This window comes from Salmo salar, chromosome 03 (genome assembly GCF_965601325.2).
Source record: "Salmo salar chromosome 03, fSalSal1, whole genome shotgun sequence".
NCBI classification, from domain to species: Eukaryota; Metazoa; Chordata; class Actinopteri; order Salmoniformes; family Salmonidae; genus Salmo; species Salmo salar.
Window position 1 is genome coordinate 28058866 of NC_138293.1, and position 67507 is coordinate 28126372.

At 43.7% G+C, this 67507-nt stretch overlaps 2 protein-coding genes and 2 long non-coding RNA genes across 5 annotated transcripts in view; 3 read left to right on the top strand and 1 right to left on the bottom strand.

Moving 5' to 3' along the window:
• The first annotated feature begins 15353 nt into the window (after nucleotides 1-15353).
• On the top strand, nucleotides 15354-24019 carry LOC106599297 (exocyst complex component 3). 2 transcript variants are annotated; one of them, XR_014391869.1, is made up of 14 exons: nucleotides 15354-15803; nucleotides 16417-16581; nucleotides 16744-16963; nucleotides 18371-19052; nucleotides 20347-20464; nucleotides 20643-20768; nucleotides 20969-21069; nucleotides 21226-21336; nucleotides 21427-21568; nucleotides 21693-21815; nucleotides 21967-22128; nucleotides 22348-22469; nucleotides 23282-23534; nucleotides 23798-24019. XR_014391869.1 is itself a non-coding variant. In XM_082973400.1 (13 exons), the coding sequence occupies exons 2-13, from the start codon at nucleotides 16438-16440 to the stop codon at nucleotides 23475-23477; spliced, it is 2247 nt and encodes a 748-aa protein (XP_082829526.1). In that variant the 5' UTR covers nucleotides 15354-15803; nucleotides 16417-16437; the 3' UTR covers nucleotides 23478-24019. The 2 variants fall into 2 exon arrangements, 1 of the variants encoding a protein (XP_082829526.1); XM_082973400.1 differs by having other exon boundaries at nucleotides 23282-24019.
• A 1914-nt stretch (nucleotides 24020-25933) lies between these two features.
• Nucleotides 25934-50942, bottom strand: LOC106599295 (zinc finger CCHC domain-containing protein 2). The gene is made up of 13 exons (XM_082973399.1): nucleotides 49960-50942; nucleotides 48476-48590; nucleotides 46252-46322; nucleotides 40221-40292; nucleotides 35328-35428; nucleotides 34139-34224; nucleotides 33372-33455; nucleotides 33044-33098; nucleotides 32835-32958; nucleotides 32483-32633; nucleotides 32244-32366; nucleotides 30691-32043; nucleotides 25934-30199 (listed from the first exon to the last, which is right to left on the bottom strand). Exons 1-13 carry the CDS (start codon nucleotides 50749-50751, stop codon nucleotides 30141-30143), a joined length of 3186 nt encoding a protein of 1061 aa, XP_082829525.1. The 5' UTR covers nucleotides 50752-50942; the 3' UTR covers nucleotides 25934-30140.
• On the top strand, nucleotides 50061-60480 carry LOC145877558 (uncharacterized). The gene is made up of 2 exons (XR_014391870.1): nucleotides 50061-50195; nucleotides 57652-60480. It is a non-coding gene; the product is annotated as an uncharacterized LOC145877558 (long non-coding RNA).
• Nucleotides 60481-65312: 4832 nt separating this feature from the next.
• LOC106599590 (uncharacterized) overlaps nucleotides 65313-67507 on the top strand; it is a 22035-nt gene continuing 19840 nt past the window's right edge. Inside the window, exon 1 of the long non-coding RNA XR_001327505.3 lies at nucleotides 65313-67507. This exon is cut by the window's right edge and continues 2621 nt beyond it. This is a non-coding gene — a long non-coding RNA (uncharacterized LOC106599590).

A 67507-nucleotide genomic window follows, 5' to 3' on the forward strand; every position in this document is an offset into this window, starting at 1 on the left:
CGATTGAGCATGTTAGGGATGCTCTGGATCGACATGTACGACAGTGTGTTCCAGTTCTGCCAATATTCAGCAACTTCGCACAGCCATTGAGTGGGACAACATTCTACAGGCCACAATCAGCAGCCTGATCAACTCTATGTGAAGGAGATGTGTCGCGCTACATGAGGCAGATGGTGGTCACACCAGATACTGACTGGTTTCCTGATCCACACCCCTACCTTTTTTTTTAAGGTATCTGTGACCAACATGTGCATATCTGTATTCCCAGTCATGTGAAATCCATAGACTATGGCATCATTTATTTCAATTGACTGATTGCCCTATATAAACTGTAACTCAGTAAAATCTTAATTGTTTTTGCATATTGCGTTTATATTTTTGTTCGGTGTAGTAAGGGAGGTGGCAACAGTCACAAGCGGGACTCATTCAGTTTATTTGAGGGCAAGTCAATTAAAGGAAGCTTTTTTACATTTCACTGGATCCGCTGAACGTGGAAAGGTCCAACCACTTGTAATCGAACTGGACATACTCTTACATCTTGTTTTCACTGGTTCTCCCAGTTGAGGCTCAGATGCTTTGTACTGTACGTGTTATAATTATCTTAGGTAGGGCAAAGATGTACGTTCCCTTCATAATAGCCCTTACAGAAGTTGTGACGTCTTTGTTGTATGTGTGAGCCTGTAATGTCTTGTCTGTGGTGTGGCGGAAAGAAGCGCAGGAAGCAGCGAACACTGTGTGGTAATTTTAATCAAGAACCACCCGTACAAAAATAAGAGGTCTCCCAACAACAGGGAAAAATACAATGAACAAGCACAGTCAACAAACGCAGTTGACATACAGAAAAACAATCCCGCACAATAGGGTGCGGGCCAGCTGAACTAAATAGCCCTCTTAATTACCTAACTCAGGGCAGGTGAGAAAACATAAAAAAAAGGGAAAAACAAAAAGGGAATCGGTGGTAGCTAATAGGCCGGTGACGACGACCGCCGAGCGCCACCCGAGCAGGAGGGGGCGCCACCGTCGGTAGGAATCGTGACAGTACCCCCCTCCTGACGCGCGGCCCCTGCAGCGCGCCGACACCGGCCTCGAGGCCGACCCGGAGGACGAGGCGCAGGGCGATCCGGACGGAGGCGGTGGAACTCCTTCAACATGGATGGGTCCAAGACGTCCTCCGCCGGCACCCAGCACCTCTCCTCCGGACCGTACCCCTCCCAGTCCACAAGGTACTGCAGGCCCCCCGCCCGGCGTCTCGAGTCCAGAATGGCCCTTACGCTGTACGCCGGGGACCCCCCGATGTCCAGGGGGGGTGGAGGGACCTCCGGCACCTCATCTTCTTGTAGGGGACCAGCCACCACCGGCCTGAGGAGAGACACATGAAACGAGGGGTTAATACGGTAATAGGAAGGGAGTTGCAACCGATAACACACCTCGTTTATCCTCCTCAGGACTTTGAAGGGCCCCACACACTGCGGCCCCAGCTTCCGGCAGGGCACGCGGAGAGACAGGTTCCGGGTCGAGAGCCAGACCCTGTCACCCGGTGCGAACACCGGCGCCTCACTGCGGTGGCGGTCAGCACTCCTTTTCTGCCTAGCACTGGCCTCCTTCAGTGAGTCCTGTACTGCTTTCCAGGTCTCCTTGGAGTGCTGAACCCAGTCCTCCACCGCAGGAGCCTCGGTCTGGCTCTGGTGCCATGGGGCCAGGACCGGCTGGTACCCTAGCACACACTGGAAGGGTGACATGTTAGTAGAGGAGTGGCGAAGTGAGTTCTGGGCTAACTCTGCCCAAGGAATATACCTCGCCCACTCCCCTGGCCGGTCCCGGCAATACGACCTCAGGAACCTGCCCACCTCCTGGTTCACCCTCTCCGCCTGCCCATTGCTCTCGGGGTGATAACCGGAGGTTAAACTGACCGAGACCCCCAGCCGCTCCATAAACGCCTTCCAGACCCTGGATGTGAACTGGGAACCCCGATCAGAGACAATATCCTCCGGCACCCCGTAGTGCCGGAAGACGTGGGTAAATAGGGCCTCCGCAGTCTGCAGGGCCGTAGGGAGACCGGGCAAGGGGAGGAGACGGCAGGACTTAGAAAACCGATCCACAACCACCAGAATCGCAGTGTTCCCCTGAGAGGGGGGAAGATCTGTCAGGAAGTCGATAGACAGGTGCGACCATGGCCGTTGCGGAACGGGGAGGGGCTGTAACTTCCCTCTCGGTAAATGCCTAGGAGCCTTACTCTGGGCACAGACCGAACAGGAAGAGACATATGACCTCACGTCCTTAGCCAAGGTGGGCCACCAATCCTTCCCCCTTAGACTCCGCCCTGTCCTCTCTACACCAGGATGACCCGCCGCAGGTAGCGTGTGCGCCCACCGAATCAACCGATCGCGAACATCGAGCGGCACATACATGCGCCCCACGGGCACCTGCGCAGGCGCAGGATCCAACACCAGTGCCCGCTCGATGTCCGCGTCCACCTCCCACACCACTGGTGCCACCAGCCTAGACGCTGGAATGATGGGAGTTGGATCGATGGGGCGGTCATCCGTGTCATACAGACGGGACAGCGCGTCGGCTTTAGTATTAAGGGAACCCGGTCTATATGAGATGGTAAACCTAAACCGGGCGAAGAACATGGCCCACCTTGCCTGACGTGGATTCAGTCTCCTCGCTGCCCGGATGTACTCCAGGTTTCGGTGGTCGGTCCAGATGAGAAAGGGGTGCTTAGCCCCCTCAAGCCAGTGTCGCCACACCCTCAAGGCTTTGACTACCGCTAGCAACTCCCTGTCCCCCACATCGTAGTTACGCTCCGCCGAACTGAGCTTCCCTGAGAAGAAAGCGCAGGGGCGGAGTTTCGGTGGCGCACCCGAGCGCTGTGATAGCACGGCACCCACCCCAGCCTCGGATGCGTCCACCTCTACCACGAACGCTAAAGATGGGTCCGGGTGCGCCAACACGGGCGCGTCGGTGAACAGGGTCTTCAACTTCTTGAAGGCTCCGTCCGCCTCCGTCGACCATCTCAAACGCGCCGGCCCCCCCTTCAGCAGTGAGGTAATGGGAGCCGCTACCTGGCCAAACCCCCGGATAAACCTCCGGTAGTAGTTGGCAAAGCCCAAGAACCGCTGCACCTCCTTCACCGTGGTTGGAGTCGGCCAATTACGCACGGCCTTAACGCGGTCACACTCCATCACCACCCCCGTGGTGGAAATGCGATAACCCAGAAAGGAGACGGCTCGTTTGAAAAACTCACACTTCTCAGCCTTAACGTATAGGTCATGCTCCAGCAGTCTACCAAGCACCCTGCGCACCAGGGACACATGCGCGGAGCGGGTGGCGGAATATATCAGAATGTCATCGATATAGACAATCACGCCCTGCCCGTGCAGGTCCCTGAGAATCTCGTCAACAAAGGATTGAAAGACGGCTGGAGCATTTTTCAACCCATACGGCATGACGAGGTACTCATAATGGCCTGATGTGGTACTAAAGGCGGTTTTCCACTCGTCTCCCTTCTTGATACGCACCAGGTTATACGCGCTCCTGAGATCCAATTTTGTGAAGAACTGTGCTCCGTGAAATGATTCCACCGCCGTAGCGATAAGAGGTAGTGGGTAACTAAACCCCACCGTGATCGCGTTTAGACCTCTATAATCAATGCACGGACGCAGACCTCCCTCCTTTTTCTTCACAAAAAAGAAACTCGAGGAAGCGGGTGAGATGGAGGGCCGAATGTACCCCTGTCCCAAGGATTCCGTGACGTATGTCTCCATAGCCGCCGTCTCCTCTTGTGACAAGGGGTACACGTGACTCCTGGGAAGCGCAGCGTTAACCTGGAGATCTATCGCACAATCCCCCTGTCGATGAGGTGGTAATTTAGTCGCTCTCTTTTTACAAAAAGCGATCGCCAAATCGGCGTATTCAGGGGGAATGCGCACGGTGGACACCTGGTCTGGACTCTCCACCGACGTGGCACCTATGGAAACTCCTAGACATCTCCCTGAACACTCCTCCGACCACCCCTGGAGAACCCCCTGTTTCCATGAAATGAGGGGATTGTGACCAGCCAGCCAGGGGACCCCCAGCACCACTGGAAACGCAGGTGAATCAATAAGGAAAAAGTTAATGCTTTCCCTATGATTCCCCAGCGTTACCATGTCCAGCGGCACCGTAGACTCCCTGACTAGCCCTGACCCTAATGGTCGGCTATCTAAGGAGTGCACGGGGAAGGGGGAATCTATCGGCACCCGTGGAATGCCCAGCTTAATGGCAAGTCCACGGTCCATAAAGTTCCCAGCTGCGCCTGAATCGACTAGCGCCCTATGCTGGGAAGAGGGAAAAAAATTAGAAAATGAAACAGGCAAAAACACATGACCAACAGGGGGTTCTGGGCGAATCTGGTGCTGACTCACCTGAGGTGACCGAGAAGTGTTCTGCCTGCCTTCTCGACTCCCAGACTGGCTCCTCCAGCACCGGTCGGCCGTGTGTCCTCTCCGACCACAGCTGGTGCAGGAGGAGCCACCTCCTCCGGTGCCCCTTGGCACGGCCCCCCCTACCTCCATAGGGGTAGGGGCGGGGGTGCACGGGGGTGGAACGGGCAGGACCCTCTCCGAACGCCCGCGGGCAGCCAGCAAATTGTCCAACCGTATGGACATGTCAATGAGTTCGTCCAGGGATAGATTGGTGTCCCTACAGGCCAGCTCCCTGCGGACGTCCGCCCGGAGACTACACCGGTAGTGGTCTATGAGGGCCCTGTCATTCCACTCCGCTCCAGCAGCCAAGGTCCTAAACTCCAGCGCGAAGTCTTGAGCGCTCCTCGTCTCCTGCCTGAGGTGGAACAGCCGTTCACCCGCCGCTTTACCTTCGGGGGGGTGGTCGAAAACAGCCCGAAAGCGGCGGGTGAACTCTGGGTAGTGGTCCCTCGCCGAGTCTGGAGCGTTCCAGACCGCATTAGCCCACTCCAGAGCTCGGCCCGTCAGGCAGGAAACGAGGGCACTTACGCTCTCCTCTCCTGTAGGAGCAGGTCTGACGGTGGCCAGGTACAACTCTAGCTGGAGAAGAAACCCCTTGCACCCAGCCGCCGTCCCATCGTACTCCCTCGGGAGTGCCAGGCGAAGCGCGCCAGAGCCAGACGTCGTAGGAGGAGGAGATGGTTGTATCGGGGGGGGTGTAGGTGGAGAGAGGATACCACTCCTCTCCCATCGTTCCATCCTCTCCATCATCTGGTCCATGGCGGATCCGATACGATGCAGGACCGATGTATTGTGCTGGACACGTTCCTCCATTGAGGGTAGTGGAGTGCCCGCTGCTCCCGCTGATTCCATGCTCCTTCTGGTGGTGCGGGATTCTGTAATGTCTTGTCTGTGGTGTGGCGGAAAGAAGCGCAGGAAGCAGCGAACACTGTGTGGTAATTTTAATCAAGAACCACCCGTACAAAAATAAGAGGTCTCCCAACAACAGGGAAAAATACAATGAACAAGCACAGTCAACAAACGCAGTTGACATACAGAAAAACAATCCCGCACAATAGGGTGCGGGCCAGCTGAACTAAATAGCCCTCTTAATTACCTAACTCAGGGCAGGTGAGAAAACATAAAAAAAAGGGAAAAACAAAAAGGGAATCGGTGGTAGCTAATAGGCCGGTGACGACGACCGCCGAGCGCCACCCGAGCAGGAGGGGGCGCCACCGTCGGTAGGAATCGTGACAGAGCCTCAACATACAGTACATTGTGAGTGGGAGTGATATTGGATGTGCTTTCTATTAAATATACCAAGTTGTCAGTAGTAATCCCCAGAAAAGGATTTGCTGGCTGTTTCTGACCAGTAGGGAATGGCTGGAAGTGCGTGACCACAAGAGGAGTTGTTGGCACGATTTTCAAAAGCTTGATTGCTTTTACTACTGTTTTAGTTTTTTTTCATACCACCCCCGGAGGTCTTTTACTACAGCTATGCATTCATTGTGTGTGCCTGCCACCGTGCGTGTGTGTGTGTGCTCATGTCTATGTGTGCCTGCGTGTGTGTTTGTGGGTCTCTCCATGAACTCGCTCCTAAAAGTGGAAATAATAAAATTGATGGAGTGCATTTCCATGTTATCCATGCTGTTACCAATGCAGTTGTCATGGCATTCAGTAAAGACGGTTGATGCAATAAAGTATATCAGCGTAAGGACATCATTTTTGTACAATTGTATTGGGAATAGTGCCATGGATATCACACAGTCATAGTTATTACCTTGACAATCTATGTTTGTATGTAATACTATGCAGATGTACTGTATGCATTATTTATGCCATCTACTATGTATTTTGTTTCAATTGCATTGTGGGCCTAATGTTCAGGGAGAGAATTCTGTGTTGGCCAGAAGTCATCAATATGTAACAGCTGTTATTAGGAAATTCTTTACAGGCTAATGTAGCTTGCCATCCTGCACGCAATGGATTGAACAGACGCCAGGCCACTGTTAGGGATATGGACGAGATTGACAGATGGTTTAGTTGCGTGACAGTGTCGCCTCAGCCAGCCAACTCCTACTCCCTCTCTCTCTTTCTCCATCCCTGCTTCCCTCTGGTGATCCTGACATGGATTTCCTTGTTTAGTCATGTAGGGGGTGGCCAGGAAGCCGCTGGTGAATATATATTTGTGCTGTGAACACGCGAAGGCTGTCAGACATCAGGGACCGGGCACAGTCCCTTCTGCTCTGTGCTCTCCCTCCCTAGCCAACCATGTGATACCACAGCACAGGGAAGCAGTGGGGTAGGGGCAGCCTAGTACTGTACTGTCTCTCTTTCGTCTGTGGTTCCCAGGGAGACGAGTCTAAACACTGCCTCTCTCCAGACACAGAATGTAGGGTCTATACCGTTTAATAATAGCTTGAAGAAAAAGGTAGATTGGAAATGCTTCATAAACTGAAAATATGAGCCCTTTAGGAACATACCACCACAGCATGTGTGTGTACACAGGCTGGTCTCATAGATTAGACGTAACATAGTAAATAAAAAATACGGGAAACTCCAATGAGTATGATATGTTACGTTTGGTATAGTTACATTAGACAGAAGGTTGTTTAAGGCAAAAGCAAAAGGAGGGTGGATGGGTGGGCGTATAACGCGAACGTCTAACAACCCAAAGGTGTCATGTTCAAATCTCATCACGGAAAATGTAGCATTTTAGTTAATTAGAAACTTTGCAACTACTTACTACTTTTTAGATACTTTTCAACTACTTTCCATTTTAGCTAACCCTTCCCCTAACCCTAACTTTAATGAACCCTTTAACCTAACTCTTAACCCTAACCTTAGCTCTAACCGTAACCACTAGTCTAGCTAACGTTAGCCACAACAAAAAGGAATTCTTAACATATCATACCTATTGTTAATTTGTGTCATATTGTATGAATTGCAGTTCGTAACATACCATATGAAATAGATGACATGTACAAATTAATACATACCATATGTAACATATCATACTAATTTGAGTGTCCCAGATTTACTATGTAACGTCTACCTGTGAGTCCAGGTTGGTGTACAACACTGTTTGTCTCTCTCTCTATCCCTTTCGCTCTCTGTGTGTGAGAGAAAGAGAGAGCGCTCTAGGACATGTTGTGGCATCTTGCAGTAATGAGTTCATATTAGTGTGCATAGTATGAGACAACTGTGAGAATTTGTATTATTATTGTCGACCCTAATCGACTGATTACTCATCATACATCTAATAAACCTGTTAGTCCCCTCACTGAGAAGGTTTTGTCCTTTTTTCTCTTATCCAGCCATCCAGGAGAAGCCATGCAGAAAGCACATCATGAAGCCGCATTTGAACCACCAGGATACCAGGAAAGAGAGCCTGCCCATTGGAACCCCGGGGACCAGCATCAGCTTGGTAGAGAGGGACCTCTTACTGGAGGTGAGACAGAGTTGAGCAGAAGGGTCAGGCTATGGTTTGTCCTGCCAAGAGAGCACTGATGAGCGATGAGATGAGAGAGCACTGATGGGGCAGGGAAACGGCAATGACTGGGTCATCAGTCTTGGCGAAAGCAGTCTGCCATGCCGTGATTGTGTTATTTCTTTAAAATTCAGGAGTGGAAAAATGGCAAATAAAAGCTTGAATTAAAAAAATCCAAAAAGTTGAATTTAGCTGCATTTATTATTTGAGGTTTAGAATATGTATTGATGATATCGTGGCACAGCGGAGCTGCTGGGAGGATGGGTGTAGGAACAGAACATTGCGTCCCCCTAAAACCCACCTTATCCATCCCAGAACCATGCCCTCCCCTCGCCACAAACGGCTAGAAAATCTCCCTCCCTCAGTAGCGTGAGACCAAACAACCGATCATGATGCAGCTCAATGAAGATCGTGACACTGTTAAGTCAGTATTACACCAGAAAGTGGGACAAGGGGGCCCAGCTGACCTGGGCTGACTCGAATTAGACCAGAGGTGACAAGGCCTAGCAAGGAGCATGCCAGAGTCACGCAAATGTCAAACACAACAGCTCCAGCCAACACAGGGAAGTTAATGAGGAACCCTGCATGGTGTTTCCTCCACTTTTCTCCCTGTTTTACTCTTCATATCACGAGGCACGAAAACACAATTTTTTGTAATGTTTTGTTCTAACGTCCATTCTTTATCAGAAATAGAGATGTTGTATGAAAAGCATTTACCTATGAATTACTCATCAATCAAGTGCAATTGAAGTTGGTCCCCTGTGCTCTTAGCACATTCAGGTCCAAAATTATTGTAACCCTTGATAAAGAAATGAAAAAAAAGACTGTATAAATGGAAAAAAGTATTTGAAAATTACAATACAATTGCTCAGAGAAAGTTTTATTTTCCAAGTAATAAAATTCAATCTTAAACAATAGGTGTAAAATATTATTGGCACCCCTGTTTTCAAACCTTTCAATACCTCACCTTGCGAGGATAACGGCACTGAGCCTTTTCTAAATAGTTTTTTTTCAGATTGGAGAACACATTGGGAGGGATCTTAGATCATTCCTCCATACAGAATCTTTCCAGATCCTTGATATCCTTCATCTGCGCTTATCGACTGCCCTCTTTTTTTTTTTTTACGTGTTTTTAGATAATGGCATAATTTATGATTTTTTTGTAAGAAATTATAAAATGGTTTGGCAACCCTGTTTGTAAGCTTTTAAATGATATCAAACTTAACCGTTTATTTTTTCCAGTGATTAAGACGGGGATGTCTCATAGTAGGGTGGGGTATGCAAAATGGATCAACTTTGATTACTTCTATCTAATAAATGTTTTGAAATTCAGGTCAAAAAAGTTACTTTCTGATCACTTCTACCATGGGCAGATAGATATGTATAGACATTTTCGTTCAAATTAAAAGGGGTGCGGTCAAAAAGTTATTAAAATCAAATGGAACGACACTATGCTGTTTCCATGTATAAAGATGTATCCATGTCTCTTGTCTCCTAGTCCTTGACTGGTTTTGCCTTGGTGGTGAGCACAGATGGGTTGATATTCTACGTCTCCACCTCCATTGTTGACTACCTGGGCTTTCATCAGGTATGTTATAATCACAACACTTTGTATTCTCAAATGGTGTATTATGACTCATCAAAATGGTCCTAATTATTGAGGGTAAAAGATAAATAATGAAAGTAAATTAGTTGAAATACAGTACCATTGTACAAGCCTTTAATAAAAAATTACATTCTGAGGAAAAATTGTTACAGCATTGTAAAACGGGTTTAAAGTAAAATGGGTTTAAAGTAAAACCACCAACGATAGAAAACGCAACAAAATGTACACATTGTTTTTAATGCAAAGCCATGCCCTTTTAGTCATTAAACGAAACAAAACAGAAATCTAAATATGGTTGTATAAAACAGATGACCAACCATGTCATTAGTTGAAAATAGCCAGTTGTGTAATTCACAGGATTTTAATGATAATATGAGTTGTAAGTAAACAGAGCTTACTTTGTTTACTTCACACATTTGTAACTGTCCTTTTTGAGTGAATAGCTTTCTATTGGGCCTCATTAAACCTTGGGTTTTAACATGGGAAGGAGACAAAGGAGACTGTTGATCGCTTCTCTGATGGGAATTGAGATGGTGTTGCTGTGTGTTCAACAATAGTGGCGTTTCACAAGGCAAGTGTTCAAAGCGTTGCATGCAACAGAAGCAGATATATTCGGGACGGTTGAATACTTTAGTTGGGAGTCTGTCGTTGTATGAACAGTGGGTATAGCTGGAGATGAAAGAAAACAAGAGGAGTTACGAGTGTGGGCTGGGATTTCATCAGGGTAGCGTTGCATTTGTCCTCATGCAAGCAGCTCTGGTGTCACGCAAATCACAAACAAGGCAGCGAGGGGGGCTTCCCACCATCCCACCGACTGAGGAGACTGCATGTTAGAAATGCAAACTGTAGGGCGTCATAACTCATCACTCACTGATTCAACTGTTGTCACCAATTACCCTGCTGTGATACAAATTGTAGACAAGTCATTAGTAATTACTTGTTTTCACTATCTACTTCTCAGCTTTACTGATTTAAGTTACCATTTATAGATCTTTGACTGGCAAACAGTCAAACAAAGCAGTTTGATATTACTGGATTCGTTCGGTAATGATCCCACAGTTAAACTCTTTATACATTACCACTTTTTTTCCCTCAATTGTAAGCTTTTCTGTTACAAAGAAAAGATCTCCCATGTAGATCTAACTGGTGGGGAGGGATGCCGAGTGAACTCCGTCAGTCACAGAAGGCCCTCTGGAGGCTCCCTCCTGGTCAGTGGGGGAAACAGAAAAACAGAAGCGTTAAGTTCTCAGTGGGCTCACGGCAGGCTGACACTTACGGTGTCTGTCCAGATACCACCATGGTGTGTAACCATAGACTCGCTTCACTCGACCGTGACACAGGTTAAGTGGGGAGGTCACTGTGTTGGCCAAACACAATCAACAGTCCTAATGTGGGGGTTAATTGGTTGTTTGGTGACTTGTTCCCCCTTCTCATCCCCTCCCATAGACGGATGTGATGCACCAGAATGTATTTGATTATATACATGTGGAGGAGCGGCAGGAGTTCAGAAGACAGCTCCACTGGGCCATGAACCCCGGGCCCCAGGGGGCGTCCCTGGACCAGCACTCGGCCACAGTAACTGGTGTGTAGATAATTACCTCTGTCACTCCGTGGAGCCGATAAACACTGCAGGAAAGCCCCTCATCTTTACATGCAACTTGTCATTTAGATTAGTTTCCATTTATGACCATTTTGAAGAGCGACACAAGGGTTAGTACTTTAGTTATTGTATACAAGACACAGACAGAAAGAACGGATACTGTATTTCATTTGTACTTTGTAATACTATCCTAAAACCTCTCACAGTAATATTGGTGGTTAGAAGACCAAAACAAATATAATGGATTGTATTTGTTACATAGGTTGTACTAACAGAAATGCTGTGGCTGTCCTGTAGATGATGACTTTGTGATGAGCAGTCTCTTTAATGCCATGGAGCCTGACGGTGTTCCTCTAGAGCTCACCTCTTTCCTGACTCGCTGTTTCATCGCCCGGGTCCGCTGCCTATTGGACGGCACCTCAGGCTTTCTGGTGAGTGAGTACCACGGCTCACACAAGTACCTGGCAATATCAACTCTTACTATCGTCATTTACCATTGTGCTCAACACAGCATGAAGTCAGTTCTGTTTTGTGGGAGTTATATTCAGTTATGTATGTTCACCTGCTCTTTGGGTGTCCAGGCAAGGTTACTGTTACTGTAAAGCACCGACACATTCAAGATATCTGTTCATGTAAAAAGTGTTTTATAGATAACTTTGATTGATTGATTGATGGATGTTTTGGCAGAGCATGCAGTTCCAGGGCAGCCTGAAGTTCCTGCAGGGCCAGATGAAGAAGACAGAGTCCGGGGCACTGCTGCCTCCCCAGCTGGCCCTGTTCTGTGTGGCCGTGCCCCTCGTGATGCCCTCCATCACAGAGCTGAAGATGAAGAACATGACGGCCAGGAGCAAGAACAAGGGCCCCGTCATCACCACACCGGAAAAGCACAGGTAAGCACTGTGGGAGTTGTGTGCATGGGGAGAGCTGAGCAGTGAGCACTCTTCCTCAAATAATGTGTGTCTATATCAGGGTTTCCCAAACTGGTGCACGTTTTGGTTTTTGCCCTAGCACTACACAGCCGATTCAAATAATCAACTAATCATCAAGCATTGGTAATTTGAATCAGCTGTGTAGTGTTAGGGCGAAACCCAAAACCTGCACACGTTGGGGTCCCGAGGACCGAGTTTGGGAAACGCTGGTCTATATTTTAACTACACTTTATAAAGGAGCCAGGCATGGACACCATTTAGTTTACTATCAATTTACAATTCAAGACATGTTTATTACACCATCAATTTCAGAATCAAATCACTGGGTATGCTGAATTTGGTCAAATTAGTACTTCATACTGTACACAACTAGCAGATTATATAATTAATTCATGACCATTTATACATTTTGTCACAGTTCCCACAGTGACAAGAGGCATTGCTCCTCCAGAGGCTCATATGACAGCAGTGACTTACTGTTTCTGAATTGGTCCAGCAGCACTACCAGAGAACCCTGCCACTACACCCCATGGACACCCCTCTCCAAAGACGGCACCAGGTACAAGAACAACAGCTACTACACCCAGGAGGAGCCCCTAAACTTCTGCCTATCCTCCATGAGTGGTGGGCCCAAAGCTCAGAGCATGGATCATCCATGGGACATCCGCACAGGGTCCGCCTTGCGAAAGGGTCCCAGCGGCACCAACACACCAGGCAGACAAAGCAAGTACAATCACCTGGGGAAGACTAGATCCTACAGGATGTCTCCAGGATATCACGCTAACAGACAGGATGCATCTCAGAACAAGCTGTATGGAGGCCTCCACAGCCCTGAGGTGGAGAGCTACTGCGAAGATCACATGAAGACAGACAACCGGTACATGGGCGGCCATCTTGACTGTTACAATGGCATGGTGTTGCCTGAGACGGCCATAAAAACAGAGCAGGACTCTGACTCAGAAAACGGTTGCAATATCTACGGCATGCCCCAAAATAGAGCCTGGGTGGGGAACGAAAAGCGCTACATGGGCTACTCAGAAGAACCACAGGTGAAGTCAGAGGCTGACTACTATGAACAATACACCACCTGCCAAAAGAACAAGACCAACATGAGCCCAACGCTCAATGGACACCATAAATACTTATATACAGCAGGGAACAGGGCTCAGAAGGATCATAGGATACCACACTCAGACACTCTGTGTAGCAGTCAGGGAGAAAACTGTATGGACATCAGTGTATATGGCTACATGCAGCAAGACAACAAACTGAACTACGAGTTCAGGAATCACCTGGTCCACGCTATAAAGAGGGAACCCATGGACTCACCTCCTTGGTCTGACAGTGGCCATGACATTAGCCAAATACCCATGCAGAGAAGTATGATTCCTAACTCGGCAATGAATGCTATTGTATACAAACCAAACCCATATATCTACATGCAATGAGCTCAAGGGACAATCTTAAAAACCATCTGGACTCCACCTTGCTTCTTTATTGTATTGATTCTTAAAATAGCAGGGTGGGTAGTTATTTATACTCAACTCAGGTAATCAACAGTGTTACAAAGCATAAAGATATGGAAGCAATGGAGATATGTTTTTATATGACATGAATATGAGTATGACATGCAGAACCTACTGCAATTCACATGAGTTCCACATTTGTTTTTAAACACATTTCATAACTTCTCGTTTTTAAACCAAGCCATGTCACCCGTCATGTCAAATTAACTGTATTTCTATTCAATGCATTTTACCGTAAAGGGAACAGAAAATACATGCATTGATTAATTCAATTGGGGGCTCCTGAGTTGCGCAGTGGTCTATGGCACTGCATCGCAGTTCTAGAGGCATCACTACAGACCCTGGTTTGATCCCGGGCTGTATCACAACCGGCTGTGATTGAGAGTCCCATAGGGCGGCGCACAATTGACAAAGCGTCGTCCGGGTTAGGGGAGGGTTTGGCCGGGGTAGGCCGTCATTGTAAATAAGAATATGTTCTTAACTGACTTGCCTAGTTAAATAAAGGATAAAAAAAACACAAATTAAAAGTAATTTATTTTTGATTGATTATTCAGATGAACATAAAAATCCTACTAATTTCTTTGCTTTGGTTTATAATGTGATTGATGCTTCAATGTCCATTGAGTCATGAACCTTTATGAATGAGATACTGTATCTTCATTGTTTTTATTCATGACAGGTTGAATTAATGTATTATTTTAACAGTGAGTTTGTCCGTTTTGTCTTATAAAACAGTGTTACAAATGTAAATTAAACAAAGCTTCACCTAACAGCCATTTACAAACATTAATGTCTAAGATGCTCTCTGAGCATAATAATGTAAAAATGTATTACACAGAAATGCCGTTAATTTAAGTTTGTGGTCCAATGTAATATTATTTGTCAATGTTTGTAAAATTGTAGTACATTCAAAAGAAATGTTAGAAAATGTAACTCTGTTTTATGAAGCCAATTTGTTATTATATTTTGAAAAGGAAAAAATATTTTAAACTATGACATGTCCCCTTATGCATTCCATAGCTGCATGCAGCAGTCTCTACGGCATTCTTTCATGCCGTTAGTTTTTTTTAAAGAAAGCTTTCCAAGCTCTTTCGCGTGCATTTGTCTTTATTTAAAACTATTATGCAAATGTTAAAATAATGGAATTCCAGACTTTTTTTTAACAACTGTTGGTAATGCTTTTTATTGTGTATTTATTGTAAGTACTGTACACTGAACAGGAGAGAAACAAAGGTTTATCGTAATATATTGAACCAATAAATAAATAGAACAACCTGCATGTTGCACTGTAGGCACATTTTACAGAAGGATTACATGCATACAAGTTTCAGATATCAATTGAATTCAATAGGCATCTAACATGTTTTGTTATTTAGCACAATAAAATCATTAAAAAAAAGTGCTGATTATTATCTTATTTATTTGAAACACTGAAAATATTAATAAAATGCTGGATACAGATCTCCATACAAAAAGAAAGCTATGATATGAGGATTTATTTTCAAATAAACACTAAATTTAGTGCTCAGCACAGTTAGGGAATTAAAACCAAATTGTTACGTTCCTACACATTTTAGCCAAAGACGTTACAGTATGAAGAGAGGCTAAAACTGCTTCTCCAATAGAAATCCCTGATCACGCTTGTAGGCGATGTCATGGCCACGTCATAACGGTCGTCTCGCCCAAACTGCGCATATGCAGACCGTAAAAATCAAAGCCACTCCTTCGATATAAAGTTGTTTTGGACGAAAAATGAAAATGTATCACTTTCTCACTCTCATTAGCTTGTAGTTATAACAAGTTCAACTACTTAAGACATTGTCTCGAATCTAGATTGGGCATTCAGATTTTGAGAAAATGAACAACTAAGGACGAATTGTTCACTTATCTCATTGACTTTTTATACCCCAATCCCCGACCTGGTTAGTTTCCGGAAGTCTTGCGATGTTATGCCTCTGGGTTTAGAAACTGTGTTGTAGCTAATGACTTGTATTTATAGAAATCAACGGTAACATAAAATACAGTTGTGAGAAATTGCATACTCTTTCAAAAGTCGCGCGCACATGATGCTCCCAAGCGCGCTGTTCTGTCAGCTGCTACTGGGGCGGCGCACGAGAAAGGTCAACCAGGAACTGAACCAGGAGAACCAGTGTTGGAATTGAAATGAGATAATTTGAACGACCTACTCAAACGTATTATTAGAGTTGGTAAGATATTGGATTTGATCATTTTACATTTCAAGTGAGTTTTGAACACGGGCTAGCGTTGTGTTTACTGATTGGGCTGTGTGTGTGTCCTTCCTCTCGCCAACCTAGGCTGCTAGCTGTCTAGCTTACCATTAACATGGGCTGCTTGCTAGTTAGTCATTATGGGAGAGACTTTAAACATACAGATGACGCTTAAACCCGACTAGCAAAAACCTAAAACTGACTCTAACCAAATGTTTATACATTCTGAAATAAATTAAAGATCGGTTTGGGCGTCAGGCTTGTCCTTATAAAGTTAGTATTTTCCAGTCAATATAGTTAGCTACTGTACTCCAGTAAAATACATTTCAGAGACATTTGAGTTTGCTTGCCAGATAGTAGTAGTAGTAGTAGTAGTAGCAGCAGCAGTAGCAAGCTAGCTAACGTTATGCCAGCAAGTAGCATTAGCCAAGGCAGCTAAACGTTACCCAATGCAATGGGCACTCACCTCACACAGGCACTGTCAGTATTAATGGTTTAATAACGCAATCCACCTGATATAGTTCCTTGCAACATTTTCGTCGTAATCACAGAGTGTAACGTTCAGTTAAGTGAGCGTCTTGATCTTTGACAGACCCAGCTTGGCGTTGTTGTCATGGAGGAGACGAACAGGGAGGCTGTCGCTACCGCCGTGCAGAGGGTGGCAGGGATGCTGCAGCGCTCGGACCAGTTGGACAAAGTAGAGCAGTACTGCCGGCGAGAGGCTCGCAAGAAAGCTTCAGTAGAAGCCCGACTGAAGGTAGAAAATGATGACGCAAAGAAGACATGAGATACATTCTGTACTTCCCTATTGTTCATAGAGCTTTAGTCTGAATGAGAGCTGTAACGTTATATATATATATATTGTAAATACATGGCTCAGGCCTGAAACACCTTACCTGGGCTCTTTCCCTCTCCCCAGGCTGCCATCCAGTCCCAGTTGGACGGTGTCCGCACAGGGCTCAGTCAGCTCCATAATGCCCTGCGGGATGTCAAAGACATACAGAACTCCCTGGCAGACGTCAGTAAGGACTGGAGGCAGAGTATTAACACTATTGAGAACCTCAAAGATGTGAAAGACGCCGTGGTCCAACACAGTCAGCTTGCTTCAGCTGTCGAGAATTTAAAGAATATCTTCTCAGGTACCCCGCACAACTACTACATGTGCCTCAGAGATCAATTGGGAACTGTTATTGCTGTTTCTCTTTGCATTTGTGTACATAGAATGTACTGTTACAAAGTATTAATGCATTAATATACAGTCAGGTACATAATTATTGGCACCGTGATAAAGATGAGCAAAAAATACTGTATAAAATAAAGAATATAAATTCAGAGCTATATTGTATGCTAAAACAAAAGGGAAATTATAATATTTTATACTAATACCATTGCTTAAAGAAAGTTTTTTTTATTACTTGTTAAACAAATGTTCTATCTCAAAGATGGAGGCCAAACATATTGGCACCCCTGTTTTCAGAAAACGGTTGCAATATCTACAGCATGCCCCAAAATAAATAGCATATTGGGAGGACCGTTCTTCCATAGAGAATCTTTCCAGATCCTTGATATCCTTCGTCTGCTCTTATGGACTTCCCTCTTCAATTCAAACCACAGGTGTTCAATGGGGTTTAAGTCTGGAGACTGAGATGGCCATTTGTTTGTTCGGGGTTATTGTCTTGCTGGAAGATTCAGTTGCGGCCAAGTGTCAGCCTCCTAGCAGAGGCAACCAGGTTTGGTACTTGGTAAAGTTCATGATGGTGTTGACCACAGGACCAGTGGAAGCAAAATAGCCCAATAACATAAAAGATGCGCCACCATAATTTACCGTAGGTATGAGGTACGTTACTGCATATGCTTCTGTTTTTCAAGGCCAAACCCTGACCATCTGACCATAGCACCAGATTCAATCCAAGTGCCAATGCTGTTTTACAAACTTTAGGCAGTGCTATGGTCAGATGACAGGAAAATAGAGCTCTTTTGCCCTGCACACCAGTGGTGGGTTTGGCATAGAAAAGTACCTCATACCTACAGTTAACATTTGGTGGTGCATCATTAACTATACCAAGTACCGTGACATTTTAGCCCAAAACCTGGTTGCCTCTGCCAGAAGGCTGACACTTGGCCGCAAGTGGATCTTTCAGCAACACAACCCCAAGCACGCATCAAAATCCACAAAGAAATGGTTAATTGGCCACAAAATCAACATTTTGCAATGGCCATCTGTCTCCGGACTTGAACCACTCCAATCTCATAAAATATTTTAGGAAAAGGCTGTGTTGTCATCGTCACGAAGGGAGGGTGCTGGAGTACTGAAAACGGGAGCCAATCATTTTGACCCCTATCTTTTTAGATGTTTTTAATTATTTGTTCAACTAAATCTCCTTCTCCTAGCAATTTTATTAGTATAATATCATTAGCACATTCTTTAGAGCATGCAATATAGCTCAGTATTTGTATTATTTATTTTATACAGTCTTTTTTGCTCATCTTTATCAAGGGTGCCAATAATTATCTACCTTGCTGTATACCATTCCCCTTCTGTGCAGTGCCTGAGATAGTGGCAGACACCCAGGTGCTGATTGAGCAGGCTGAGCTGCTGGAGGCCCACCGTAAACTCATGGATCTGGAATGCTCGCGGGACGACCTCATGTACGAGCAGTACCGAATGGACAGCAAAAACACTCACGACATGAATCTGATCCGCAACTACTTTGGCGCGGTGCAGGGCCTGTCTGACGACCTGGCCAAGCAGCTGTGGATGGTGCTGCAGCGCGCCATGGGCACGGTGCGCCGCGACCCCACCATGCTGGTTTCAGTGGTGCGCATCATTGAGCGTGAGGAGAAGATTGACCGGCGCATGCTGGACCGCAAGAAGCAGATGGGCTTTATCCCCCCAAGTCGGCCCAAGCGCTGGACAGAGAAGATGTTTGAGGTGCTGGAGGGCACGGTCACCACACGCATCGAGGGCAGCCAGTCGGTGACGCGCGAGGCAGACAAGATGTGGATGGTGAGGCTCCTGGAGATCACCAGGAAGTACGTGCTGGACGACCTGATTGTGGTGAAGAACCTGATGGTGCAGTGCTTCCCGCCACACTACAACACCTTTGACAGGTTTTTTAAGCTGTACCACAAAGCCGTGTCCATGCGGGTGCAGGAGCTGGCTGCAGAGGACCTGGAGGCCAACGAGATCGTGTCCCTCCTCACCTGGGTCCTCAACACATACAAAAGGTATCCTTTCTCAGCCCGTATTCACAAGAGGCTCAAAGTAGGAGGGCTGATATAGGATCAGTTTTGTCTTTTAGATAATATTGAATACGATTAAGCTATGGACATGGAGGACCTGAGCCTATATCGTCTCTCCTACTTTGAGACACTTTTTGACTACAGGTCAGGCTATGATCTGCTCTCTCTGTGGCTCATGTAGCATCAGTGATAACTGGGCACCAGTCTAATCATAGCTCAGTGGAATATGCAGGAGTTTCCTTACCCTGCAAGCAGTTATTGACAAGGTATGACAGAAATCCATGCTTTGGTGTGTAGTTTCCCTGACACTATTTCCAAATACTAACGTTTTAGCATTTGTGGCACAAATCCCATTAAAGTCATGATACCAATATAAGAATCTTTTAGTGACTTTGTTGAGCTTCGCATTTAATATTAGATACTTTCAGATGAAAAACGCTAATATCGGTACCATGACTTGAATGGAATTTGTGCCGCAAATGCTAAAACGTTAGCATTTGGAAACATTTCGAGGGAAATAAAACCAAAGCATGGATTGCTGTCATGCCTTGTCCTTAGACTGCTTACAGGGTTTGGAGACCAATGCAATTTGGGTGAACTATCCCTTTAACCTTTCATCATTTGTGTGTGGAGTGTTTCTCAAAATCATTAAATTGATGTAGGAAGAACATAGGCACGGAAATACTTTTGTACTCTCCATATATGGGAAGGACTTCTAAGCTCTGCAAAGAGCAATTAACTCAATATTTAAAGCTAAACAGTCCCTAGGCACGAGAGGGAGGGCATAGCATGCGATCTAAGCAAAATTGGTGTGGATAATCCAATGAACGCACATACTACTGCATATTGAATGCACCGAAAAGATTGAACGGAGAAAGATGAATGTACTAATGCATTCAAAACACAAAGAACTAGCCTTATATCCATTTCTGACACAAGCATCAGCCAACAGCTACCATGGAAACCACAACCACTGATTGGATGAGGCTGTGTAATTATAGAATTATAGATCACTTATATTCACAATGATTTTCTGAGTATGTGTGTGTTTACGCGCGACTGCTTGTGACCAGCCTATGTTTATAGGTATCTGTGTGTATAATATGGATTCGGGCATTGCCGTGTGTGCAGGTGCGCGAGCATGCCATGGTGTGTGTGTGTCTCTGTAGCTGTCTGTCTTTTACATTCAATACATGAACTATATGAATTCCCACAGACAGTATAGTACAGGCAAGGCTGTGTTGCCATGTCCTCACGCCCTGCTGTGTTTGTGTTCCAGTGTGGAGATGATGGGTCACCCAGAGCTGGTGACAGAGTATGACATCCACCTGATGGATCCTCTGCTGCCTCAGAAGGTGGTAGATGAGCTTCTCAGTAAATACGTCCAGACCTTCACTGTGAGTCCAGCCAACACACACTCTGTGATATCAGCGACATGGCGGCTCTTGTCAGATATACAACTCTCTCTCTCTCTGCATCAGTAAACAAAGATGAAGCCGCCACTAATTAAATGTTTCATGAATTATTAGACCAAGGTAACATGGCTCTGGCTGACTCTCTCTCACCCTTCCACAGTCTAACATCACTGGCTGGCTTCGCAAGGCTCTGGAGACAGACAAGAAGGACTGGTTTAAAGAGACTGAACCAGAGGCGGATCAAGACGGATACTACCAGACCACCCTCCCCGCCATCGTCTTCCAGGTATAACCAGTCACCTCTGGCATCAGCCAGAATCTCTTTAACCCATTGGACTAGTGGCTACTACAGTAGCGTTACTACACTAGACAATGTGTATGTGATAAAATTAGGATCTGAGAATTACAGTGAGTCACTAGTGTGTACTGTAAGTCTATTGGATGGGGGGCCATCATCTGACATGTTTGTTTTTCTCTCCTCATCAGATGTTTGAGCAGAATCTCCAAGTGGCAGCTCAGATCGACGAGACCTTCAAAGAGGAGGTCCTGAAGCTCTGTTTAAAACAGATGAATTCATTCCTCATCAGGTAACATGGATTTCATAATGTTGTGTTAATAATTGTGTAGTGATTAGTCGTTTACATTGATGGCAGTAAAGGTGTGTTACAGAATATCAGGGATGGATTGCTATGTATATGACGGATTGCAATGTATATCTACAATTGTCTTCTATTGCTGTTCAGGTACAGGGAAGAGGCGATCGCCTACAAGGAGGACCACTTGAGAGACCGGCAGCTCCCTCAGTGCTACGTCCAATACATGATCGCCATTATAAACAACTGTCATACGTTCAAGTGATTCCCATTTGACAATTCCCTGTAAATAAGAATGTCTTCTCTAACCTAATGCGGCTAATGTATATCTAACCATACCTCTGCTCCTAGGGACTCTATTAACAGTCTAAAGAAGAAATTCTTAAAATCTACGGAGCCCACCCAGAATGATGCTGCCATAGAGAGGACCCTGAACGACGTGGCCAAAGATGGATGCCAGTTTCTACTGGATGAAGTTTTCCTGGATTTGGAGGTTAGAACAAAGTGTTTGTGGACATATTTTAAGCTCATTCGTTACTGTTCTAGTATAATATTTGACAGAATGTTGCCATGAGCACGGTTCTGTTGTATTTGAGTGGTGATTTTTCTCTCCACAGCATCATCTCAGTGAGTTGCTGACCCGGAAGTGGTTGACGGGGACCCATGCAGTGGACACCATCTGTGTGACCGTCGAGGATTACTTCAACGACTTCGCCAAGATCAAGAGGCCTTTCAATACGGTACATGGAGAAATCAATCATTGATATAATCCTATCAAATGAAAGGCTTGGACAATTGATTGCTCTGGAGAAATCCACACATTTTGCATGTACAAATTGATAGTGGTCATCCTGTGTGTGTGACTGAGTATGTTGTATGTGATGTGTTTAGGAGATGACCAGCGAAGCCCATCGCAGGGTGGTGGTGGAGTATATCAAGGCTGTGATGCAGAAACGGATCACCTTCAAGAACGCAGATGAGAGGAGGGAGGGAGCGGACAGGATGATTAAGGAGGCTGAGCAGTTCAAGTTCCTCTTCAGGAAACTCACTGCTGTGAGTGTTTATTTATTGTTACAGGAGTGTTCTCTTTTCCAAGGAGATGCTCAGTAGAAACTACATGCATCTTGATCTAGTCTTTCAGCAAATAGTTAGTCACGATTCATTATTCATTTTTGATGTAAGGAAGACTGCTCTTCTCTGATAAGTCCACACGCTGATACTGTTACTGACTTTTACAGTTTGTTTGTTTGTTCTGTCTCTGTTCTGCTCCAGGGTGAGGAGACTGACCGGCTGTGTGATGCCATCGCTGCTATAGCTGAGGTGTTTAAACTCACAGACCCCACCCTGCTGTACCTGGAGGTCTCCACGCTGGTTTCTAAATACCCTGACATCAGGTCAGATCATACACCACTTAACACATAGGCTACACAGAGAATGAATGTTAGTGGGGTATCATGGTTTTCAATAGAATAACCTTGGCTGTAGGAGAAGTTACTTCAGATGTACCGTATAAGACACTACATAACCAAAAGTATATGTGGACACCTGCTCGTTGAACATCTCATTCCAAAATCATGGGCATTAATATGGAGTTGGTCCCCCCCATTGCTGTTAAACAGCCTCTCCACTCTTCTGGGAAGGCTTTCCACTAGATGTTGGAACATTGCTGCGGGGACTTGCTTCCATTCAGCCACAAGAGCAGTAGTGAGGTCGGGTGCCGATGTTGGGTGATTAGGCCTGGCTCGCAGTCGGTGTTCCAATTCATCCCAAAGGTGTTCAATGGGGTGGAGGTCAGGGCTCTGTGCAGTACAGTCAAGTTCTTCCACACCGATCTCGACAAGCCATTTCTGTGTGGACCTTGCTTTGTACACGGGGGCATTGTCATGCTGAAACAGGAAAGGGCCTTCCCCAAGCTGTTGCTACGAAGATGGATGCACAGAATCATCTAGAATGTCATCGTATGCTGTAGCGTTTAGGATTTCCTTTTACTGGAACTAAGGGGCCTAGCCCAAACCATGAAAAACTGTCAGCAACAGGTGTGGCTGAAATAGCCAAATCCACTAATTTGAAGGGCTGTCCACATACTTGTGTGTATATATGGTGTATGTGCTATCTACTCACATTATGTGATGGCCATTGATTTTTACCATTGTAGGCTTAATTGATTGTCCTTCAGTAAAAAGGTGTCTGTCCTCTGTCCCCATAGGGAAGAGCACATCGTGGCCTTACTAGCGGTGAGAGGGGACGCTAGCCGAGAAATGAAGCAGATGATCATTGAGACGCTGAATCAGAACAAGCCTTCCTACGCCGGCAACACCCAGCCCATCTTCAAGGACATCACCGTTCCCACCGCGACCATGACCTCCTCTATGGCCGCCACTGCCAACAAACTGCTGAAATAAATAACTAGATTCTGGAGAGAGATGGAGACACCTGGGTCGTATTCATTAATGCACAAGGTAGAAAATCAATTTAACAGAAAATAAAAAACAAGCGTTCATTATTGCAGGGTTTCTCAAACACTATCCAAACTTGTCCAATAAGGCAGGGTTTCCCAAACTCGGTCCTGGGAAACCCTGCCTTATTGGACAAGTTTGGATAGTCCCTCCCTGTTTTAGTGCCTCGTGATTACGACCCTGGCGCAAAAAAAAAACATACTGCAAAAAATCATCACGAATCGTGATTTTTCTTTTCTTTTGCACTTTTGAAACATTTTCCACAGACCTCCGATGAAAGGCTGTAGTCCTTCAGGATCTGTAAGCGTATGATACTTGATGAATGAACCGTCGAACACTACCAAGTGGTTTGGTTACTGAAATGAGACCTTGCTCACACCACCCACCCCTCCATGCTTGCCTTATACAATGAACAGTTTGAAATTGTTTCAGTGTGTGATGCTGAATGTCTGTCAGAAAATCTATTAAAGAAATCCTTTCCCCTGTCAGTCTGTACATCTGTTTTCCTAATGTACTCTGCTGTCAGGGAGAGGTGTTGACACGCTGAAACTTGCCAAACTACTGCAAAGTGTACCCACACTCACATGGAATCATTTCATTGGTTGGCTCATTTGATGGTTGCTGCGAAAGTTGACCATTCATTTGCAGAAGCTGTCTGCTTACTGCATCCTTCCTCAACAATACCATCAAGATCTCTCTCCATTATCTCCCTCTGTCTGTGTGACTCCACTGCAGCATGCTGCCTTTTGACTTAAAGCAATGGGTACTATTCTCTCCTACTGCTCTGTATAATACCTCTAAATGTTTAATCTGGCTGCACGCTATTTGTTATGTGACTAGCCGAGCAGCGGAAGGAAGGCACAAACAGCCAGAGGGGACAGTTATCACCCTGGGTAGTGTAGCACAGCCTAGTGGAAGGAGAGGCAGAGGGGGAACCACTGATGCACAGTGACAGCTGCAGGGGAGGTGTGGGGCCAGCATTCCCATGGTGAAAGTAATTCCTTTTCCAGGATGTTGCGTGACCATTCATAATTGTTATGGGGCATTTTACCATTGGCTCTCTACGACCTTAGAAACACCCACTCCAAGCTGTGATTGGTGTCCGTTTTGAAACTGGGTAGTCCTGTGATATTGATATTTAATTGCAATTTGTATACTTTCATCAAAGCTATGAAATTAGGTATGATGGGGGTACTAAACATGTCTTTCCAAGTTTTCCATATGCTTCAGTGTTGTCCAATGAGAGGGCTGCATTTGCCATGCTGTGACTGAAAATAAGGCCAAGGCAGGGCTGTAGTGGACTACAGCACGCAAGCCTGTACTCTTGCATGGCACACACACGTCATCAGCTCAAATCCCTGGATTACACACACATGCCACGGGGTGGGGCCTAGGCATTGGACTCAAATGAGACTTCTGGCAGCTCCATCACAGAATTATCAGTCACTCAACAACCGATCCTCCATTCCTCCTGGTCTTACACACAGCTCTAATGGCTGGCTACTAAAAGCTTTGACTTGAGTATTCCAAGAAAACCTAGTGCTAACAGTAACATACTGTCTGTGTTCAACATGATTTCACTGGCTTCAGTGGCCACTAAAATGTACAGTTTTGTCACACAACAGAATGCCACAGATGTCTCAGGTTTTGGGGTAGTGTGCAATTGGCATGCTGACTGCAGGTATGTCCACCAGAGCTGTTGCCAGAGGATTAAATGTTAATTTCTCTACCATTAGCCGCCTCCAACTTCTTTTTAGTGAATTTGGCAGTACGTCGAAACGGCCTCACAACCGCAGACCACGTGTAACCACGCCACCCCAGGACCTCCACATTCGGCTTCTTCACCTGCGGGATTGTCTGAGACCAGCCACCTGGACAGCTGATGAAACTGTGTTTGCACAACCAAAGAATATCTGCACAAACGTCAAAAAGCTTCTCAGTGAAGCTCATCTGTGTGCTCGTTGTCCTCACCAGGGTCTTTATCTGACTGCAGTTTGGCATTGTAACCAACTTCAGTCGGCAAATGCTCACTTTCAATGGCCACTGGCACACTGGAGAAGTGTGCTCTTCACAGATGAATCCTGGTTTCAGCTGTACTGGGCAGATGGAATGCTTGGAATGCTCTGGATTGACGTTTACGACAGCGCGTTCCAGTTCCCGCCAACATCTAGCAACTTTGCACAGCCATTGGAGAGTGGGACAACATTCCACAGGCCACAATGAACAGCCTGATCAACTCTATGCGAAGGACATGTGTCGAGCTTTGAGGCAAATAGTGGTCACATTTCAATTGACTGATTTTCTTTTAAGCTATAGCATGCTTCTTCTGTGACTTGAGTTAATCTACACTGAATAAAAATGTAAACGCAACGTCAATTTAAAAAATGTACTCAGTAAAAAAATATGTTGAACGTTTATATTTTTATTCAGATAAAGCATCCTCAATGCATTTGGTATGTACATTTTCAATGGGTGGCAGGTTGATTCCCTTTTCTGATATCTTATTGTTGCAAATGAAGTGAAGGAGGTAATAGGCCTACATTTAGAGGTCTCTGGCGTACACATTTTACTATGCTTCATAAACCTGCACAGAATACTGAATATATAAGATCGTGGATAACACTTTACTTGACACCCAGCGTCATAACATTATGGACACATAACAGCTGACATAACCTGTCATAATATGGTCATAACACTGTAAGGACACGTATATTTAGACATAACATATATTACACTATTTTATGGCTGTTATGACACCTACATAATAATGTCAAAATCCACAAAACCTACCACAGTAGTTATATTATGGCTGGTTGTTACACCTACATAAGAATGTCAAAACCCACAAAACCTACCACACAAGGCAAAACATTCCATTACACCATAAACAAACTGTTGACAAGTTGGCTATGTTATATAAAATTTTCTGAAATAGCTCATTAAATTGTAATTGCACCCACATTTACATCAGACATTCAGCTACCCCAATGCTCTGTTGCTGATGACTGGGATGAATGCAGGAGCAGATTTAAGGAGCAGGACAAGACACCCTCTTTTCGACTGATGTCTGACATAAGGGCATGCACGTGAAATGCTAATCTGATTTATATTATTATGAACGTCATAATGCTTCTTGAGTGTCAAAGTGCATTTTCTTAGTCCAAGTAAAGTAGCACAGGATGGTCATAATGCTTCATGACAGTGTCAGAGTGTACTTTCTGCAAGTTATTTAAAATATGAAAAAGAAACATGACTAAAGAATTCATTAGAACAACATAGGATTTAACAAACTTTAAAATGAAAGGAAACTTCTTGGCAGGGAAAAAACACATTTGAATAAATGTGAGTTTTGACACCTATGGTGTCATAACCAGCCATAAAATAACGCAATATATGTCACAACAGGTGTAAATATCTATCATGACAGTGTAATGACAAGTTGTGTCAGCTGTTATGACATGGTTATGTATGTGGCATAACGTGTTGACGCTGGGTGTGAAGTAAAGTGTTACCGGATTGTGTTCCCGAGATTAAACCAGATCTTCCTCGAGGCATTGACTATTTTATATACTGTAATTCTATGCAGTGTTGAAATACGGTCAACCTTTGTAAAAAAAAAAAAAATGTAAGTATATTTTTTTACTTATTCTAAAACAACTCTGTCTGATCATCCACAGAGAACAGTAGTATTCTACTTTTTTCAACCTGGACTCAATACCCCAAACACTTCCTGTATGAAAGTCTTCTCATCAACCACAGGTTTTTTCACGTACAACATTGAGAACTACACTTGACATACACTGCCACCTTCTGGCCGGTGAATGTACAGTTAGGAATTGATCTGACCCTGAACAGTGAAAAACAATAGTACAATATTGTACAATAGTAAATAGTCATTTAAAGGTGAAACAGTGACACTCGTCACCCCAGGTGCATTTGTTTATGTTTTTCCAAATACATCCTATGCTGTTCTGTCGCGCAGGCAATGACGTCAGAGGGGGGAAAAAAAACAGTGTTCGTTGTTTGAAAAAACGTCGTTGTTTGTAATTATATCGCAAACGGACGTGGCAGTTTCCCTGCTACGTATTCCAACTTTAATAATGGTGAAAACATTGTTCAATGGAAATAACAGAGAAGACCTTAGATATTCAATGTCTATTTTATATTAAAAAAATGTATGGAAGAATAAACCATTTAGAATGCATTTCGCAATTCTGATATAGCATGGGGATCTCCATATTAAAATATAAACCTGTGTTTTTGTTGTTTTTTCATTGATTGCTACCAACTTCCCTGAAGAAAAAAAAAGTATGTTTAATTAATTTTGCACAGGAAGGAACTATTGTATAATTACATATTTCAGTTGCGACATTAACATTTAATCAATAGATGAATTGCACCAGAGGTAACACTACCTCAACCTTCAGCACTGCATCTTTAACATAAAAGTTCAACAAATACATCAAACAGGCTTGATAGTTCATGTTTTTTTCTCTTTCAATTTTAATTTGAAACATCAAAATAAAGATATTAATCAAAATAAAGTCAACAACTAGGCCTCTTAAATCCAATACAAAACGTTTAAAACTTTAAAAAACGGATTCTGAAAAGCTGCTTACAGATACGTTCCACTTTATAAAACGTTCCACTTTACCTGCGTGTCAATTTCAGATAGCTTACACATTGCGTGCCTGTGTGTTGGTATGCTGGAAAACACTAAACAATCCACCTCAACAGCAGACAGTGAAAGAGAAAGGTGGGTTTCAATCCCACAAACAGGCGATTGTCTTTAACAACAGTGAGTGTTTTACCTTTTTTCTAATACAGAAGTTCTCATTTGAGTACAGTAAGTGTGTGTAGTTAGCCTCTTACAGATGTGCACAAATTTACACCTACATGCATAATACAATCTCATTGCTGCATGAGAAAGGAGGAATAGGGCACATAAAGTACTGGCAACAAAGAGCTTGACACAAGCCTACACAAACGGGCAGGAGCCAAACGTTCAACATCTTCAACAGGTACAGTACATGCATGGTGGTAGGATAAGGGACAGTGATTCTGTGGCCCAATCCAAAGATCGACCCTACTGATGGGGGGTTGATTTGGGTCTCAGAAAATCACCTCCTAGAGGAGAGGCTTAGGGGATACATTAACCACAAGAGTCCTCTCATTGCCTGAGAGCATTTGGGACATGACCCACAAAGAACCAAACATAGATATACACACGCACAGACCTGTAAGGATTAGTGCAATTTTGCCCCCAGGAGACAGTTACAAACAAAACAGCAGCATTAAAGGGTTATAACGTTACTTCAGGATTGTGGCAATGAGGCTCTTTATCTACTTCCCCAGTCAGATGAACTCCTGGATACCACTGTTATGTTAAGAGGTGGTTTCATGAGCCAATGCTAACTAGCATTAGCGCAATGATTGGAAGTCTAGCATGCTAGCAGATACCGTAGACTTCTAGTCATTGCTCTAATGCTAGTTAGCAATTGCACTAGCGCTAGTTAGCAGCTTCCTTCAAACTGCACGCAGAGACATAAAAAATGGTATCCACAAATTAATCTGACTCTGAGGAAGTAGATTGCCAAAATCCTGTAGTATCCCTTTAACATCATGAATGACAGACATGATTAACTTAATACATGCTTCACATTAAATCAAGTGGCAACAAATGACAATAAAACATTCCTTTTCGCACAAAGATTTTCCTTAAATGGAATACCGTTAGCATGTAAAACAAATGCAATACAGGGTATTTATGGTACATTCAGAATATTCTGTCAAAAAACAAATTACATAAATATTTTTATCTCATAAACCATACATCTTTCCTCCACTTTATGACAATCCAAAAAAATAAAAGAGCATGTGAAGTTTTTGAATATTCACCCCCCCACCCATTTTTATAAATCACATATTTTGTTATTTCAAATAGATAAAAAAGAAATTTAATGAGCTGGTAGGTTTAACTACTAGCTGCTTTTTAACTGTATTTTTTTTTGAACACCTATGCGATAATATAACCCTCTCCATCTTTTCTCTGTGAGGCACTAAGGCATTGTCCTACTCACTACCTTCCCTCCCATTACAAGTGCTAGCATATGAAAGAACTGACAGGGAGAACAGAGACTTGAAGTCATGACATGCTTTAGTTGATATAGGCTACTTAGCCTAACATATAACGACTTGAACCAAAGGCAGATTCTGGAAGAATTGAAATGTTCTAAAAAGACCTACATTAAAATTAGAATATAATTTTTTTTCTCTCCAAATCTATCAATCCTTATCGAATGCAAGTTACCACCACACCATTTAAATATGTGGTTTTCTTTCTTTAAAGTAAGAGACTAGTCTGTAAATGTGAGCTTGTCTCGTGCCGGTCTTCAGTGCAAAATACCACCCTCTGAAAAGTCTGAGAATTATACTGGATTCCATTCTTTACTGAGAAACTAGTCAGGATATTTGCATGGGTTCTCAAACCCCTAAAGGACATTTGGAAGGTATTACAAATTGTTGAAAAACTCAACCCTTTGGATTTCTGGAACCTTTACTGTAGTGAGATAAACAAAGCATTGTCTTGGTCCTCTCTCTGTCATGTCAGTCAGTTTTGTCTGCTTCAGAGGAGTGGGGGGCTGCGTACTTCAGCCGAAAGCCACCTGAAACACACACACACACACACACACACACACACACACACACACACACACACACACACACACACACACACACACACACACACACACACACACACACACACACACACACACACACACACACACACACACACACACACGTCAGTGTCGCGTGCCAAACTAGCCAACAAGTAACCTAAAGAAATGTGATGTCCATAGTCTATGCTAGCCTTCCAGATTCAGTGTCCCATCAAAAGATGATTTAACACTTGGTTGGGTGTTTAATAGAGCTCTTTAGCGCGTTCAGACAATCCAAGATTTGCTACAGAGAGCGTCACACATAAAAATGGTGGACAGTGCAAAACACGGTGGGAAATTTTTTTTACAAAAAAAAGCTCTGCCTTCCTATACAAAATGTTATTTTGCTGAAACAAAAGAGGAATCCTTATTTTCTCTGCTCTATCACTATGAGAGACTTCACCTCCTCTCTCTGCCACTAGCCTGGCCAGTATTACCTTGCTGCCCGGCGTCCATTGAGGGCTGCTTGCAGTCCTGGGCATAGTGCCCGCTGAGCCCACAGTTATAGCAGGAGACGTTGGCACTGCTCTTCTTCATGCCCGTGCCCAGTCCCACCGAGGAGAACATGGGTGTGTAGAAAGGGTTGAAGGAAGCAGCTGCCATCTGCTGCAGGTTGTATCCAGCCTGGGTGGCCAGCATGTGGTCTGAGTGGGAGGTGTGGAGCAGGTGTCCACTGACGTATTGCGTTGGCGTGGCTGTGTGAGGAGGAGGGGGATAGAAGGGAAGCTGTGTGGTGCCGTTGCTCTGGTGTTGGACCTGACTGCGGTGGCTGGGGTATCCAGCACTGCACATGGACGGGAGGTGGAAGAGAGGGAGGTGGGCGGCGCTGAAGACCTGGCGCCCCAGCTGGGGAGGGAAGTAGAAGTTGGGGTTGGGGGAGTGGCTACTACCACAGCTGCCACGGCAACCGCAAGTGTTGCAGCTCATCTGCTGTTGCTGGAGAGGTTGGGCCTGCTGCTGGGGTTGCAGCTTTTGCTGGGCCTGCCCTGCTGCCACCCCCGAGCTGCTGCAAGAAGCGGTGCCGTCTCCCTGGGCCGTGCTGCGGGTGAGGGTCAGGGCTTGGCTGGACACGGGGCCGGGGGTGTGTGTGGGGACGGCTGGGAGCAGAGTGGCCTGAACCTGACTGATGGCAGCTGGGGTCACAGATGCCCCTGAGGAGGGTGTCACGTAGTTAGGGGTGGGTAAGCTGGTGGGTACAGCCAGGGCTTGAGGCCTGGTGTTAGGGTCAGGGAGAAAGGCTGCTCGGGGTAGGGTGGCAGTGGAGGCTGAGTCAGTGGTGATGCATGTTTGCTGCAGGGGGGACATGTGGGAGGTCGGGGGGGTGACACTGATTGCACCCATGGGGGGCTGGTGCTGGGGGTTAGTGCTTCTACTGTCTGGGCTAGTGGGGGTTCTATAACACTGGAGTATGGGGTGACTGCTGGAGCCTGGGGTGGCTGGCTGTGAGTTCAGGGGTGCAGACACATGCCTCTGTCTCTCAGGGTCTCCCAGGGGAGCTTGGCTTGGGATGGACTCCTGAGGAACCATGGGGGTGGTCCCAGTCAGTGCCCCCTCTGCTGGTGAAACGTCCCCCGGCTGTGAAGTGACAAAGACCATAACGTCTGGCATGGTGGGCCCATTCTGGACCGTCAGTGGTATAGGATGTACACTTCGGGTACTGTCAGTGTAGGATGGCTCTTCCTTGTGGGCGACAGGGACCATAGGGTGTACAGTAGCCACAACTTTCTCCCTGCTGTGACCACTCGCCCTCTTCTGCTGGACAGAGTGATCCGAGTAACTCTCAGTAGTGTCTGGGAGAGAGAGAAGCGATCATTAAAGACATCTTGAGGTTCAACAGCACTATTTCACATTAAGGCTAAAGACTGAGACATCATGGGCCGGTTTCCAGACCCAGATAAAGCTTTGTCCTGGACTAAATGGAGACTCTCCACTGAAAGTGCTCTTTAGTCCAGGATTAATCTGGCCCCACAGGGGTAGAGGGGCCACTCACCTCTCTCTTCCTCCAGGTCTTCAAGGTCCTCACTCTCCAGACTCTCACGGGCCTCATGCTGGGGGCTGGAGGGGGTACTGGAGCTCTCAGACCACGTGTCTCCATACCTGTCCTGGACTGGCTCTACAGGGGTGGAGGAATGCACTTAGAAAACCACCAATCACAAACATGCATGTTGTTAAAATGTAAACCGTTGAATTGGGGGTGGGGATAGGCTATTGCCAGACATGGCTACTTACTCTCACTGACACCCTGTCTAGTGACGTTTGTTGACAGCGGTCTGATGATGCCATTGGGGATGTAGGCTTTGGCCCCCTCATTTCTCCTAACTTCATCAGGTCTTCTTCTACTCTTTAGTTCTGGAGTGAAAGCCCATTTCTCATCTACCTTCTGAAGAGAGAGCAGAACATTTAACACGCTAAACAGATGTAAATTATCATGATCGAATCAAACAAAAAAGTCAAAAATACAAGAGACATGCTTTTACTGTTAGAACAGATGCCAGTCAGCGTTACACAGCAGCATATTGACAGTCCTGCTGTTTCTAGCAGTTTCTCTAGTGGCCAGGTCAGGGAGAGATGTGTGACTGACCTGATGTGGGTCTGGCCAACAGGACATAACGTCTGCTTTTCTCCTCCCCTCCACCACTCCGTTGTGCTCTAAGTGGACAGCAGGCCTCTGGCTCTCACTCCGGCTGCTCTTTGTCATCAGTATGCTGTAAAGAGAAGGAAAGGATCCTCTTAGTACAACCCATCAGCCACAAGGTCACATGTCTGGGACTGAACAGATAGAGCTCTTACCTCTGGCCTAAGCTGCTGCACTCCGTCTGATGCCCAAGGTGGTGCGACTCGAAGTCTGGGTGAGGGAGAGCAGAATGATGATCGAGAAAGAGAGAGAAGTACGAGTGAACATCAACTATTGATCAATTAAATTCAACTGGACTTAAATCACATAGGGTGACAGGCAACAATATCTGTCTGTATGAAATAGCCATTTCCACACATTGTCAGATCAACCCCACAAAGAATGACAGACAGGCAGAGTAAATGGTTTATATGAGACAGCGATAATAGAAACTACACCATACAGCGCACACACACACACACACACACACACACACACACACACCTTCGTCCTGACTGGATGGCTCTGTGCAGTCTTCTTTAAAGTGCTCGGCTGCCTTGCAGGTCTTTCCCAGAGTTACGGTATTATCTGGGTAGGAGAGACCAGATAGTGAGATATTAGGGAATGGCCGACAAGATCCTTCCAGCCTACCTAACATTACAGCTTTGCAGGTCTTTAGGCAGCGGAAGTGTGTTAATATTAAAAGCTTTACATTTGCAGCCTAGACATCAAAAATACATTCTTGGTTTATGAATTTCTGTGGTCAATTTAATGCAGCTGTGTGAAACCAATGAGCAATGGATTCCCTTGAATGGTCAGAGGTTTGAGGAAACTTTCCCAAATAATAATTTAATTTAGTCAATTGATAATGGCTCGGGGTTTAATGTGGTGAAACAGCCTCCTGGTCCTGCAGCTATGCTGAGAGCTGTTCACTGTGAAGCTGGGTTTATTTCTCTAAGCTGGCCACCAAGCAGTGTGCGTATTATTTCTGGAGGATTTACCGGTCCTCTGGGAGAAATATTGAAACTGGGCTCAGGGCGTTACTTTCAAAGGCCATAAAATAAAGAAAATAAAAAGTTAAAGTTGACTGAGAAGTTGTCTATTGATACGATTAGTCACATGGACCGACCACATCAATCCAAATGCAAAATTATTCTAGAAGATAGAGGGGCAATTGTGGTCTGTGTTCCAAGGCATCCCTAACCAATCAGGTGGATGGTTTGTGTAGACATGCATTCCTGTACACGTCAGCGGAGCGGGTGATATCTCACCTTCCTGGAGGCTGAGGCAGGGGACAAGGAACCTGCAGACCTCTCCTCTCTGCCTGAAGGCTGCTGGGGCTGACAGAAGCATGTCCCTGTCACAGTGGAGAGAGAGAAGAAAGGGAGTTAAAGATAGAAATTACACAGAGGGAGAGAGAAAGTGACTTGGAAATTATAATTTAATGTGTCCTCCATCACCTGTTCTATACTAGAATATCTAATAGCAAGATACAGTAGGCGTCATCCATCACCTGTTCTATACTAGAATATCTATTAGCAAGATACAGTAGGTGCACTCTGTAAGAGATCACAAAGCGAGGGTGTGACCTTGGATGGTAGTGAAAAAGAGAAGGGGAAAAAGTGATCCCATCCATATCTGCAATGGAGAAACCACGTCTCACAGAGTTAAGGTCTGCCATTCATGGTTTTAGGGACTGACCACCCCACCGCAGGTGGGCGTCTGACTGACGACATTTTTGCCTGTTTCTACAAATGATGTCCGGAACTCTGTTCAGAGGTGTTAAGTACTCTCGGGCGTGTCAATGCCTTCAGACAGTGTTTCCCAACTCCAGTCCTCAAGACCCCCAACAGTACTCATTTTTAGTGTAGCTCTGGGCAAGCACACCAGATTCAACTTGTCAACTAATCATCAAGCCCTAATTGAGTTGAATGAGCTGTTTGTCCCGGGCTACAACAAATATTTGTTCTGTTGGGAGTACTGAGGAATTGGAGTTGGGAAACACTGCCTTAAGGAATGGCTAGTAATGGTAATGACATCACAGTTGACCTAGATATCAAAGCCTGGGTTCTGACACATGTAAAGCCTGGAGGTTATTCGCCATAACTGACAACACTGGAGCTTATGGCAGTGTTGGTGACAGTAACTAGAGGGTAGTCTACTCTACTCTCCACAATATGATACGTTGAGGTTTGTGAATAAAACACAGCTAAAGTAGAGGTTTGGACTAGTAGACAGTTTTAGCCATCTCATACAGCAATGTTATTTTATGCCACAGAAGCAAGTCATAGAAGATAAATAGATCTTGAATATCGAGGGAAAAAAGAACAGCTGGAGTGTATAACAACAAGAAGGTGTGAACTTCAAGAAATCTATTTATTTGACTGACAATATGAAAACCCTTGAGATGTCGCATCATTCTGTGTGCTGCAACAAACAGAGTAAAAGAGGGAGACTCACTGTAGCGTCCTCTCCAGGTCCCTGGGTTCATACTGGTCTCTCTGGGCCAGTAACCTCACCAGTCCCTTCTCAAAGGGCTCAGCAGACCTCTCACATGGAAGCTGGAATGCAGGGAATCGTATGAGGGGTTCTCATAGACATACAGTGCCGTCTGAAAGTATTCACACCCCTTGACTTTTTCCACATCTTGTTACGTCTCAGCCTTATTCTAAAATGGATTCATTTTTTCCCCCCCTAATCAATCAACACAAAATACCCCACAATGAAAGAAAAAACATTACCAAATGTATACAAATAAAACACAATGGAAATATTACATTTACATAAGTATTCACACCCTTTACTCAGTACTTTGTTGAAGCACCCCAGTCTGAGGTCCTGAGCGCTCTGGAGCAGGTTTTCATCAAGGATCTCTGTACTTTGCTCCGTTCATCTTTCCCTCGATCCTGACTAGTCCCTGCCGCTGAAAAACATCCCCACAGCATGATGCTGTCACCACCATGCTTCACCGTAGGGATGGTGCCAGGTTTCCTCCAGACGTGACACTTGGCATTCAGGCCAAAGAGTTCAATCTTGGTTTCATCAGACCAGAGAATCTTGTTTCTCATGGTCTGAGAGTCTTTAGATGCCTTTCGGCAAACTGAAAGCGGGTTGTCATGTGCCTTTTACTGAAGAGTGGATTCGTTCTGGCCACTCTACCATAAAGGCCTGATTGGTGGAGTGCTGCAGAGATGGTTCTCCTTCTGGATTCTTGGCCACCTCCTTGGTGGTTCCAAACTTCTTCCATTTAAGAATGATGGAGGCCACTGTGTTCTTGGGGACCTTCAATACTGCAGAAATGTTATGGTACCCTTCCCCAGATCTGTGCCTCGACACAATCCTGTCTCGGAGCTCTACTCAAAATTCCTTGGACCTCATTTCTTGGTTTTTGCTCTGACATACACTGTCAACAGTGGGACCTTATATAGACAGGTGTGTGCCTTTCCAAATCATGTCCAATCAATTGAATTTACCACAGGTGGTCTCCAATCACGATGATCAATGGAAACAGGATGCACCGGAGCTCAACTTCGAGTCTCATAGCAAAGGGTCTAAATACTTACGTAAATAAGCAGTTTTTTATTTTTAATACATTTGCAAAAAATGTTTAACAACCTGTTTTCGCTTTGTCATTATGGAGTATTCTGTGTAGATCGCTGAGGATTTTTTTTATTTAATCAATTTTAGAATAAGGCTGTAACGTAACAAAATGTTGAAAAAGTCAATGGGTCTGAATACTTTCCGAAGGCAATGTACATACAGTATATTCATAAAGTTTATATATAACATTTAGGGGTATAAAAAAATAGCAAGATGTAGAAATGCATTTCAATATACAGTACCAGTCAAAAGTTTGGACACACCTACTCATTCAAGGGTTTTTCATTATTTTTACTATTTTCTACATTGTAGAATAATAGTGAAGACATAAAAAATATGAAATAACACACATGGAATAATGTAGCAACCAAAAACATGTTAAATCATTATATATTTTATAATTGAGATTCTTCAAAGTAGCCACCCCTTGATGACAGCTTTGCACACTCTGGGCATTCTCTCAACCATCTTCATGAGGTAGTCAGCTGGAATGCTTTCCCAACAGTCTTAAAGGAGTTCCCACATATGCTGAGCCCTTGTTGGCTGCTTTTCCTTCACTCTGCGGTCCAACTCATCCCAAACCATCTCAATTGGGTTGAGGTCGAGTGATTGTGGAGGCCAGGTCATCTGATGCAGCACTCCATCACTCTCCTTCTTGGTCAAATAGCCCTTAAACAGCCTGGAGGTGTGCTTTCGGTTCAAATCAAATGTTATTTGTCACATGCGCCGAATACAACAGGTATTCGGCGCATGTTGTATTCTGAATAAAACATTACAGTGAAATTCTTACAAGCCCTTAACCAACAATGCAGTTAAGGAAAATACCTAAATAAGAAATAAAAGTTACAAATAATTAAAGAGCAGCAGTAAAATAATAGTGAGGCTATATACAGGGGGTACCGGTACAGAGTCAATGTGCGTGGGCATCGGTTAGTCGAAGGTAATTGAGGTAATATGTACATGTAAAAAAATAAAAAAAATAAAAAAAATGTCCCTTTTACAGGACACCGTCTTTCAAAGATAATTTGATTTTTATGAATTAACTTCACAGATCTTCATTGAAAAGGGTTTAAACACTGTTTCCCATGCTTGTTCAATGAACCATAAACAATTAATGAACATGCACCTGTGGAACGGTCGTTAAGACACTAACAGCTTACGGACGGTAGGCAATTAAGGTCACAGTTATGAAAACGTAGGACACTAAAGAGGCCTTTCTACTGACTCTGAAAAACACCAAAAGAAAGATGCCCAGGGTCCCTGCTCATCTGCGTGAACGTGCCTCAGGCATGCTGTAAGGAGGCATGAGGACTGCAGATGTGGCCAGGGCAATAAATTGCAATGTCTGTACTGGGAGACGCCCAAGACAGCGCTACAGGGAGACAGGACGGACAACTGATTGTCCTCGCAGTGGCAGACCACGTGTAACAACGGCAAACTTAATGATGGTGTTGGAGTCGTGCCTGGCCATGCAGTCATGAGTGAACAGGAGGGGACTGAGCACGCACACCTGAGGGCCCCCCGTGTTGAGGATCAGCGTGGTGGATGTGTTGTTACCTACCCTTACTACCTGTGTGCGGCCGTCAGGAAGTCCAGGATCCAGTTGCAGAGGGAAGTGTTTAGTCCCAGGGTCCTGAGCTTAGTGATGAGCTTTGAGGGCACTACAGTGTTGAATGCAGAGATGTAGTCAAGGAATAGCATTCTCACAAAGGTGTTCCTTTTGTCCAGGTGTGAAAAGGCAGGATGGAGTGTAATGGAGATTGGAGTGGCTCTAAGTTTTCTAGGATAATGGTGTTGTGAGCCATGACAGCCTTTCAAAGCACGTGAGTGCTACGGGTCGGTAGTCATTTAGGCAGGTTACCTTAGTGTTCTTGGGGACAGAGACTATGGTGGTCTGCTTGAAACATCTCGGTATTACAGACACCGACAGGGAGACTTTGAAAATGTCAGTGAAGACACTTGCCAGTTGGTCAGCACATGCTAGGAGTACACGTCCTGGTAATCCGTCTGGCCCTGCGGCCTTGTGAATGTTGACCTGTTTAAAGGTCGGCTACGGAGAGCGTGATGACACAGTCATCCGGAACAGCTGATTCTCTCATGCATGTTTCAGTGATTTAGCTCATCTGGTAGGCTCGTGTCACTGGGCAGCTCGCGGCTGTGCTTCCCTTTGTAGTCTAATAGTTTGCAAGCCCTGCCACATCCGACGAGCGTCGGAGCCGGTGTAGTACGACTCAATCTTAGTCCTGTATTGATGCTTTGCCTGTTTGATGGTTTGTCGGCAGGTATAGCGGGATTTCTTACAAACTTCTGGGTTAGAGTCCTGCTCCTTGAAAGCATCAGCTCTACCAATTAGCTCAGTGCGGATGTTGCCTGTAATCCATGGCTTCTGGTTGGGGAATGTACGTACAGTCACTCTGTGGATGACGTCATCAATGCACTTATTAATGAAGCCAGTAACTGATGTGGTGTACTCAATGCCATCGGAAGAATCCGGCACATATTCCAGTCTGTGCTAGCAAAACAGTCCTGTAGCTTAGCATCTGCTTCATCTGACCACTTTTATTGACCGAGTCACTGGTGCTTCCTGCTTTAGTTTTTGCTTGTAAGCAGGAATCAGGAGGATAGAATTATGGTCAGATTTGCCAAATGGAGGGCAAGGGAGAGCTTTGTACACCTCTCTGTGTGTGGAGTAAAGGTGGTCTAGAGTTTTTTTGCCCTCTGGTTGCACATTTAACATGCTGGTAGAAGTTATTGTCCTGTTGGAAAACAAATGATAGTCCCACTATTCGCAAACCAGATGGCATGGCATATTGCTGCAGAATGCTGTGGTAGCCATGCTGGTTAAGTGTGCCTTGAATTCTAAATAAATCACTGACAAGTGTCACCAGCAAAGCACCCCCACAACATCACACCTCCATAATTCACGGTGGGAACCACACATGCGGAGATCATCCATTCACCTACACACAAAGATACAGCGGTTGGAACCAAAAATGTCAAATTTGGACTCATCAGACCAAAGGACAGATTTCCACCAGTCTAATGTCCATTGCTCGTGTTTCTTGGCCCAAGCAAGTCTCTTCTTCTTATTGGGGTCCTTTAGTATTGGTTTCTTTGCAGCAATACGGCCATGAAGGCTTGAGTCACGCAGTCTCCACTGAACAGTTGATGTTGAAAAAAAAAGGGTGGCTACTTTGAAGAATCTCAAATGTAAAACATATTTACTTTTTTGGTTACTACATGATTCCATGTCTTCACTATTATTCTACAATGTAGAAAATAGTAAAAAAATTAAGAAAAACCCTGGAATTATTAGGTGTGTCCAAACTTTTGACTGGTACTGTATGTCACAATATTAGTATTAGCATGGACATAGAGCATTGAGTGACTAGAAAGCACATGCATACATTTGGAAAGTAAACACTGCATCTGGGTTAGCAAATGGCTGTGGAGCTAGCTAATTAAACAGAAGTTAATCCCCAAAAATCGAAGCCCTAACAGCACTAAAATGAATAGGATCTGATGGCATACGACAAGATCTATACAGGAATCCAAAATACCTCCTGGTCTGTGGAGCAACAATATACTGTGTGCGAAGTGTGCAGACTCATCTATTTATCCGTAAGACAACATCCACATATCATCAGACATCTTATACAGACGGCAGATAGCGTGACTTTATTTCACCAGACATTAAATCCAGTATCTTCTAGGCCTATAATCTATCGATGGGGATATGCTTTTCTCTCATACCTTGGACAGGAAGTCATACAGCTCATGGTGAGTCTTGGTCACTGTGCTCCACGTTGAGTCAGACCACTGGACCTGGAAGAGGGGAGGAAGACAACATCATTCATCAGTATGCTTTATCAAACACACATCATATACACGGCTTTTGACAGCATGTCATTCCCCTGAAATATGCAGATGGAACAAAGTATGGTATTATTTGATACTTGGCAGTCAACCACTTAACTACATTCTGGAATCTGGACGACACCACATTCCATTTGGTGATGTAGTTTAGTATTTAGGTCGTCCGATGTGTCCTCATAAGTCAGTTTGAATTAAACACACACAGACAAGGTGACGTCAGCTCCACTCTAAACTCCTGCTCAGAATGTTTGAGGTATTTGATTTTGTAGCCAAAGCGGGTCATTGCATACCTTAGTTATGGAAGTAAATAATGATCTTAGAAAGAGCTAGGTTGGAATTTCTCCTTAAATATTTTGAGCAGAAAAGCATAACAAGCTCCCTTACGCACCCTGATAGGCATTGCCTTGAAAGGATGTTTTCCCATTGGGAAGAAGAACAAAAACTCACCCTGGACTAATCTTGACAAGTTTGCATACCAATAGAGGGCCTTTGATAATTTACACTAAGATTGAGTTAGTGTACTAAGAAAAAAACAAAACAGATGTTAAACATTTCAACCATCTTGTATCAACAGCATCAACACTTATCTAGACCTGCTCTGAAGGGAGTGGTGCCATACTGGAGTGTTGCCATACTGTCCTTTCAAAACATTACCCCGCTGGCCCTAAATATTCACAAATCATCTGCATCTTTAGAAAAACATACCAAGAGGTGCTTTCTGTTGCCTCTCAAAGCATACTAAATAGTAATAGGTTTTAGTCTCAGCCGCTCACCTCACTCAGACGGTTAGAGTGAACCGATGCTCTCTCATGCTTTGGAGGCCAAGAGAATAGGAAGGATTTTATTGGGCTCTGATCTGCTTCAGTTAGGTTACTAGCCTCAATTTGTTTTTCATTTTTTGGGTTGCTCTGATAGTTGTATGTGTATGTAGCCTAACATTTCAGAAACAATTGTTGACTGAGACTTTAAGGCTGTAGTGCTCAAACACAGACAAGCACATCATTTAAAAAAAAAAAAGGTTTATCTGAGGCTTATACCGTGTGTGGAAGGCTATATGAAAATATTCTACTCTGTAAGTAATACATTTTTTTAATGTGACATTCCATCATCACTGGGCCCAATAATCTGCTCCGCAGGGGGATCTGAACACAACGAGCTCTTTCACAGCCTGGCAGTCTACTCTACTCTGTCCATCACAGAGTTAACTTAAGGTATAGGTGGCAGTATTTTCCTTTTCGGATGAAAAGCGTGCCCAGAGTAAACTGCCTAATACTCGGGCCCAGAGTCAAATATTTGCATATTATTAGTAGATTTGGATAGAAAACACTCTGAAGTTTCTAAAACTGTTTGAATGATGTCTGTGAGTATAACAGAACTTATATGGCAGGCAAAAACCTGAGAAAAATCCAACCAGGAAGTGGGAAATCTGAGAATTGTAGTTCATCTTTTGAATCCCTATCGAAACTACTGTGTCTGTGGGGTCACGTTGCACTTCCTAAAGCTTCCATTGGCTGTCAACAGCCTTTAGAAACGTGTTTCATCCTTCTCCTGTTACTGGGCAGAAAATAGGAGCTCAGTCAATGAGTGGACTGCCTGGGACCAGTGAGTTGTTTGCTGCGTGGGCACGTTTGGCGTGCCGCTCCTTCTTTTTCCTCTGTAATGAATACGCTATTGTCCGGTTGGAATATTATCAACGTTTTATGTTAAAAAGACCCTAAGGATTGATTGTAAACAACGTTTGACATGTTTCTACGAACGGTAATGGAACATTTAGACTTTTCGTGTCTGGATTTACACTCGCACGTTATGCCTTTGGATAGTGATCTGAATGCACAAACAAAACGGAGGTATTTGGACATAAAATATGGAGTATTTTGAACAAAAATAACATTTCTTGTGGAAGTAGGAGTCCTGGGAGTGCATTCTAACGAAGATCAGCAAAGGTAAGAGAATATTTATAATACTAATTCTGAGTTTAGTTGACCCCAAAACTTGGCGGGTATATGTATAGTTTGCTTTGATGGTTGAGCTATGTACTCAGAATATTGAAAAATGTGCTTTCTCCATAAAGCTATTTTAAAATCTGACACAGCGGTTGCATTAAGGAGAAGTATATCTATAATTCTTTCAATAACTGTTGTAAATTTTATCAACATTTATGATGAGTATTTTTGTAAATTGATGTGCTCATTCACTGGAAGTTTTGGTGGGAATTCATTTTCTGAACATCAATGTAAAATGGGGTTTTTGGATATAAATATGAACTTTATCGAGTAAAACATACATGTATTGTGTAACATGAAGTCCTATGAGTGCCATCTGATGAAGATCATCAAAGGTTAGTGAATATTTTAGCTGTATTTTTGGTTTTTGTGATGCATGTCCTTGCTTGAAAAATGGCTGTGTGGTTTTTCTTGTGAAGTTTATGTCCTAACATAAACAAATTTTATGCTTTCGCCGTAAAGCCTTTTTTAAATCGGACAATGTGGTTAGATTAACGAGAAGTTTATCTTTAAAATGGTGTAAAATAGTTGATTGTTTGAGAAAATGAAATTATGAGATTTTTGCTGTTTTGTATTTCGCGCCATGCTATTTCACTGGCTGTTGATAGTGTGTACCGCGGGTTGATAGTGTGTACGCTAGTGTCCCACCTAGCCCATAGAAGTTAACCTGTGGAGTCTGGTAGTTGGTGCTCCCCTACTGAACGACAATGAGTCCCAAATGGCACCCTATTCCCTTTGTAGTGCACTACTTTTGACCAGGGCCCAGCTCTGTAATATGCAAGTAATATGCTAGGCCTACTTCTCAAAGCATTGTTTTACACTGAACTCAGCACAGGCCTACCCTAGTATTACAGGCTACTCTTAGTTGTGTTGTGTATAGCCTAGAGTAGACAGAGTGAATTTCCTCCTGTGCTGAAGATGATGGATGTTCTCCCCTATTTAACTCACTAACACCCTCTTTCATACACCATGCCCAGCGGAGCAGATGGCACAGCCCAGCAAGCCACTTTCTCTTTCGTTCGTGTGTGTGTGTGTGTGTGTGTGTGTGTGTGTGTGTGTGTGTGTGTGTGTGTGTGTGTGTGTGTGTGTGTGTGTGTGGGGGGGTTGGTTCTTCTATCCTTGTGGGGACCTAAAATCCCTAAGTCCCCACAAGGATAGTAAAACAATAAATTCTCCCTCATGGGAACATTTTCCACATCCCCATACGGACAAAGGCTATTTTAAGCTTAAGGGTTAGGTTTAGGGTTACAATTAAGGTTAGAACTAGGGTAAGGGGTTAGTGGTTAGGTTTAGGGTTACGGGTTAAGGTTAGGGAAAATAGGATTTTTAATGGAATTAACTTTAGGTCCCCGCGAGGAAAGAAGAACAAAATGTGTGCGTGTGCGCGCGTCAGTTTCCAGCCCTGGCTAGCAGCAACATTTTATCACTGTCCCCCTCCACATTTCAGCCAAGAGGGTTTCAACTGCCAGTTGATTCCTTACAGTCTGTACAGTGCCTCTTAACTGTTAGCGGGACACCTCAACAACATCCGGTGAAATTGCAGAGCGCAAAATTCAAACTACAGAATTATAAATATTTAACTTTCATAAAATCGCAAGTGTAATACTTTAAAATAAAGCTTAACTTCTTGTTAATCCAGCCGCTGTGTCAGATTTCAAAAAGGCTTTACAGCGAAAGCACACCATGCGATTATCTGAGGGCAGCGCCCCACATACAAAAGCATGAAAAACATTTCAACCAGGCAGGTGCGCCACGAAAGTCAGAAATAGCGATATAATAAATGCCTTACCTTTGATGATCTTCTTCTGTTGGCACTCCAAAAGGTCCCAGATACATCACAAATGTTCCTTTTGTTCGATAATGTCCTTCTTCATATCCATAAAAACTCAGTTTAGCTGACGTGCTTCAGTCAATAATTCACCCAGTTTCCCTCCATCAAAATGCATACAAAATGAATCCCAAATGTTACTAATAAACTTTTCCAAAAAAGTCAAACAACGTTTATAATCAAACCTTAGGTACACTAATACGTAAATAAACGATCAAATTTAAGACGGAGAATCGTTATTGTCTTTACCGGAGAAAAATACCAAAGGACGCGCTCTCTTCCACGCGCTTGGAAACACTACAGCCAAAATGGGAGCCACCTAGAGAAAGTACAATTTCTGGCTCATTTTTCCAAAACCCAGCATGAAACTCTTTCTAAAGACTGTTGACATCTAGTGGAAGCCATAGGAACTGCAATCTGGGAGGATTTCACCTTATAATAAAAGTGACAGCCATTGAAAACAGTGGTAGGCTGAATTTTCTTTTGGGGGGGGATGGTTTGTCCTCAGGGTTTCGCCTGCCATATCAGTTCTGTTATACTCACAGACATACGTTTAACAGTTTTAGAAACTTTAGAGTGTTTTCTATCCAACTCTACCAATTATATGTATATCCTAGCTTCTGGGCCTGAGTAACAGGCAGTTTATTTTGGGCACGCTTTTCATCCGGATGTCAAAATACTGCCCCCTAGCCCAAAGAGGTTATTAACTTAGGCTACATTGGTGCATCCTTTTCAAGTAGGCTATAAGACAGCAGGGTTCAATTACAGATAAACCCTTCTCCAGCACTAAAAAAACCCAGAGAACAGCTTTCAGAAACCTGTTGGACCAAACACAATCCTCTCACTGAGATATCTCCCTTAGACCAAGGGAATTCTAGCCTGGTCAAGCAAACTGACCGCTGCACTCATGTTTCATTATACTTAATACGTGGTTGGTTTCACAAGGCAAAGGGAAATCCCCTTAAAAATCCAGAGGCAACCCTGAGCCTCTGCCTAGGTATAACCTGTTAGGCTAACCGAAGACTTCATTCTGCCCAGCCACACAGATGATGAGGATGGGTATTGGGTCAAGGCCAGGACGGCCATTCCTTCCATTCATGAGTGTCACACACACCTCCACGCAGTCACACACTGTCAGTACCACTGTCTCTGTAGAGCAGACTACGCAGAAACAGGTAAGGTTATAACTCTTTCAGAAGTCTCCTCAATGAAGCTCATCTTGTTATCCATATAACTCTGATCCGATTTTAACTGTTAAGTGACCAACACAACACTCATTATCGTTAGCATGTGTTGGCAGTATGTTCTAGTTACTTAGCTAAGTAGCCTTCATGGTTTTGGTCAATTTCAGTAGATCACAGATAAGGACAGCATTAGTCATGAATACGTCTATTCTATTACTACTCCAGCTATCTGAGCAAAAGCATCAACAACATTGTGGTGGGGACATCCTCTCATGATCTCAGTGTTGTGAAATCTTGGAGCTACCCTCAAGTCTTTCAACCCTCTAGTCTAAATGGAAGGCTTTCCGTTTTTACAGGCTGATATGATGCCGCCGCAAGCTTGTAAAAACAGTAACGGCAGATGTTATGGGGTCGCGAACGATCAAGGACATATTTCCACCAGATTGTGTTCTCTTGCAAAGGAGGACAGCATTTGAATAGGAGGGAGCAATCCTTCCTGCTGTCCTATTTAACCTGGCTCTCTCCATCTTGCTCTCCTTCTCCCTCTCACAAACTGCTCAGCACAGTGCTGCTTGTCACAATGCCTGGCTGATGCCTGGCCATAGAGGACGGACTGTTGAGTCAGGGCCAGGCAAAGTCTTAGATCTCTGCCTGTCCAGATGTTGTAAGAGAACATTGCATGATTTACAGAAGAAAAAAAATATATATATTGCATGGACAATCTGAAGCTCAGGATAAAATACATATTTTTTTGTGACATAATTTGAATGTGAGGAAATCGCAAATCAATCTGGCGGCCAACGATATATAGGCCTAAAAAAATAAGTATTCCTACATACTACCTGGGTATGCTTCAAAAATCATGAAAAATTAGAGTCCAAACATGAACATACCTCAATACTGTATTCCCTGTTTCCTCGGTTCCAAAAGATCTTCTTTAGCTCAATCTTGTCAATGTGAACTGCTACAGGAAGAAAGAAGACCATGGTTATTCTTTTGAGAAATGAATTGCTGTTCACCCAAATGTAATTTTGATTACCACAGAATACATTGAACACTGTTAAAGGAATGGCATTGCTCTCCTTACCCAGAGTCAGAAGAACTCATGGGACACCATTTTAATGTCTCTGCATGCAGTATGAAGGAAGTTAGCGGTAGTTTCATAAGCATTGCTACTGTACCTGTAGACTTCCAGTCATTGCGCTAACACTAGTTAGCATTGGCTTGGGAAACTACCACAAACCTTCTTCATACTGCATGAAGAGACATAAAAATGGTATCCACGAGTTCATCTGCGTCTGTGTAAGTAGAACATGGGCATCAATGCAAGACTCACAGTATCAGTTTAAAACTACACATACAGTGAGGGAAAAAAGTATTTGATCCCCTGCTGATTTTGTACGTTTGCCCACTGACAAAGAAATGATCAGTCTATAATTTTAATGGTAGGTTTATTTGAACAGTGAGAGACAGAGTAACAACAACAAAAAATCCAGAAAAACGCATGTCAAAATGTTGTAAATTGATTTGCATTTTAATGAGGGAAATAAGTATCTGACCCCTCTGCAAAACACGACTTAGTACTTGGTGGCAAAACCCCTTGTTGGCAATCACAGAGGTCAGACATTTCTTGTAGTTGGCCACCAGGTTTGCACACATCTCAGGAGGGATTTTGTCCCACTCCTCTTTGCAGATCTTCTCCAAGTCATTAAGGTTTCGAGGCTGACGTTTGGCAACTAACCTTCAGCTCCCTCCACAGATTTTCCATGGGATTAAGGTCTGGAGACTGGCTAGGCCACTCCAGGACCTTAATGTGCTTCTTCTTGAGCCACTCTTTTGTTGCCTTGGCCGTGTGTTTTGGGTCATTGTCATGCTGGAATACCCATCCACGACACATTTTCAATGCCCTGGCTGAGGGAAGGGGGTTCTCACCCAAGATTTGACGGTACATGGCCCCGTCCATCATCCCTTTGATGCGGTGAAGTTGTCCTGTCCCCTTAGCAGAAAAACACCCCCAAAGCATAATGTTTCCACCTCCATGTTTGACGGTGGGGATGGTTCTTGGGGTCATAGGCAGCATTCCTTCTCCTCCAAACACGGCGAGTTGAGTTGATGCCAAAGAGCTCCATTTTGGTCTCATCTGACCACAACACTTTCACCCAGTTGTCCTCTGAATCATTCAGATGTTCATTGGCAAACTTCAGACGGGCATGTATATGTATTCTTGAGCAGGGGGACCTTGCGGGCGCTGCAGGATTTCAGTCCTTCACGGCGTAGTGTGTTACCAATTGTTTTCTTGGTGACTATGGTCCCAGCTGCCTTGAGATCATTGACAAGATCTAGTTCTGGGCTGATTCCTCACCGTTCTCATGATCATTGCAACTCCACGAGGTGAGATCTTGCATGGAGCCCCAGGCCGAGGGAGATTGACAGTTCTTTTGTGTTTCTTCCATTTGTGAATAATCGCACCAACTGTTGTCACCTTCTCACCAAGCTGCTTGGCGATGGTCTTGTAGCCCATTCTAGCCTTGTGTAGGTCTACATTCTTGTCCCTGACATCCATGGAAAGCTCTTTGGTCTTGGCCATGGTGGAGAGTTTGGAATCTGATTGATAGATTGCTTCTGTGGACAGGTGTCTTTTATACAGGTAACAAACTGAGATTAGGAGCACACTCTTAAAGGGAGTGCTCCTAATCTCAGCTCGTTACCTGTATAAAAGACACCTGGGAGCCAGAAATCTTTCTGATTGAGAGGGGGTCAAATACTTATTTCCCTCATTAAAATGCAAATCAATTTATAACATTTTTGAAATGCGGTTTTCTGGATTTTTTTGTTGTTATTCTGTCTCTCACTGTTCAAATAAACCTACCATTAAAATTATAGACTGATCATTTCTTTGTCAGTGGGCAAACGTACAAAATCAGCAGGGGATCAAATACTTTTTTCCCTCACTGTAATTGTAATATATCCTGTCTATTGAGCCATATCTGACCATTTCTTTGGGTCCCTTGTTTTACCTCAAACGCACTAGGCTAAAATACATCTTGCTTGAACACTCCTCTCAACATGTGAATGAGAGACCTCAGAGGATGCAATAACAAACAGGACTGAGACTACCTTCTCTCTGAGATAAGGTCCTGTTCAGGAGCTGATTGGGAATACAGCAGGCCGACTGACCCATGTCAGTGCTCCTGAGGCTGAGGTCCTCCTTTCGCAGGGTATGCTGCTTCTGCTGCAACAAAGAAAGTGAAGAGATTGGTGCTTTTGTAAAAAAAAAAAATTGCGTTCTCCCCCAATAATAGTCCCACTAAACAACTTCCCCCTTACAATACTTAACTGGAACCAATACTAATTTCCTCCTCTCCACATGCTTTGAAAACTACATTTTTTTTCAACTTTTTCAGTTGAATTTATATTCATAAGTCAGCTCCGTTTTTATTAGAAATACCGCCTAGCTGCAGGAAAATGTAGACTAACTGTCTTAACGAAACATATAATTATGCCGAGAGCCAGCCAAGAGGGCATGACAGAGTGCCCCTATAAGAGAGCAGTCAGTCAGTCAGACAGATGAGAGAGAGGGTGTTTGTCTCATTCAAACTCCTGGCTTTTTCATTGGATGCCAGAGAGAAAGAGGGGGAGAGAGAGAGAAAGAAAGAGGGGGAGAGAGAAAGTGAAAGAAAGAGGGGGAGAGAGAAAGAGAGAGAGGGGGAGAGAAAAAGGTTTCTCCAACACAATGCAAAGTAAGATCACAATACAACCATTCACAAGAATGCTGGGTGTTCCCATTCATAATAGCTAGCTACTGTGGAGAAGATGACAGAAGACACAGTAGCCGTGGCCAGCATGTCTGCTGAAACCAGATAAGCGGTCTCTCTCTATTCTCCTGATTGAGAAAGTGATCTTCATTCTATGGCGTCTGTCATTTTGTGACAGCACAATGAACTCGGCTTGTAGTCATATGGCCATGCACTCAAGACTGTTCATGGAAATGAAACTGCTTTAAGCAATACTTGGTATGAAAGGGTTGAACCTCTTTCCTCTCTTTTTATGCTAACTCCACAAGTCTACTCACATCAGTACATGCTACGGTTATTACAGTCTATCCCCACAGCAATTATTTGGTCCCACTTTACCAGAAATAAAGTGCTACAATGCGTCATCTGAACTAAAATGTGATTACATATAGATTTTGTATAAAAAAGTAATCTGTTCATTCCTATGATCTAGGTGGCCAGTAAAAAACAGGTTATTCTTGTTTAAGTACTACCTACCTAATTAATTATTGTCAAAGTAAAAGTCAGGTGAAAGTTTTACTGGGGAACGCCCCCTGCGGACTTGTCAACATCATAAGTACCAGGGCTCCCCAAGGGGGTGGGTGCATTTCAATAGTCTACAGTAGCAAAGCCTTCACTGGCTTTCTTCTCGTTTCCTCACCTGCACTGATCTAATGGCACAGGATAATAAATGCGATGGGAGCCTTTCACCTGCTCAGTGACAATAAGAAGTGAGGTAATGAGTTGAGCTAAGGAGAGGAGGTAAGGTGAGGAGGCCCCTTTGGATTCACTCTTGAGACGCACTTAAGCTGTCAATGTGATGCTTACCTGGACGCTCGGGCGGTTGTGGCAATACCTTCTCTCCTCTATGGCCCGTTCCACATTGTCCAACTGGTGCCTGGCAGTATCCCTCTGGTGAAAAGAGAACGCCGGGTGCAGCGAGGCCATGGTGAAAAGCAGCGCCAAGTGCTCCAGGGAACCCGACTCTGCCTCCAGTGGAGGCCCACTGGGATGCTCCAATCTCCCGGACTTCATTCCGCCATCGCGAGGGGAATGTTGATCAGGTACATTCTGAGCGCTCCCACGTGGAGATACTGGAACGCCATGATAAGTATTCAAGTACAGCGCTGGGTCCATATGGTTCAAAGCACGATAAAGTGTGCCCGCGCATTCTCTGTTTTCAGATCTCAAAAGTGACAGGTAGACAAGTAGTTTGGAACGCACGACAGGGTCGGCAACGTCCATAAGGAGGCCCAAGTCAGTTTGACTGTTCGCCCTTATCTCAAAGTCTCGGAAGACGTGGAAATCTTTCCGTGCAAGGTCCTCAAGGCAGGATCCGAAAAAGCGAAGCTCAAGTGGTTGACACATATGAAGTATTCCGTACATAAACTCTATCCGCTTTGCTGGGTTGAGGTGCAAGCCGAACCACTCAAACACCGTCTCCTTGTCAATTTGCGACAGGCGACACGATTCCCTCGTTGAATCCTTGAACCGGTGGCTCACACCACGGTACGAAATCGAATCAATAGTGAGACTGTTGTAATCGGTATTTTCCTGCTCGTCTTCGACGGTATGGTATTCTTCCTCCGCCGTTCGCATGGGCAATTTAATTTTCAGCATGATCAACTCTGACAGGACTTGTTAGCGATTATCAATTCATTCAAACGTATCGGAGAATTACATACTCGCTCCGTTCGCATCTGTACACTGCTGTGGAGTTGTATTTATGTGATATTAGATGGAAATGAAATGTTGAGATTATGTATAGCTGGCTCAGTAACTCATTTTCATGCACTGACTGTACCACTCGAAAATCCCATAGTTGACTCCTCCCATCGTTCATCAAACTGCTGGGTCCTAACTTCATCCCACCCGGTACCGGGTCGTGACAAGGGTGCGTTTACCAGAGGTCACCGAAGTCACTTTCTCTCATTAATGTAAAAACATTCATTTTTTTTTACTAAATGTGTCAGTGCTGTCACAATGGATTGTTATTCTATAATATTCGATTTCATTCGATATTCTATATTTAATTGCATGAAACTGTGAAGTGCAATTCACTGAAATATTTACACAATAGAGAGAGTAATGGCGTCTTTTTGTAGGCACCAACTCGGTCACGGCTAGAAGGAATCCAGCTTCGGTTCTGAGATTTAAAAAAATATATGTTTTAACTTAATTTAACAGGGCAAGTCAGTGAAGAACAAATTCTTATTTACAATGACGACCTGGGAGCAGTGGGTTAACTGTCTTGTTTAGGGGCAGAACGACAGATTATTAGCATGTCAGCTCAGGGATTCGTTCTAACAACCTTTCGGTTACTGGCCCAACGCTCTAACCACTAGTCTAACTGCCGCCCCGATCGTAACTTTTAAAATGTTTAAGCATTTATGAAAAAAACACAAAATACATAAAGGCTTCATAATTTACAATGGTTATGTTAACTGGCTGATTGTCTTATAGAACAAATCCTATAAAATCTCATAAACCTGTGTTAACCTCAGACCGTATTTTCAGCGTTTATTCCAAACCCCTATTCTTTCCCCATTCATTTTGCCGATAAGAATTTCTGAACGAACCAGAGGTAAATAATTTACGTTTTTTAGGACTACAAGCTGGCTATCTCTAGATTGCACACGATATAGTCAAATATGTTTTATAAGTAACCCATTATAGACGTTTCCAATGTGATCAAATTAATCATTGTGGGCAGAACAAGTAAGGAGGTAAAGCCAAACAGGAGCTACTAGTGAGATCCTATTGGCGCGTTCTAACACCGACTTGCATATTTCCGTTATGGAACGCCTGCTCTGTGAAGTACGCATGTGCAATAACTCCATTCTCGTGTACTCTTTCTAAACAACGTAATTCTATGAGACTTTGGCAAAGGCTAAGTCTACAAAACGCCGTCCACTCTGTTTGTTATAGATTCTAGTTTTGGAAACAGAACTGTATGGGGATCAAATGTTTCATTGATGATACAATTAGCAGAATGTCAGCCAAAATCCATCTCACTCCATCTTCTTACACTGCCAGCCACTGGGCTTCCTCTCATCACCATATTTGGTAGTTAGTGGAAACGCCAACCAGATGCTACATTACATCCGTTTTTAATATCTGGCCCATTGTTCTATCTGTAATTTAGTTGTCATATACTGTAGTTAGATTAATTAATGTAAAGAATTTGTGTGGTATTATGCACGAGTTTTCTTATCTTTGTCAACAGATGGCGGTATTTCATTACAATCCACTAGGGGCCTGTACTTTGCTACAGACAGTAGATTACAGCAAACACTGTGAATACCAGGGATGGGCAATTTTGATGAGGATGGGGGCCACAAAAAATCTGAACTCATCATGAGGTGCTCGCAGGTTTGCATACCCAAATACTGTACATACCCACACATGCAGTCAGTGCCAGCCCTAGCCTTTTGGGGGCCTGTCATGCCAAATAGTGTCCCACTCTACTTCACAATGGGATTCAATAAACTATTAGCGTCTGTTGCTATATCAACGGTGTGATGTCCTAATGATTAGAATTGTGGATATCATTACAGCCTAAATGACGTTCTTTTCATCATCGCTATGCAACAAGTTTTGTTTAGCTAATAAAATGAAAACATAAATTCTAACTACTTTTTGGTACCTTGTTAACATTACAACATGAAATCCATGTCTAAATGTTGCTAAATGGCAAAGACAACGTGTAATCTGCTTGACACATTAAGTTACTTACCTTACAGATCACGAAGTCAGCTAATTTCCACTCCATTCATATCAAAATCCATTTGATTCATACACTGGTTTGTCTTGCTGTAATGTTTTAATTTTAATCTGCCCTTCCCTTGTCTACACTGAAATAATATAATTTCAGTAGTCCTCTATTATGATTCATTGTTTTCTATCTATTAGTACACCCTTGTGGTTGAATATATATATATATAATTATATATATATATTATATATATATAATATATATATATATATATATATATATATATATATATATGTATATGTAACTATTGTAGGTCATAGGATACAACAATGAATAATGTGGAACGAATAAATACCATCAAATGATACCTTTACAACTTACAATAATGAACACCTTATGAAACAGCTGTGAAAGCCACCCTGCCAATATTTAAGATTTTAATACATAAACAATGATCGTTTTTTGGTACAGTTGTCATTTTTTTTTAAAACTTTTTTTTTCACCTTTATTTAACCATTTAGGCTAGTTGAGAACAAGTTCTCATTTACAACTGTGACCTGGCCAAGATAAAGCAAAGCAGTGCGACACAAACAACAACACAGAGTTACACATGGAATAAACAAGCGTACAGTTAATAACACAATAGAAAAAAAAGAAAGTCTATATACAGTGTGTGCAAATGGCGTGAGGAGGTAAGGCAATAAATAGGCCATAGTAGTGGAGTAATTACAATTTAGCAAATTAACACTGGAGTGATAGATGAGCAGATGATGATGTGCAAGTAGAAATGCTGGTGTGCAAAAGAGCAGAAAGTAAATAAAAACAATATGGAGATGATGTAGGTAGATTGGGTGGGCTGTTTACAGATGGGCTATGTACAGCTGCAGGGATCAGTTAGCTGCTCAGATAGCTGATGTTTAAAGTTAGTTAAGTCTCCAGCTTCAGCGATTTTTGCAAATCATTCCAGTCATTGGCAGCAGAGAACTGGAAGGAAAGGCGGCCAAAGAGGTGTTGGCTTTGGGGATGACCAGTGAGATATACCTGCTGGAGTGCATGCTGCGGGTGGGTGTTGTTATCGTGACCAGTGAGCTGAGATAAGGCGGAGCTTTACCTAGCATAGACTTATAGATGACCTGGAGCCAGTGGGTCTGGCGACAAATATGTAGCGAGGGCCAGCCAACTAGAGCATACAGGTTGCAGTGGTGGATGGTATATGGGGTTTTGGTGACAAAACGGATGACACTGTGATAGACTGCATCCAGTTTGCTGAGTAGAGTATTAATTTATTTTCACAGATTATGTTTTGTACACTCACATGGCAATCAGACTGCAATACTTAATTCTGGTGTGTGGAATAAAGAGGTCGGTGCTGTGTGATTGGGAGGTTCTGCCTGTCACTTATTCTCAACAGGCAGTCTTGGAAGGGGGACTTGAAGAGGGAGACTGCGAAGTCCAGGCAGTGCTGCTTTCTTTGTTCTGAGTGTTTGCAGTGCTAGTGTTTTTAGTTCATCTGTGTATCTCACATATTATATGCCCAGTATGATACGGCTAGCAAACTTTATTAGCAGATAATGACAACATGACAATAATAGCAGCTTTAGAGGATGCAATGAGATGGAGGGGATGGGATGAGTGTGCAGATTATTGGGTAATCAGAAGTCACTAGATGCAGAATTTCATCTGGAGGGAGAGGAGAAAGAGTTAAAACCTCTTAGGGATAGGGGGCAGTATTTTCAGGTTCAGATGAAAAACGTGCCCAAATTAACCTGCCTCCTACTCAGACTCAGAAAGTAGGATATGCATATTATTAGTAGATTTAGATAGAACAAATCTGAAGTTTCTAAAACTGTTTGAATGATGTCTGTGAGTATAACATAACTCATATGGCAGGCAAAAACCTGAGAAAAATCTAACCAGGAAGTGGGAAATCTGGTGCTTGTAGTCTTTTCAAGTCATTGCCTATCCAACACACAGTGACTTAGGGTTCATTTTGCACTTACTAAGGCTTCCACTAGATGTCAACAGTCTTTAGAACCTAGTTTCAGGCTTTTGCAGTGAACAGAGAGCGATCAAGAAGGCCGGGAAGTTGGTGACTCAGGAAAGGACATGAGTTCATTGGCGCGCATTTACGTGAGAGGTAGCTGTGTTCCAAAACGTTTTTCAAGACATTGGAATCATCCGGTTGGAATATTATTGACGTTTTATGTTAAAAAGGCCCTAAAGATTGATGCTATACAACGTTTGACATGTTTCAACAAGCGTAAATATAACTTTTTTTAAACTTTTCGTCGTGAAATTTTGGCCGCGCTTCCTACATTTGGAGTAGCTTACTGAACGCGCAAACAACAAGGAGGTATTTGGACATAAATTATGGACTTTATCGAACAAAACAACATTTATTGTGGACCTGGGATTCCTGGAAGTGCCTTCTGATGAAGATCATCAAAGCTAAGTGAATATTTATAATGCTATTTATGATTTTAGATGACTCCAAAATGGCGGGTATCTGTATTGCCTAGTGTATGTTTCTGAGCGCCGTACTCAGATTATTGCAAAGTGTGCTTTCCCCGTGAAACTTTTTTGAAATCTGTTACAGCGGTTGCATAAAGGAGATGGTTATCTAAAATTCTTTGAATAACAGTTTAATATTTTATCAACGTTTATGATTAGTATTTTTGTAAATTGTTGTGCTGATTCACCGGCAGTATTGGAGGCAAAATATTTTCTGAACATCACGCGCCAATGTAAAATGCTGTTTTTGGATATAAATATGAACTTTATCGAACAAAACATACATGTATTGTCTAACATTGAGTCCTAGGAGTGTCATCTGATGAAGATCGTCAAAGGTTAGTGCTTAATTTTAGCTGAATTTCTGGTATTTGTGACCAGTCTCCTGCTTGGAAAATGGCTGTGTGGTTTTTCTTGTGTTGTACCTGTCCTAACATCATCTAACTTTATGCTTTCGCCGTAAAGACTTTTTGAAATCGGACAATGTGGTTACATTAAGGAGAAGTGTACCTTTAAAAAGGTGTAAAATAGTCGTGTGTTTGAGAACTTTGAATGATGACATTTTGATGTTTTGAATTTGGCACTCTGATTTTTCACTGGCTGTTGAATCGTGTGTCCCGTGGGTGGGACGCTAGCATCCCACCTGCCCGAGAGAGGTTAACAAACTATAGTTTTGGCAAGTCGGTTAGGACATCTACTTTGTGCATGACACAAGTCATTTTTCCAACAATTGTTTACAGACAGATTATTTCACTTATAATTCACTGTATCACAATTCCAATGGGTCAGAAGTTTACATACACTAAGTTGACTGTGCCTTTAAACAGCTTGGAAAATTCCAGAAAATGATGTCATGGCTTTAAAAGCTTCTGATAGGCTAATTGACATCATTTGAGTCAATTGGAGGTGTACCTGTGGATGTATTTCAAGGCCTACCTTCAAACTCAGTGTCTCTTTGCTAGACATAATGGGAAAATCAAAAGAAATCAGCCAAGACCTCAGAAAAAGATTTGTAGACCTCCACAAGTCTAGTTCATCCTTGGGAGCGATTTCCAAATGCCTGAAGGTACCACGTTCATCTGTACAAACAATAGTACGCAAGTATAAACACCATGGGACCACGCAGCCATCATACCGCTCAGGAAGGAGATGCGTTCTGTCTCCTAGAGATGAATGTACTTTGGTGCGAAAAGTGCAAATCAATCCCAGAACAACAGTAAATGACCTTGTGAAGATGCTGAAGGAAACAGGTACAAAGTATCTATATCCACAGTAAAACGAGTCCTATATCGACATAACCTGAAAGGCCGCTAAGCAAGGAGGAAGCCAATGCTCCAAAACCACCATAAAAAAGCCAGACTACGCTTTGCAACAAAGATCGTACTTTTGGGAGAAATGTCCTCTGGTCTGATGAAACAAAAATAGAACTGTTTAGCCATAATGACCATCGTTATGTTTGGAGGAAAAAGGGGGATGCTTGCAAGCCGAAGAACACCATCCCAACCGTGAAGCACAGGGTGGCAGCATCATGTTGTGGGGTGCTTTGTGCTGGAGGGACTGGTGCACTTCACAAAATAGATAGCATCATGAGAAGGAAAATTATGTGGATATATTGACGCAACATCTCAAGACATCAGTCAGGAAGTTAAAGCTTGGTTGCAAATGGGTTTTTCAAATGGACAATGCCCCCAAGCATACTTCCAAAGTTGTGGCAAAATGGCTTAAGGACAACAAAGTCAAGGTGTTGGAGTGACCATCACAAAGCCCTGACCTCAATCCTATAGAAAATGTGTGGGCAGAACTGAAAAAGTGTGTCCGAGCAAGGAGGCCTACAAGCCTGACTCAGTTACACCAGCTCTGGCAGGAGGAATGGGCCAGAATTCACCCAACTTATTGTGGGAAGCTTGTGGAAGGCTACCTGAATTGTTTGACCCAAGTTAAACAATTTAAAGGCACTGCTACCAAATACTAATTGAGTGTATGTAGACTTCTGACCCACTGGGAATGTGATGAAAGGAATAGAACCTGAAATAAATAATTCTCTCTACTATTATTCTGACATTTCACATTCTTAAAATAAAGTGGTGATCCTAACTAACCTAAGACAAGGATTTTTTACTAGGATGTCAGGAATTGTGAAAAACTGAGTTTAAATGTATTTGGCTAAGGTATATGTAAACTTCCGACTTCAACTGTATAAACTCCAGTCGTACTTTATCAAATGCCTTTTCAAAGTCAGCTATGAATACCAGGCCTGATTTACCAGATGTTTCATAGTGTTCAATTGTTTCCAGATTGAACAATTTGGCCTGAATGTCAAGCGTCACGTCTGGAGGAAACCTGGAACCATCCCTGCGGTGAAGCATAGTTGTGGCAGCATCATGCTGTAGGGATGTTCTTCAGTGACAGAGACTGGAAGATTAGTCAGGATCGAGGGAAAGATGAACTGACCAAAGTACAGGGAGATCCTTGATGAAAACCTGCTCCAGAGCGCTCTGGAGCTCAGACTGGGGCGACGGTTCACCTTCCAACAAGCACACAGCCAAGACTACGCAGAAGTGGCTTTGGGACACGTCTCTGAATGTCCTCGAGTGGCCCAGCTAGAGCCCAGACTTAAACACGATTGAACATCTCTGGTGAGACCTGAAAATAGCTGTGCAGCGACGCTCGCCATTCAACCTGACAGAGCTTGAGAGCATCTGCAGAGAAGAATGGGGAAAAACTCCCCAAATATACGTAGGTGTGACAAGTTTGTAGCATCATACCCAAGAAGACTCGAGGCTGTAATCGCTGCCAAGGGTGCTTCAACAAAGTACTGAGCAAAAGGTCTGAATACTTACGTAAATGTGATAATACATTTGTATTTTTTTTATATATTTGCAAACATTTCTATTTTTGCTTTGTCATTATGGGATATTGTGTGTAGATTGATAAGGGGAAACAACTATTTAATCCATTTTAAAAGGCTGTAAAGTAACAATGTGGAAAAAGTCAAGGGGTCTGAATACTTTCTGAATGCACTGTATATTGTCCCTAACATCATTACCCCATAGCAACGGATGTGGGTTACACACACACACACACACACACACACACACACACACACACACACACTCCCACCCTTCCCCCACAAACCAGGTGTTCAACAATTGTTCCATTCCCGTTTTAGTGTGGTAGTGTGGCCCCAGGACAGAATCTGAACCAGCTGGCTGAGGGACCACCAATAACCACCCCTATCTGTGTAGAATTTGTCTTCAGGTTAAACCTTTCACTAAAAAATGTTTATACCAGGTGCTGAAGAGACCTCATAGCATCTGTCTATAATCCATACGCAACCTACATCCAATAACTACCGTATTTCTACTAAAGAAGCTTTAGCAGTGATCCCTAACAACCTTAATTAATTTCCTCCAAACCATAGAAAACCACCATGTTGCAGTAATCATTCAGTCTCCTCTTCATAGTCGTTGGAAGTACTGGGTGCATCACTTAAATGAGATGAGGGTGATGAATTTTTGTCTCTCTCCGTCAAGTTAACAAGGTGTATATGAGATCAAATGAATGATTAGTGCAAAAGTACCTAGAGGCTAATAAAATGGACTTTATGTTGGCAGCTACTCCAGTTCTCACAGTTAGATGGTTGAGGTAAACCTCAGGAGGCTCTTTCCTCTTTTCAACCTCTTTTAAAGAGACCACTAAAATGCCACCAGGAGGAGACAGACTGAAATAGACAAATAAATCAGTTTATATCTGGTCTCTGTATATACAAATGCAGGCCTTGGTTTTTGGGAGCTCGTCAAAGACAACATATTGACAATATTTGAATGAAGCAGGACTGTTGGAGCATTGATACAGCAACTAATATGTGTTTGCCAAAAATAGTAAGATGAGTTTGCAAAAAATTATACCATAAAATTTGACAAAAAAAACATTGCAATGAATCTGTGGTCTGGGTCTGGGTCTGGCACAACTTAAAACCTGTGGCTCAACATGTAGGTAATGTAGACAGTGCCCTCAGCCATTCTCCAATCAAGCTCAATCAAAGGATTTGAAAGAAAACAAATACAAACACTAACAGCGCCTCTTCAACCTCAGGAGACTGAAGAAGACCCTCACAAACTTTTAAAGATCCACAATTGAGAGCATCCTGTCAGGATGTATCACCACCTGGTACGGCAACTGCACCGTCCGCAACCGCAGGGCTCTCCAGAGGGTGGTGCGGTCTCCCCAACGCATTACTGGGGGCACACTGCCTGCCCTCCAGGACACCTACAGCACCCGATGTCACAGGAAGACCAAAAAGAACATCAAGGACATCAACCACACGAGCCACGGTCTGTTCACCCCGCTATCATCCAGAAGTCGAGGTCAGTACAGGTGCATCAAAGCTGGGACCGAGAGACTGAAAAACAGCTTCTATCTCAAGGCCATCAGAATGTTAAATAGCCATCACTAGCCGGCTACCACCCGGTTACTCAACCCTGCACCCTAGAGGCTGCTTCCCTATGTATATAGACATGGAATCACTGGTCACTTTATATAGACATGGAATCACTGGTCACTTTAATAATCGAACAATAGTAACTTTAATGGAACACTAGTCACTTTAATAATGTTTACATACCGCTTTACTCATCTCATATGTATATTCTGTATTCTACTGTATTTTAGTCAATGCCACTCCGGCATTGCTCGTCCTAATATTTACAGTATATATTTATTTTCCATTCTTTTACTTTTAGATATGTGTGTATTGTTAGATACTACTGCAGTGTTGGAGCTAGTAACACAAGCATTTCGCTACAGCCGAATAATATCTGCTAAATATGTGTATGTGACTAATTGTAACGCCCTGTGACATGGGTGGGCGTTCTAGGTTTCTTTTTCTATGTTGGTGGTTTTCTTTGTTTCCGCAGTGTATGGCTCTCAATCAGGAACAGGTGTAGATCATTGTTGCTGATTGAGAGTCATACATAGGCAGCCTGTTTTTCCTTTGGGGTTTGTGGGTGAATGTTTTCGGTCTAGTATTTTGTTATTCCTGACAGAACTGTTTGGCTGTCATTTTCGTGGTTTCTTTTGCTAGTGTTCATTCGGTCATTAAAATCATTTAAGATTAACACATCCTCCGCTGCACCTTGGTCTCATTCTGACGACGGCTGTTACACTAATAAAATTTGATTTGATTTATTTTAACTTAGGTCTGGCTGCCAGTGCTCTTCAGCTATTCTGCTGTGTCACTCTGCCCATAATTACAATGGTCCAGTTTATGGGGAAATCAAGTCAATCAAACTGGTTTGTAAAATGAATTAAAAACCTAATGAGCCTGTCAGCCAGGCCATCCTACAGCTGTGACTTAAAACGTTGCAATGTGTCATGAGGAGTGGAACTAACAGTTTATGGTTCCCTAAGTACCACTACGTAGTGTAGCCAGTGGGTGAAATCTCTGACAGGCTGTAAACTAGGTGAATATTGTGCTCAACGCCGGCCGGGAAAATCAAATCAAGATTTATTTATACATCACATTTCAGACATGGATTGCAACACAACGTGCATCCCAGGGAAAATATTTACTATGCAACAAACATAAGAGGATAAAAAACAAAAGAAAACAATAAAAACTGAACGAATAAAAAGCACCCTAAGGAAAAGCAAAGTTAATAATATCTGTTTTAAAGTCTCTTTTAAAAATGTCCACAGTTTCAGCCCCCCTCAGGTTCTCTGGCAGGTTATTCCAGACGCTGGGGGCATAATAACTAAAGGCTGCCTCTCCATGCCTCTTGGTTTTAGTCTTTGGGGTAGTTAAAAGGCCAGTTCCAGAGGACCTGAGGGACCTACTTGGTACATAACTTAAAAGCATGTCTGACGTGTACTGGGCTGCAAAATCATGGATTGATTTAAAAACCAATAGATGAAGCTTAAAAGTAATTATAAAACTCACCAGTGCAGAGACCTTTAAAACCGTTGTTTAAAAAAAGTAAAAAAATATTTCACCTTTATTTAACCAGGTAAGCTAGTTGAGAACAAGTTCTCATTTACAACTGCGACCTGGCCAAGATAAAGCAAAGCAGTGTGACACAGACAACAACACAGTTACACATGGAAAAAACAATAAACAAGCCAATAACACAATAAACAAGTCAATGACAGTAGAAAAAAAAGAAAGTCTATATTCAGTGTGTGCATGAGGAGGTAGGCAATAAATGGGCCATAGTAGCGAAGAATTACAATTAAGCAGATTAACACTGGAGTGATAAATGAGCAGATGATGATGTGCAAGTAGAGATACTGGTGTGCAAAAAGAGCAGAAAAGTAAATAAAAACAGTATGGGGATGAGGTAGGTAGATTGGGTGGGCAATTTACAGATGGACTATGTACCGCTGCAGTGATCGGTTAGCTGCTCAGATAGCTGATGTTTAAAGTTGGTGAGGGAAATAAGTCTCCAGCTTCAGCGATTTTTTTGCAATTCGTTCCAGTCACTGGCAGCAGAGAACTGGAAGGAAAGGCGGCCAAATGAGGTGTTGGTTTTGGGGATGATCAGGGAAATATACCTGCTGGAACGTGTGCTACGGGTGGGTGTAGTTATTGTGACCAGTGAACTGAGATAAGGCGGAGCTTTACCTAGCATAGACTTCTAGATGACCTGGAGCCAGTGGGTCTGGCGACGAATATGTAGCAAGGGCCAGCCGACTAGAGCATACAGGTCGCAGTGGTGGGTGGTATAAGGTGATTTGGTAACAAAACGGATGGCACTGTGATAGACTGCATCCAGTTTGCTGAGTAGAGTATTGGAAGCTATTTTGTAGATGACATCGCCGAAGTCGAGGATCGGCAGGATAGTCAGTTTTACTAGGGTAAGTTTGGTGGTGTGAGTGAAGGAGGCTTTGTTGGAGTAGCCAGGAGGAAGGCATGGCCAGCCGTAGAGAAACGCTTATTGAAATTTTCGATGATCATGGATTTATCGGTGGTGACCGTGTTACCTAGCCTCAGTGCAGTGGGCAGCTGGGAGGAGGTGCTCTTGTTCTCTATGGACTTTACAGTGTCCCAACACTTTTTGGAGTTGGAGCTACAGGATGCAAAATTCTGCTTGAAAAAGCTAGCCTTTGCTTTCCTGACTGACTGTGTATTGGTTCCTGACTTCCCTGAACAGTTGCATATCGCGGGGACTATTCGACGCTATTGCAGTCCGCCACAGGATGTTTTTGTGCTGGTCAAGGGCAGTCAGCTCTGGAGTGAACCAAGGGCTATATCTGTTCATAGTTCTGCATTTTCTGAAAGTGGCATGCTTATCTAAGATGGTGAGGAAATTACTTTTAAAGAACGACCAGGCATCCTCGACTGACGGGAGGAGGTCAATATCTTTCCAGGATGCCCAGGCCAGGTCGATTAGAAAGGCCTGCTCGCAGAAGTGTTTTAGGGAGCATTTGACAGTGATGAGGGGTGGTCGTTTGACCGCGGACCCATAGCGGATACAGGCAATGAGGCAGTGATCGCTGAGATCCTGATCGAAAACAGCAGAGGTGTATTTGGAGGGCAAGTTGGTCAGGATAATGCCTATGAGGGTGCCCATGTTTACGGACTTAGGGTTGTACCTGGTGAGTTCCTTGATGGTTTGTGTGAGATTGAGGGCATCTAGCTTAGATTGTAGGACTGCCTGGGTGTTAAGCATATCCCAGGTTAGGTCACCTAACTGAACGAACTCTGACGCTAGATGGGGAGCGATCAATTCACATACGGTGTCCAGGGCACAGCTGGGAGCGGAGGGGGGTCGGTAACAGTGAGAGACTTACTTCTGGAGAGATTAATTTTTAAAATTAGAAGTTCGAACTGTTTGGGTATAGACCTGGAAAGTATGACAGAACTTTGCAGGCTATCTCTGCAGTAGATTTCAACTCCTCCCCCTTTGGCAGTTCTATCTTGACGGAAAATGTTGTAGTTGGGTATGGAAATCTCAGAGTTTTTGGTGGCCTTCCTAAGCCAGGATTCAGACACTGCAAGGACATCAGGGTTGGTGGAGTGTGCTAAAGCAGTGAGTAAAACAAACTTAGGGAGGAGGCTTCTGATGTTAACATGCATGAAACCAAGGCTTTTTTGATCACAGAAGTCAACAAATGAGGGTGCCTGGGGACACGCAGGGCCTGGGTTTACCTCCACATCACCCGAGGAACAAAGGAGGAGTAGGATGAGAGTACGGCTAAAGGCTATCAAAACTGGTCGTCTAGAGCGTTGGGGACAAAGAATAAAAGGAGCAGATTTCTGGGCGTGGTAAAATAGATTGAGGGCATGTGCAGACAGGTGTATGGTGGGGTGCGGGTACAGCGGAGGTAAGCCCAGGCACTGAGTGGTGATAAGAGAGGTTGCATCTCTGGACATGCTGCTTATAATAGGTGAGGTCACCGCATGTGTGGGAGGTGGGACAAAGGAGGTATCAGAGGTATGATGAGTGGAACTAGGGGCTTCCTTGTAAACTAAAACAATGATAACTAACCTAAACAACAGTATACAAGGCATATTGACATTTGAGAGAGACATAAAGCGAGGCATAAAGCAATCACAGGTGTTGATTGGGAGAGCTAGCTAGACAACAACGGGTAAGACAACAACAGCTAATCAGCTAAAACAACAACAACAACAGGTAAAATGGCGATGAAAGGTCAGAGAGGGTCAGTTAACTACACACAGAGCCTGAGTTCGCGGCTGGGGCCGACAGATAAACAGAATGGAGTACCGTGATTAATGGACAGTCCAACAGGCATCAGCTATGTAGCCAAGTGATCATAGGGTCCAGGGGACAGCAATAGATGGAACAGGGAAGCCGCGGAGTAGTCGGTACTAAGCTAGCACGCGGGAGACACAGCGTTTAAAGTTAGCAGCCCGGGGCTAATAGAAGCGTCTGCTCCGACGTCCGACGGAGGCCGGTTGAAGGCACAGCGGATGGAGTATTCGTCGGCAGACCAGTCGTGGTGGTGCGGTGGGGCGCCGTGTCGACAAAGGATCCAAGCCAGATGGCGAAAGAGGTATTGTAGTTGTAGTAATTTAGTTTGCTAGCCGGGAGAAGCGCCTGGCTCACGGCTAACTGGTGCTAGCTTCGGGGCAGGGAAAATTAGCCACTCGGTAGCAGCGGTGGTCCAGTGCCAAGTTCCAGAGCTTACGGCAAGGATCCGGTGGAGTAGTGGATTCTAGCCGTGTTTGGATGGAGTCCGGGTGAACAACTGAGTAGGCCGAGAGGTGGGCCTCAGGGATAGCTTCGATACTGGGTCACTCGGTGGCAGCTGTGAAGATCAGGAGTAATGGTCCAGGGTTTACGGACGGAATTCGGGGTTGTAGTGGAGAAACAGTCCGATACTGGTAGGCTGGCGAGTATTATCCAGGCTAAAAAAAGGGCTGGTATCTGTGCAGAAGGTAAAGGCCGCTAGCAATGGCTAACAATGACTAAATAGCTTGTAGCTAATTAGCTGGTTAGCTTCTGATGGCTAGGTGGTTCTGGCTATAAGGTCTAAAAAAAATAAAAATAATAGCGGTTCCGTATCACATTGGGTGAGGCAGGTTACCGGAAGGTATAATTGAATTAAAATGGAAAAGAGATGTATACAAAAAAAAGGACGAAAAATACAAAAGTGCACGAGAGGACGAAGAAAACACATCTGCACTGCTACGCCATCTTGGATTTGAACCGGTGTAATGTGTGCTCTCCATCTGGTCTTGCTCAGTACCCATGCTGCAGCATTCTGTATGTTTTGCAGTTGACCAAAGGCTTTCTTGGGTAGACCAGACAGGAGAGCATTACAGTAGTCAAGTCTGCTTGCAATAAAAGCATGGATGAGTCTCTCTGTATCAGCTTGAGAGAGAAACAACCGCACCTTGGTAATGTTCCTCGTGGTAAAAAGCTATTTAGGTCACATTCCTAATGTGTGATTCGAAATTGTGTTCAGAATCTAAAATGACACCTAGGTTTTTTATCTTTATTGCCCATGCATTAAAATGTGCGGCCAGATTCTCTCTCTCTGTGCTTTAGCTCCAACAATCTCTGTGCTTTTGGCTCCAACAATAAAACATGTTTGATTATTTTTAGAGGTAAATAAAAAGTGGCCCTCTTATTTCATGTGTACAACATCATGATACTGGTCGCTTCTTTCCAGTTTCCAGGATATTTCAAGAGCAGTAGGAACCTCTCAGCTGTGCTTAAAAAGCGCTGTAGAAATGACACATGTTTATTGATATACAGTAGATATTTGCCTTTGTCTTTTCATGTGTCCTGAGTGGGATATCTTTGTTTTTTCATCACCTTAATGCGGAATCCGAGGCCTCCTTGGGCAGATGGGGCCTGCTGGACCTCAGGTAATAATTCGTGGATAAAACTTGCAATTTATCATTTTAGACAATAATCAAGAGTAGGCCATGTCGCCATCAATGACTTGGTTGGCTCATCTTCTGTGTCATCATGACCTTGCTTTGCCTGCTAAGATCCATTCTGTGAAAGAGTAACTTAAAACCTTAAAGTGTTTTGAGAACCATGTAAAATGCTATATTTTCTTCTCTCACCCTTTTCATGAAATTGTTTATGTGCTGTTCCATAATGCAATATCTGACTTACGCAATGAGGCTTACACCCACTATACATAACCACTTTAGAAAACTGACAGGCCAATGAGGAAATAGCTGCAACTGTAGTGTCATGTGATTTCAAACAATTCTCACATTCTCACCATTTTATTCTCCAGTGTTTTCTGTTTATCTTTCAATTTGTCTTTCTCCCTATATCATTTTGTGTGATAAAAGAAGCCTTTTGCCTCAGCTTTTTGATTTATATTAAAGTGTAGTCCTCAGAATTTCACATTATGAAAGTCACATTATTTTCATGAGGTTAATTTTACAATGCCAGATGATTATGCCGTTGTTTAAATGTTTAATCATCATTCAGGGTCATGGTCCAGTGGGTCCACCTGGAACTTATAGACATGAAGGTTCAAAAGGTAACCAGTGAGCTGTTGCCCCAACTATAAGTGTGTGTGTCTGAGCTACACGTACTGTGTGTGGGCATGTAAGTATGTATTATGGTATGTACACTGAACAAAAATATAAACACAACATGTAAAGTGTTGGTCCCATGTTTCATGAGCTGAAATACAGTGCATTCGGAAAGTATTCAGACACTTTGACTTTTTCCACATTTTGTTACATTACAGCCTTATTCAAAAATTGATTAAAATAGTTTTTTCCGCTCATCAATCTACACACAATACCCCATAATGACAAAGCAAAAACATATTTTTTGAAATTTTTGTAATTGTATTAAACAAAAAAAACTGAAATATCACATTTACATAAGTATTCAGACCCTTTACTCGGTACTTTGTTGACGCACCTTTGGCAGCAATTACAGCCTTGAGTCTTCTTGGGTATGACACTTCAAGCTTGGCACACCTTTATTTGGAGAGTTTCTTCCATTCTTCTCTGCAGATCCTCTCAAGCTCTGTCAGGTTGGATGGGGTGTTGCTGCACAGCTATTTTCAGGTCTCTGGCTGGGCCACTCAAGGACATTAAGAGACGTGTCCCGAAGCCACTCCTGCATTGTCTTGGCTGTGTGCTTAGCGTCATTGTCCTGTTCAAAGGTGAACCTTGACCCCAGTCTGAGGTCCTGAGTGCTCTGGAGCAGGTTTTCATAAAGGATATCTCTGTACTTTGCTCTGTTCACCTTAGCCTCGATCCTGATTAGTCTCCCAGTCCCTGCTGCTGAAAAACATCTCCACAGCGTGATGTTGCCACCACCATGCTTCACCGTAGGGAGGGTGCCAGGTTTCCTCCAGACGTAACGCTTGGCATTCTGGCCAGATAATCTTGTTTCTCATGGTCAGAGTCCTTTAGGTGCCTTTTGGCAAACTCCAAGCTGGCTGTCATGCGCTTTTTACTGAGGAGTGGCTTCCGTCTGGCCACTCTACCATAAAGGCCTGATTGGTGGAGTGCTGCAGAGATGGTTGTCCTTCTGGAAGGTTCTCCCATCTCCAGAGAGGAACTCTGGAGCTCTGTCAGAGTGACCATCGGATTCTTGTTCACCTTGCTGACCAAGACCCTTCTCCCCCGATTGCTCAGTTTGACTTGGCGGCCAGCTCTAGGAAGAGTCTTGATGGTTGCAAACTTCTTCCATTTAAGAA

What these genes read in the sequence shown, in the direction of transcription:
- LOC106599297 (XM_082973400.1), top strand. Translation starts at nt 16,438, where the DNA reads ATGGAGGAGACGAACAGGGAGGCTGTCGCTACCGCCGTGCAGAGGGTG. An exon ending in TTTAAAGAATATCTTCTCAG is followed by an intron (nt 16,964 to 18,370) that starts GTACCCCGCACA and finishes CCTTCTGTGCAG; the next exon opens with TGCCTGAGATAGTGGCAGAC. An exon ending in AATACGTCCAGACCTTCACT is followed by an intron (nt 20,465 to 20,642) that starts GTGAGTCCAGCC and finishes ACCCTTCCACAG; the next exon opens with TCTAACATCACTGGCTGGCT.
- LOC106599295 (XM_082973399.1), bottom strand. Translation starts at nt 50,751, where the DNA reads ATGCTGAAAATTAAATTGCCCATGCGAACGGCGGAGGAAGAATACCAT. An exon ending in ACAACCGCCCGAGCGTCCAG is followed by an intron (nt 48,591 to 49,959) that starts GTAAGCATCACA and finishes TCTTTGTTGCAG; the next exon opens with CAGAAGCAGCATACCCTGCG. An exon ending in GACCTTATCTCAGAGAGAAG is followed by an intron (nt 46,323 to 48,475) that starts GTAGTCTCAGTC and finishes TTCTTCCTGTAG; the next exon opens with CAGTTCACATTGACAAGATT.